Source organism: Amborella trichopoda, chromosome 2 (genome assembly GCF_054954075.1).
Source record: "Amborella trichopoda isolate Santa Cruz 75 chromosome 2, AtrichopodaSantaCruz75HAP2 v2.0, whole genome shotgun sequence".
Taxonomy (NCBI): domain Eukaryota; kingdom Viridiplantae; phylum Streptophyta; class Magnoliopsida; order Amborellales; family Amborellaceae; genus Amborella; species Amborella trichopoda.
This window is the reverse complement of record NC_142337.1, coordinates 63,081,342-63,153,430: the sequence shown is the minus strand read 5'-3', so window position 1 is coordinate 63,153,430 and position 72,089 is coordinate 63,081,342. Positions and strand designations below refer to the sequence as shown.

The following is a 72,089-nucleotide window of genomic DNA, read 5'->3' as shown; positions in this document are numbered from 1 at the left end:
GTACTTTGTGAGGCCTCCTTTATCCTCTTTCCTAGCTTTGATAGGTTCCCTAAATTATAGGATTTAGTTCCTACAAATAAAACTCTTATATCATCATCATCATCAAAGTTTTATCCCAATTAATTGGGATCGGCTAAGGATTCATGGTAAAATATGGCAAAGTTTTATACTGACTATTTACCTAACCCGAGCCATCTCATTTACCTGAGGTTGAGACGTATTAGGGGAAAGTTTGAAGTCCTCACCCTTATTGGACCAAAATAGAAAGTCCCATATGCTTTAATCACATCTAATATCATAAATATTTGGTAGGTATAAAGATAGAAAAACTTCCTAATAGGAATATCGCTTCACAGGCTAACATCGCATTCATATCCTCAATTTTGTGAAAGTGCTGCACTACAAATAATTGTTTTATTTTAATATGATTTACATATTCAATATCTTATTTTCATGAAATTTCTATTTAATGATAGAAAACATATCATGCTCTAGATACTAAAAACTTAAATCATATGAATAATTGATTCAATTGTTTTTCTATTTTTTTTATGTTTTTCTTCCACTCAATTTGTCCTTGATGGTGTTAGTTGTCTAGCCTCTTTTTTCTTTCTTTTTTTCCCTTCACAATTTACTTTAAAATCAAGTATCATATGCCCCTTTCTCACTTCCAAGTATTTTTTTCACATTATGTATTAATAGGTTTTATACTTTTTTTTTCTTACTATTAGTTATGACAAATTAAGTAGGCGATCAATAAACTGAGGGTACCTATAAAGGTGAAAACTTAAGTATCTTTTATACTATTGTCCATTACTCCAATTTTCTCTATGTTTCAAATATTTTACCATTTCAAGAAATCGTTAAATTTTTTTTTTCCTTATGAATTTAGCTTTTCTTTTTACATTAGTTTACAATATACTTTAACTATTATGCATGATAAACGGTTCATAATTCTCATTGTTCTTTCTACAATACATTACCTAATGTTCTACTTCATAAATTACAGATATTCACGTTCCATTTGCATTTGTTGTTGTTGTTGCTACTGTTGTACGCTAATAAAAAGAAATTTTCTTGTTTTTATTTGTAATTTACAAACAAAATGCACCATACGTTCCGTGTAATATCATCCTACCATTTCCACAAAGCATATAACTCCATTTCAATCTTTAGGTAGCAGATCCATTAATACCTTGTCATTTTATCTTTTCATTGTTTACAGTTCCGTTTGGAAAAGCTTCTATAAGGGACTCCGGCACCATTAATCAGATGATTCTTTCTTTCTTTCTTTTCTTTTATTTTCTTTTTTTTTGTTTCTTTCTTTCTTTTCTTTTCTTTTCTTTTTTTTTTGTTTTTTTACATGTTAATTGTGGGAATGGAGGGCAATGAATCAGTGGGAGTTGGTTTGCAATACCCAATCTGATTTGGGCGGACGTGCAAAATGCAGTGTTTATCATTCTATCTCGGAAAGCATCCCAGCCCCTTCCATCCTTGTTGTATGGAGCGCGCTGCCACCGATCATTCCCCACGCTAGGAGCGTGCCGTGTCCTTGATAGTTTTGTAGTCGCATTATTACACAAAATTGCTGAGAACCAAAAGGGATTATATGTTTAGATTGTCTAATCATAGCATAAAATTGCTCTATGACCAAGAAGATTAAGTTTAAAAGGTGTATTTAAGTATCAACATGTTTGTGATAATTTCAGAGAAAGTAGATTTAAGTGGCTGACCATGTACAGTGCAGACTTAATATTGTTAAGAGGTCCGTGTTGATTCAAGGAGAAGGCTAAAAAAAGACAAAGAGTAGGCCCAAAATAACTTAACTAGAAATAACAAGAAAAGATATGACAACTTATAGCCTCATTGAGAATATTACTATTGATAAAGCAGAATAGCAGACTAAAATTTGTGTCACCGACCCTAAATAGATGGAAAAAGACTTTGATGATGATGATGGTCTTGCATAAGCGCAATATACATTTGTTTCCAAAGGCAGAAGACATACTTAGGAGGGTTCTTTTACTTGAAATTCCGGTAAAGCCTAATTGCTTCACCTGATGGACAATTTAAAAAATAAATGATTTGGACTTCTTAGAAACCTAGATCTGACCATCTATCAAATGAAGGCTTTATGTTTACTTTTCGAAAATGATAGATGAGAAAATAAATGGTCTTGTGGTATACATTCCCTTTTGTATTGCGAATAAATTTTCTTTCAAATTTCAAATTTCAAATTAAAGATGTTGGTTTTAGGTCCACAAAAACCAAAGATTGCAGAGGAAACCAAGTTAAGGGATTGTGCAAACAACCAAATCCAGAGGCACATTACAGATAGAAAGTCCTTGCCACTCCAGAGGCACATTACAGAGAGAAAGTCCTTGCCACTAGCAACAAAAACGTTGAAAGGTGATAATCATAATCCAGAGTTCCTCTTTCAAACACATTTTCTGTTTTGAAAATTCTATTTTATAGCCTTGAAATTATGTTGGGAAGTTCATGAAATTGCTCATAAGAGTTGGATGATGTAACATCCCACATACATTTGTTTACCTCTAATTCCAAATAGCCCATCGTTCTTTTGATCAAATTCCAAATAACCTATCAAATGATACATTAAAATGGGTTTTGAAATTCATCAAAATACACCTGGGGTAAAATGTTAAATAGTTCAAATTCAAGGTATTTTGATAAATCCCCAATTCTTTTTTATTGCATTCGAAATTCTTGTTTGGCTTCACTTTGTTCCATATCTATTCTTAAATTTTCCTGTGACTTACAAAGACTCATCCACATCCAAAGAGTGATACTAAATCATCCAATAAAATCTCCTAAAAAAGTAACTAAACAGTGTGTTGCATGTAGTGTGGTAGACTTTCCCTTGCCCTTCTACTTCATGGTAAAGTCAATAATCAAATTGAGCTGCAACGCTGGACTTTAGGATTGACATTTGAACAAGCACTGTGGCCATGGACAAAGTCAACATGAAAATTCACTTGATAGCAGTTTTCGTAATCACACAATTAGGAGAATAAACATTTACATCTCCATGAGATTGAATGAAGTGGATAGCCACTTGTATAATCATGTATACAATTTCAAAAATCAAATTAAAAAAGGACAAAGCGAAAACCAGAAACTGCATGCGTCAGAAAATATAACTTTTTATACATGTAACAGAACTGCCATTGATACCATGAAGACTTGATAGATGCAAACAAATACCCATGAACCACTTCTCTTTCGCCCCATCTCTCTCTCTCTCTCTCTCTCTCTCTCTCTCTCTCTCTATATATATATATATATATATATATAGCAAAAGACAGAATGTTAGCTTGTTTCGGGTCTATTGGCACTGGCAACAGAAGAATTATCTGAAATGGAGAGCCAAGCTTGAAAACTCTGGTGGACCTTAACTGTTTTCACTACAATTGAAAATGCTGCAACTATGATGGATCATGGGAGTGAGAAGCTGATCCAATCAAGATTCAGTCGCCCTCATGTCATGTATATCCCACCAGCCAGAAACCAATCCTACGAGGTGTGTATAAAAGAAAGATTATGCCATAGTGTACTGGTGTAGAGCTTGCAACAACCAGTGTACCTTGTGCACCAAAGGCCACCTCTCAGGCTTCAAGAGTGGCTCAAGGTCATCAGTCTTGAGTGAAAAAAAAAAATGCTTCATGGTATGTTGACGAATTCTTGGCCTCCAATAAAGCAGCTCTATAAGATCAGGGACTTCAAGAACAAAAGATGGTTATACCCCTAGTAGCAAACAGGCAATGTGCCTAATCAGATCGACCATCTTTTCCAGTCGAGATCTCTGTCTGGTAATTTGGGACTACACCTAACAACCCATGTGACCCTCTCCTCTCTGATCGAATCTGAGAGACAACCACAGCAGTGTTCTTGCTGCTACTGCACTCCTCATCCTCCAACTCCACTTTCATATCCTTATCAGACGCCTCTTCTTTCTCAGATTCAACCACTGGAGCCCTATCTTGGGCCTCTCTTCTTCGTCTTCGTGTTGAGGTTTTTCGACCCAAGGTCTTATTGGTATCGGTTTTGTCACTATTCCTTGCTCTCCGCTTTGTGTTTAGATAACCACATGCAAGGGCTTCCAATGCTCTAGTTGTCAAAGGCCGGTTTCTCGTACTCTGCCTCCGAACATTTTCAGTGGGTTTTTCCTCCTTGACCACGTCATTGGGGTTTCGGTTGAATTCTGAGTTTGAAAAATTTGCTTCTGGTTGTGGGTTTAACTCGTCATGGCTATCAGCCACCTGTGGAACTAAGGCTTCTCCACTCTCAATATCCAGTGGTATGTTCAGATCTATCAAAGCCCGAGGGGGCTGGATCCTTTCAGTTTCACTAGCATTATCTAAACAGTTGGCTATAGTTCCACTATTATCTGGGCTGGCCTGGACAGAGGAAGGAGTGTGCATCTTCTGCAGAGATGCGCTAGACTCTTTAGCCTTAGAAGGGCTCACTTCACATGAATTTGATCTGCTAAAAAATTCTTGTTTCTTAATTTTACATTCCCCGGAAAACCCATCTCCCCGATCATTTGAAACACAAGGGCTTATCTTTTGCCTTTTTGGAGAGGGAACAAAACTATTTGTCTGATCAGAATTTGAGCATGGAAGCATTGGGGTTTTTGTTTCTCTCACTTGTTCTTCTTGATTTTCCTCTGATACTGGAGTAGATTCCTGTTCGTTTTCATGCAAATGTACATTGATATTCTGGTCAATTTCCATCATAGTCTCTCCTGATTTTTCGTTAGCAAACTTGTCACGGAGGGGAGACTCTTGGCTCTTCTGCAAAATCTGAACAGAATCAATCTCTTCTACCTGCTCGTCAGAGCTATCCCCATCAGTTGTTTCTCTCGAGAGGCTTGTCAAGCTGTTCATAATCGTATCAGCAGGTAAGCTTCTCATTTCTCTCACCTTAAACCGCTCTCCTTTACGAGCCAAGCTAGTATCCACCACAGTGAATTGGGGAAGGTCCAAATTGCATTTGGGCAACCTTGGGCGTAAGTAACAATGGCGGTTCTGATTGGATGACCCATTCTCATTTTGCTCTGGTTTTATATCTGGTTCCCAGGCATACTCTTCCTTGGGTTTGTTTCCTTTGGACCCATCCACCTCTAGCTCAAGAAGCCCTGGCTCTAATGCCACCTTGTTCAGTACGTCACTCACTGAATCAAAATAATCGACATTCTTTACAAGTCTTCTTCTTGAGAACTTCTTTATACCTGGGGTTAGGAAAACCAAGGGGTGCTTGGAGCCAACATAACCCTGATTTTTGGGTTGTTCAGAGTGCCAACCTTTTGCAAGGAGGCGAGGCCACACTGCTTCCCAAAAGAGATCATTTGACCTTGCTTTGCTTAACCTGAAGTCTCCTGTTAGAAATTTTATGATATCTTTGGATGAGAGAGAGGAGCAAGCCTTGCCAACAGGGATTTCAGAGCGGGTAGGGCCTGGCTGATTTGTCCTTATGGGCTCCATAAGAATCCCAGTAAGGTCTTGCTTACCCTTGCCGATTCCAATAGCATCGACTAGCTGCCTCAACCCGATTGTATTCTTCAATGCTGAGACATATTCCTCGAGTGAAACTCTTCCTTCGCCAAATGATTTAGAAACCTATTGATCAACTCATAAGGCAAAACAGCATCAAAGAACAGTATAATGAAAAGGGAAAGCATACTCTAATCCAACTTAAGAGAAAACTGTAAACCATTGGGCTTGCAATTACCCGACCAAACAGCAGACATTGAGAGAGAGAAAGAGAGAGAGACTCATCATTGGCATCCTTACCTGTTCTGCTGGGTCCCACTCTAAATCCATCATTTTATTTAAATGTAATGACATTTGTGGACCATGGGTTTGTCCATCATTTTATTAAAATGTAATGACATTAGTGGACCATGGGTTTCCATACCCATTGGATCATATTCTACTTCACTTATGAAAAGCTAAAATTACAACACAAAAATGAATTTTGTTTTTTATAAAGAACTCCGAAACGTTCTTTGGAAGTTCAGAGCATTTTAGCCATTTTAAAGATATAAACAAAATAGTTTCCTTTAAACTTTTTAGTATGAGAATAACAGTTACTTCTGGAAATAGAATAACGGATTATATTGAGATCTAACATATCCACTTAATGTATATTCTTTATGTTTTGTCAGTCTTTCTGTGTGCTATTTGATGTGACTTATTCAAGAAGAGTCCGGTGTGCTCCCCCGGACATGATCCATGTGTTGTGGCTTCTTTGGTGATCAGTCCTCAATTAAGGTGTATTGCTGCATATCTGACTTTATGTCTTCTGGATGGAAATTTCAAGATTTTTCTGTTCTGCTAATTAACTATATCATTACTGATCAAAATAAAATATCCAACTATATTTTCAGATTTTCGCCTCTTGGTTTCAACGAATCTTGATCCTAGAAATTTTTTCATAAGACTGCTGGCCTCATCATCATCGACCAAGCCTATCTCAACTGTTTGGGGTTGGCCTGTTTTTCCAAAATCCTTCTATACAAAAGAATCAGGGTCACAACGAATCTTGGTATTTGATGCACCATGATAGATAGCTTAGCTAGCCTAGTACAGCCAAGTTACCCAATTCATATTCATTAGTGAAACCTATTGTGTAGAAAGCAATCAAATATCTGCTTTAGAAGTTTGAGTACTTCTTACTCTGGCACTTGTCCCCTCAAATAAGTATCTTGGACCCACAGGTTAAAGCCATAAGTGGGAATGAAGGAAATGTTGCAATTTGTCATAGCTATTCCAGTGCAAATATTTAACTGCAACGAGTCCAATAATTTAAATAAAACATGAAGAGTTTGAAATTGCAAAAGATGCATAAAAAGCAGAAAGCATGTCACTAAACCTCAAATGCCCTCCCCTCCCCTCCCCTCCCTCCCTCCCTCCCTCTCTCTTCTTACTCTAGTACTTGTCCACTCAAATAACTATCTTGGAACCAAAGGTTAAAGCCATAAGTGGGAATGAAGGAAATGTTGCAATTTGTCATAGCTATTCCAGTACAAATATTTAACTGCAACAAGTCCAATAATTTAAATAAAACATGAAGAGTTTGAAATTGCAAAACATGCATAAAAAGCAGATAGTATGTCACTAAACCTCAAATGCCCTCCCTCCCTCCCTCCCTCCTTCCCTCGCTCTCCAAAATCATAATAGAGAAAATTTCTGCTCTCATTCACACACCAAAATCAAAATAGAGAAAAACACTGAGAATAATCAAATGAGCATCCACGAAAGATACCTCGATCAGCGTATTCCCTGATTCCTCAGTTGTGTGGGGTAACAGACGTGCCAATATCTCCTGCTGCCTCCATCCTGTGAAAATCCGCTGCCCATGAATACACTTCCTGCTCCTAATTTTCCGACACTCAGCCCATCTCCGATGCGCATCAGACCTGTAAAACTTTCCATAATAATAGGAAAGTATGTCCCCCATCTCCTTACTCTCAACAAATCTTCTTACTTGGACTAAATTCTTGCCAAAAATGTAGAGTCCAAGAAGAAAACTGTCCTGCTCAAGCTTATTCCATGAGCCACCATGCGTACCAGGGACTAGATGCCAGCTTGTCAAGCTAAGACAAACCATATCACTATTTCCCCCAACAATAGACTTCTCATTGCCATTTGCATCATTCTGTGAATTCTTCTGATCAACTATGTGTACAAGTTCTTGGCATGATGATTCTTTATGCCTTTTATAACCATCTGCTTCACCAGAGATCCACATGATTGGAATGGCCAGTCCTATGGCCATGGAACAATCGCTGTGCTTTGCAACAGTTGCTACAGTCCCATTATGTACAAGCTCACTTACACGGTCACTTTCTGGTGTTAGGGGTGGAGCTTCCACCTGGTACTGTTCTCCTACTCGTGGTTGTACCTGTGGATGCCAGGGTTCAAATCCCCAGGCTTGCTTTGCCCCAAATATTTTACAGATCCAGAAAAGGGAAAAGGAACATGTACCTGAGGATCTCCATATACACCACTTGTGCAAGGAGAACCAGGGGAAAGAATGTCATCAATGCAGTCTTCACCAACATCTAGGTCAGCTGAATGCATCTGCTAAGACATACAGTAGAATAAGAACCTCTGCAGCCTCAAATCTTACAGATGAATGAAAAGATACAATGAAATTGCTACATTATGGTCTTAGACTATGGTAAAACATAGTCCATGAGGATCATCGATGTCAGATGAAATGATCAACAATGACATAGCAAGTTGGACCCACCAGGACATCCCCCTCTCACTCCATTAACAATTCATAATTTCTTCAGACAGTGATGACTACCATATGCTTTCCCTATATACAAGGGGTTAAAGCTCCATGAACTAAAATGGAGGGTAGGATCATAATAATCCAGAAAAAAAAAGAGGCTAAGTCAGCTTGTATCGGCATTATGGACAAACTTCAAGTCGAACCCTTGACTTCCCTCACCCAATCTGATGCCTACCACTAAGCCGAAGCCTTTGGGACAATAATTAACAAAAACAGCCATATTCTTTTCACCATCAAAAGTGTATAGAGTATTGCTGATCTAGGTCATAATAATGGGCATACGGATTCAGCTGTGGCTTTTCTTTCTGATCCAAACCCAATGTTCAATAACATTATTAGCAGAAGAAATAAAACAAATGTTTCCGCAATTAGGTTAAATGGAATATTTATTTTGAATTATATCCACTTATTCACATGCAGACTAACTTTGAAAATCAGAAGATGGTAAGAATCTGTTTTCAGATTTTGGGATGGGAGTACATTTTAAAGTTGGATTATTGGAGTTCATTCATGGACAAGTAATCATTTCTGTTTGAATCCATGACATAACTATTGATTTAGTAATCATTGTAGGAGAGTCTCTCTTTTCCTTTTATTTCTTTTAAGTTGGCAGATTCATTGTTGCAAATCATACAATCAGATTGGAAGTTGTTCAGCCCACCAGTGCAGAAACTAATTGAAACAGCACCATATATCTTCAATTATTTTTTGTCGCTTCTAGTCTGCCGAGGATGAGACGAGAACTCAACACTCTCAGAGTAACAAACTAGCCTTCCTCGAATTTTATGAAGGTTCCGGTTATGGTGAGGGCCTTGACGCACGGCACCAATTATGGTGTGTGCTCAACATTCAGAACTATCCATTTAACTTGGAGGGTGAAGATTTGTCTAAGACCTCAAGATAAGGGAGGAGAAAGAACAATATGCACTGTCCAATACAATTAGATGGTGCAAATACCAGAGCCTGCACAACAACAGCTTCTGGCCCTGATGCACCAAACACTTTTTCCTTCTCTGGATAACAAGTCTAGGGTGAGGGCTCATGGTTTCTATTTTTTTTAAAATAACTAATTTAAAGTTTCTATAACCTATTTTGGAGCTACTTTTTCACTTTTGTACAATGATCTAGAAGACTAGAGCACCACCTTCCTGCTAAGGGATGGTCCGCTTTGTTTCCATGGACAGGTGACACGTCATAAACAAAGAAAATGTTATAAAACGGTTAACACCCAGAAGAGAAAGAGACATAGATAAGAATATAACACCAATGCAATTGCCAGATATACCAGTGTTTACCAATCTGATAAGCACCATGTATACCTCCCTACGAATGTAACTGGTATTCAAAGCACAACAATTTGGTAACAAATCTTGTATTTTTTGCAAAAATTCCACTAGGTTCCCCTGGAACTAGGACAAATAACATTAAGAAATCACCTTCATAATGTTTATCCTCCAAATTTTAAATGGTATTAAATGCTCACATCGAAGTCAAGTTTTACAAAATACAAAACTTAGAGACAATGGCCTGGTGAACTAATATCAGATGCAACATGAAGGTCACAGAGTACAAAGAATAGCTTGATGGACAGACATTTAGAAGCACTCAAGGCATTCAACACCATTATGGAGTAGCAGTAAGTTACACTATACTTTTGCAATGGAACCAATAACAACCCTTTGTAGCATCCAAACAATGAATTCCATGGAATTTTCTTTTTAATGACCATGGAAGTTGGCAACATGCTCTTCATTGCTATGTTACAAAATTGGACCCTCTTCTACATGACACATGTATTACAAATTATGAGCTCCCACAAGCAAGTAATCTGCATTCTTGCAAGACCAGGTATGCTTTCAAATGACATCCGTGGAAAAAATTTGGAACCGCTATCATTTAAGAAACATGCCTCTCATATTAAATTGTGTAGTGAATATTTAACCCTAACGACATCCTTTAAGCCTTTAAAACAGAGCTTTTAGTTGGGTATTCATATGGTCAGCTCACCTGGAATATGCAGGAAATTGGATGCACTTAAGAAAGTTCAAACAGCATTTTGAGGTTATACCAGATGTAATCAACGGTAAGCATGCATGAATCAAACACATCCATGAGAAAAATATGCATAACAAGTGAAGGAACTCATACTAATCATATACTTCGTTTAATTGAAGTTTTTTTTATTTGAATAAGGGTTTCATTGCATTACTTGCATAAACTATTCCAACAGTCTGTTCTGCTTGGCCAAATAATTTTGAAACACAAGCGCTTGTTGTTATGAATTGAACAGAATATTGACAAGACGGGGAGTTACAAGATCTTTTTTTCTTCTTCTTTTTTTCAATTGGTAATTGCAGAGTTACAAGTTGCAAGATAATTTTTTAACAGTTTGGGGCTTTCATATATTCAAAGCTGTGGTGTCAACAATTTAGTCAAACAAAAAGATAGTCTTATATGCAAAAAAGGCAGACAACCAAGGGAAGAGAATCAGAATCCAATCTTAGTTTCACAGAAATAAAGAGCCACAGGTGCAAAGTCAACATGTTGAGCATTTCATCCCCATGGCATATGAGAACAAAGAAGAAGAACAGGGCCTCAAAAGAATACCACTCAAAGGAATTCAATGCTGGATTTAAAAGGGATTGTTATGCATATAATGTTTTTTCTGCTTGATGGTCAAAGGGGTTCTTATATTTTAAATAAAAATAGTTTTAAGCTTCAAAATCAACTTCCTGCCAAGAAATCCAAGTGTCTTAGCATGAGTTGTTCGGCATAATAGAATCAATCAATCTTAAGCCATGCAGTTCTCGGATAGGGTGTTCGAGGTTCGTAAGCACTACCGATCAGTAAAGGGCATTGCCAAGTTCTCATAGCTTTGGAGCCCACCAATCATCAATGGCAATCCATTACATAGCCCTCTACAGAGTATTTCTGCAATAAGAGGAAGACATGATATACACCTAATACACGTAAGTTATATGATTAGATTATACATACAAATATATTCCTGATGGGCCAGGTTGTGTAGTACCTGGTCGAGCCGTGAGAGCATGATAATGGCCTACTCAGCCTAGCAACCCAGATCTAAGCCCAGGCTTACTCGATGAACCTTAGGTCCAATCCATACAACCATCATTTGCCAAACCAAGGCCATTGGATAGGCCATTAGGCCTATTTCCAGCCCAAGCAAAAAATCTGTTTATTTACCAGTCACCATGGAGGCACCACGAGTTTTTGAAATCCCATTCAGCATTTCATTTTGCCACAAAATCCCTCTGCTATTACGTATATAATATATAATAACTTCATGTTTAAGTCAATATTTAAATATAAGAGAATAACTTGAGAAATTAGAAAAATTAAGAAAAATGAGAACAAAATAGAACTTAAAAATAAAGTGAAAGCATAATTAAATTACTTTATTAACTCTAAGCCACCTCTAGTAAGCTAATAAGATACCCCTCAAGAAAAAGCAAACAATCATATCACCTCTAGCAGCAAAAATGCCATCACTCTGCAATTAAAATAAGCAAGGGACCAAGCATGTGTGCTTCTTGGCTTCTTTAAATTACTATTAGGGCACAAATGTCATGTGAGAAATTGGCTAGACATATTCTTTATTCTATTAATTTGAAGTTCTTATAGAAATCAAACATACAGATAAAACCTCAATGATAAGAAAGCCATGACTAGGATAAAATACCTCAAAAATTTTGTTTAGTATGGAGATAATAAAATTATGCATGAACTAGCTGACGACCATATTCACATCATAATTGATACCATTAACACTCAATAGTTAGTTTATAAGGCTCCCTGCTACTCTTTTTAGGGCAAAATCTCTTTCTGCATCTTCAAAAAACCTTCCAAACTTTGAATTCATCTCATGTGATATATTTCTTTCAAGAGACCAATGGAAGAACAGCTTAAGTGTATGACCTAGGTGAACCAATATTTCTTTTAGAAATCCCCCCCTCCAAAGTATTACACTAAAAATCCAATGATCTTATTCCAAACTGATTAGCAAGAGAAGCCTTGGGAGTTTGAACAAAGTCAACAAACATAGAATCATCTTCACATAGGAATTCAACATATAGACCCTCACATGGTGATTTCTCCAATATAAGATCAAATAGTAGAACCTGTTAAGACAGTTATATCTCCACTATGAGATACCATCTTCTCTCATGGTTGTAAATTAATCCATTAAACACAACTGTATGGGCCAGGGTTGAACAAAGTGAAGGTCACCTCCCCCTGTTATGTACTTATGATCATTAGCATAAACCCCTTCAAAAGTGACGGCAATAAAAATCAGGCCAAATGAATGAATCAGGGAAGCATCATTAAGACCATACTTCCTCGTGGTTATAAGAAATCTAGCAAACTGCACTCTGAACTTCAAAGAGGTTGCTTCAAACTATATACTGCCTCCAATTCGAAATATAATGACATCAAAAGGGTTATCATGATTAAAGCTAAGATTGATGTAAATTCTGGATGGAGTTGTATATATATATTAATTTACATCGGCAACTAGAACAAGTGTCTCAACAAGGTCAAACCCATATTCATTTGACAACCAGGCTACCAATCTAGCCCTAAACTATCTCAGTAATTCATAGGTTATTATGTTCCTATCTTCACGTAACACACGTCCTAGTCTCTAAGCCTAAGATCCTTCTTAAGACTGCTTCTCTCTAGAAAGTATAATTATCCACTTTCATACAAGAGTGAGGTCCACACAGAGACATGAAAAAGAAATAAAAAAAGTATGACAAGATGACAAAAAGAATTACAAGGAAGATGCTCAAGAGTATGGGAAACTCCAGAAGAACGAGGACACAAAAGTAATGAAGAAGAAATAGATGGAACATCGAGAATGGGCAACAAAGAAGAAGTAAGAGTTACCTCATGAAGGGAACCTATCAGAGGCAGATCTTTGACAGAGCCTTCCAGAGGTGAAGATATAAGTTCTTGACTTCCTCTGGTCCTCCTACGATAAGTTTGTACTGAATGATGTTGATTCTCACCTTCTGCATATTCCGGAGTCATCATCTCTCCCTGAATCTGAAGAGGAGATATAGGAATAACTATTGTGAGAGAAGCAACCCCTAGAAGTAGACAAACAGTTTGACATACCACATGACTGATAAGGAAAATTTCCCCCTTCGTCACTGGATCATGCCACCTATATTCCTTTTGTCCTAGGCTCTCTGATGAATATACACATTTTATTGGGATTCAATTTATCTTTTGGAGAATGGGGAACATGACTATAACACCTAAAACAGGAAACCATAATTCCAAACTTCTTACAGCTCTACATCCTCATTCCTTCAAGTGACGAAGTTTTCAAGTTTACCGATTGTTTAAATAAATAAGGCAAACAACTTAGTGCATGCATTAAAATAATGTGAAGCAAATCACAAACTAACACTACTACTACATCAACTATAGATATAAAAGCATGGGATTCAGTCAACATACCATCCATCAAGTGATTCTGAGAGTTACGCTGAATAGAAGGTAGATGAATAAATTAAGAGATGACAGCACTCTTATTTTGATGCACATTCAACCTTAACTTGTAGTGGGCATACACTAGATAATTTAACTGTTAGTAAGTCAATTATTTATTTTTAGGGTTTACCAAAATGTGTTATATATCAAATTGAAGATTGATATGCATAAGGCTGGACAGCACATGACAGAATTACAAACATTCAGCTAGCTTCAAATTAAATGCCGAAACTAACTAAATTTGGAAACTTAATATAAAACTCTAACATCTAGAATGTGGTTGTTCAAATATGGGTATGATTTGACCATCATCTAGGATTATGCCATCATCAATTACTGTCCATCTGCAAAATAGTATCAAATATAAATAAAAACAAGAATGGCTATGATTCATGAAAATATGAAGTAGATTATATTTGCATACTTAAAAGAAGCAATCCAGATCTAATGCTTCTTACGGCGAGTATATTACTATTTACAAAGACTAAGCATAAGAACAGCATTCAGGCCAATCTATATGAAGAGAGTTAGGATGCATGAAATCAAACAATGAGATAGTTCAGATAGATGTATTTCTATATTTAAGAGTCTAGAACAAAATTAAGTCAGTATATATCTAAAGCAAGTTCCTCTAAACAAAATGAAAATTTGTTAATGTTTGGCCACACAATCTACTACATTTTTCATCTCTCGTTTATTTCCAAGAACCAAATCAATGTGTAACCAGCATTTGTGATCTACCACAGATGTTTTATTCTAACTATATTAATATCGCTATATTTAATATTCAATTGCATTCTTTGTCAAAATGTAGCCCACACACATGAGAATTTCCCTAGGGACGGGGGTAAACAAACTTGAGAACTAACATAAATTGCAATTCTACAAATCAATAGTCCAAGATGCATAGGAATCTCTCATCAGAAGCTTCATACTTGCTATTTCTTCCTTCAGTAATCTTCCAACTCTTTTCTAAAAAGTATGACAATCCCAAGCTATACTCATGAAAAAATGGAATATTATTTTCAAATGTAGGGGATTTTGACCGTTCAAGATTAATGCTGCATGACAAAAGAACTACTGAAAACTATGTAACTATGTACTCTTTCATGGCTTAGATCACATTTCCATTTCAGGGAAATGGGTTCGGGAAAATTTTCAAGAAACAATAAACATTCAGAGCACTACAGGGAAATATGCAGATGGAAAATGCATTGGACAAATTCACAAGAGACATTAGATTTTTGAAATGCTTGAAACCTTAAGGGAAGAAAACGCGGAACTGGTTGGAAGGAACAATAGCGAAGTTGGACAAAACAAAAAGAACGAATCAGGAAGACACATGGGAGGAAAAACAAATGGCAGCATCATTCTCCTCTTTTTCTTTATATGCATTTGTTAAATACAAATTCCATTTTTATGAAATTTTCTATCCACCCCAATGATAAAAAATGGAAACCTAAGATACAGTTGAGCAGTGAATATGTCAACCATGGATGGGGCCCTTGCTACTCTGAAATATTTCCAGCTTTCAAATTCCACATTTTATATTAATACGAGAAATATATCCAATTATGACAATAGTTCATGGAGGACATTTGCAAGGTTCAAAATTTATAAGAGGAAGATTGTCGTGCTGAAATTTTAAGTAGAGACGTTAAATTTTTAGGGTTAGGCTAATGGTTCATAGGGTTACACACTAAATACAGTCAATTGACTGCAACTACATACCATTCAAAAAAATGAGAAACAAACCCCAAATAAACCATAACAAAAACAATTTCTCACACATACTTAGACAAAGAGCACACATTTTCAAATGACAAACCCCCAGCCATGTAGTTCCCAAAAAACAAAAAAAAAAAACTAAAAAGTGAAAAGTAAAGTGATATGAGGTATAAATGTTCAAAGTTTTAACAACATAAGCAGGGCAACCACCTACATACTAACGAGCTTAAAACAAAGAAACAACATAATCAACTGATCAGTTCCAATTAACAAGAAGAATATATAGCTTTCAAAAATAGAAACGAATGATAGATTATTAAGTACATGGCAAAGATCAAGTTTGCAAACAATCACGATAAAACATGACCCCAACCACAACAAACCAGAGAAAGATATAGTAGAGAGAGAGAGAGTATGCAAACCATATTGATGAAACCATATAAGTAAATATAGAGAGAGAAAACCCACTAATCATCTCTAATGAAAGTACAAAAATCATGCGTAATCACAATGAAACAAACTACAAAATACTGTTACTTCCATTGTACCCAATGGGAATTAAACAAGATCCATGAATTTCACTACAAGTAATACAAAGAACCCATAACAACACTGAACAAAAACCATAAAACCATAGCCCATTATCTTCCCAAAACAACCATATAAACCAAGAGGTTAGAGAAAAGACTGCTAACCTCCATTAAGTGCTCTGCAACGTCACACGAGAATTGGGTACCAAAAAAGAGGAAGCCTGAGTCAATGGGTTCCATGATTATTACAAGCTATGTCGCAGATGCATGAAACCCAGAAAAACCAAAGAAGCAGAAACGAGAAAAGACATGAAATAAAGAGGACATGTAATGCTCGAGCTTACCTGGGTTAATGGGTCGTTGAGGGAAACGAATGGCATGCCATATCTTAGAGAGAAAAAGATTAAAGGAGAGAGAGAAGTTAATAGGGAGAGAGAGAAGTTAATAGAGAGAGAGAGAGAGGGGGTAAAAAGATAGAAGAGAGCGAGGAGTAATATAAAAAAGGAGATTTCTGTTAAGAGAGAGAAAAAAAATAAAGAGAAGTTCAAGGACTTGAGAGAATAGTACGAGTCGAACAAGAGAAGAAGAGGGCGACTTAGAGAGAGAAAACTTTAGAGAGAGAAAGTTTAGTGAGGGTAAGTTGTGAAGAAAACTTTAGAGAGATAAAGTTTAGTGAGAGAGTTAAAGAGAGACGAGGAAGAGAACGACTTAGAGAGAGAAAGTTTAGAAAGAGAGTCTAACAAGGGGGATAGCGACTTAGATAGAGAAAGTTGAGAGAGAGAGTTTTTAGAGAGAGGAAATTGAGAAGTTTAAGGAGAGGGGTCGGAGAGGGATTTAAAGGGCAGAGGAGATTTACGCAGGCTGGAAGACTTGCCGTCATATGAGATGATGTGACCACGGCTCTTTTATCTCTCTGTTTTATTTTATTTCTTACAAAAGAACGGACTATTTTACCCTCGCTCTTAGAGTGTATGCCAGATCCATTTCTGAAAAAATGACTATAATGCCCCCCTGTGAACATTTCAAAAAATGACCGATATACCCTCCGGCAGCGTTGTGTGGCCGCGAAACTCGTGGCCTTCGTTCTTTGCTCTTCCAACACGTGCAGAATAACTATTTTGCACCTATTTATTATGGAGTGGGAAATTGCCCTCTCGGTGGTTATGGGCAAATTGATCCATAGGCCTCAGGGTTTCTTGAACTAAAGCAAATATAATTCTAGAGATAATATTTAAAAACTCGGATCGGCCAAACAAAACTTAACTTTGACGGTTGGTTTTATCGAGAATTAACCAGTTCTGTCATATAACCGGTTGGTTCCTAATAAAAATTGCCGAGTTGTCAGTGTGGTGTGGGAATTAGATCTATACCCTTAAAATCAATCCGCATTAAGCGATTCCAATCACTATTTATTTTTTCTAACATTGGTAAGCCAACCAAGAATTGAGAGGAAGATTCCTGCTTTCTGGCAAAAGTACAGCAAACAATGGTGGTGTATGCATAGAGGTACAACGCAATGGAATCAACTGGCCTTCTTTAATCATGTTCCCCGACGACCATGTATAATCGCCGCCATCCACCATTGGGGACAAACGGTGGATGCCCACGGTTTTCATGGTATCTTGAAAAATAGAGAAATTAATAACTCCTCGAATAACTGTTATTTAAGGAATAGACACGGTTTCTATGCAGCCAGCCCACATATTGTAGAAATGCGGGCTTGGCAATAAATATATATTTTTTTAATATAATTTGATCTTATTTTTTAAAGAATATATATCTATAAAATAGAGATCATGAATATGAAAAAAAAAATGAAAACTAAAAATAATAATTATATCAAAAAAATATTTGGATTGTTAGTTACTATTGTTTTTAGATGGACCACCTTTGTATCTATCTTTAAGATGGATGCTTTATACTTCTGGATCTCATACTGTAGAAATGCAGTCCAGTCAGCATGAAACAATTTTTCTGAATAAATTCTCTCAAAAAGTGTAATTTTTATATTTATAGTTTTATTTAATTTTTATTTTCTTCAATTGTTTATACTTTAGATATTGAAAATTCCAAGTTTAACTTAATTGTCTAAATTGGGATGTGAGAACCTTCTTGCTCGAACATATTTTGAATTTTGGAAGTTCGAAGTTGTTTGAAATTGCAGGATCCGAAGTTGTTGCACTTGTATTGTTGGTAGCAACATGAACTTAGACTATCAAGGGCTCTGGTTTCCCCTGTCGAGGTGGAACAATATCACACCTTGTAGGTCCAAAGTTGAAGTTCAGAACAACTTCAAACCTCCAATATTCACAATATATTTTCAGTAAAACGCTTCAATTCAAAGTTGGACCATAAGTTTAAACTTGAGACCAAAAATAAAAAATACTAAAGGTATATAATATAATACACTTAACTTTTCCAGCAATTTAATAGCTCACCATTTTATTATTCCAAAATATATTTTGATGGTTATTTTAAAATTAGATCAAGAAATAAAGGTAAAAAAGTAATTAGTTGATCACTTGTGTGTATTTTGATAAATTTCCCAAAAAAATTGAATAGAAACTCATGTATGTAAAAACAAATTTGTTGAGAGAATTATTTCTTAAATGACAGTAATTTAGAGAAATATTTGCATAATTTTTCTTAAAAAATACAAGAGTGATTTATGTATGGATCTTAAATTTTTTGTAAAATATGAATTTATAGGCAGAAATTACAATGAAGATCGGTCAACCCTCTTTTTTTTTCTAAAATTACCCTTCGGTTTGAGGATGGAATCCTCGGTTTGAATTTTAATTTAATTTTATTTTTTCATTTAGAAAAAAATTTAGAGTCCGTATGTAAATCCCTCAAATTACAAGTAAAGTGGATTAAAACAATCAACTTAAACCTTTTAGTACTAGAGTTATTCATAGATTTTATTTTTCTAAATTCGTGATGTTGTGTTTGTATCTTTTGTCTGCTTTTACGAGATAAATCCGGAGTTAAAAAGGTTTCAAAAATCGTTGGTGGCCACATGTTCAACTATACGTACTCTTTCTCTCTAATATCCCGAATTCAATGGAAAATTTCATATTCATAAAAACCACCTCTACCCATTACTTTCTCTCCATATATATTTGAGGGGTGTGGTGTGCATAAGGTTGAGGCCCTAAACAACCAAAGTAAGGTGTACATTCAAATATCCCGAATTCAATGGAAAATTTCATATTCATAAAAACCACCTCTACCCATTACTTTCTCTCCATATATATTTGAGGGGTGTGGTGTGCATAAGGTTGAGGCCCTAAACAACCAAAGTAAGGTGTACATTCAAATATTATCGAAGATGCTATTTTGGTATTATAAATCTTTGTGATGGCTTACAAATTTATTTTTATATCTAGTTATAAATTCAAGGCTTCAAAAATAGTGTAGATCATGCAGATTTATAAACACTTGAAAATCTTGAAAGTTGACTAAAAAATACATTATAAGATGTACTTTTTTCAAGAATTAAAATCTATTTTTTCTCATGTCCATACATCTTGAAGTCGAGATGATCAATTTGAAGATTTTTTAACGTTGAAGTAACCTCTTAGTGAATTTTTGATGTGCCCCTTAATTTGATTATTTACAGCTTCACCCTTATAAACTTCTTCCGTATCTAAAAAAACACTCTCTCTCTCTAACTTGCAAGAGAGAGAGAGAAGGAATTAAATATCGATGGTATTTAGGGTTGTTAAACAGTAAAGTGATTAATCTCTCGAACCATGGGCATGCTGTTGTTATCTTTCAAAAGTTGGCTTTTTTTGTAAAGTTTCATCTTATCTAAACCACTTAATTGGCACATGTCCAGCACGACCAGGCCGTGGTTGAAGATGGGTCCCCTTCAATCCGGAACTCTATAAAAAAACGTGTACATTATGCTCTTTTAGGAGCATATTATACATTACTCCCTCGCTTATAAGACTTGACTTTTGAGATTTTTTTTCGGTCTAAACTTCTGGAAACCACCTATTAGATGTTTATTTTTAAAATAAATTTTTTGAATTCTGAGTTTTTTGACACCTAGATTTCACCTTTCAAACATTGGATGATTTGTGTTCAACCTTGAAACATTTTTCTATTTTTCTAGTATATAGTTAATTCAATCTGGAAATAGTTTTTATTGAGATTAGTTTATGGTTCGAAGAGGTTACATCCCCAAATTTTAAAGGGCTAAAATTACTCTTAAATTATGTTTTACTTGAGGGAGTAAATACATAGTATACTTCGGTGGGAATATAACATATCCCCCAAATCTAAAATTTCATATTTAATGTCAACCATGATGATCATGAATTTTGAAGTTTCCTTTTCCTGAAAAGTAGAACTGATTGTTTTAGACTTTTTTTTTTTTTTTTGGATTTTAGCAAGGCACCATTTTTGGCATAGATCTTGAAGGCAAACCGTTTGATGCATGAGGAGACACACACAACAAGGTGAGTCGGCTGACTCTCCCAACATTGTCCACATTATAATTCTTTAGAGCAATGATTTCATGCAACGGTTGTATAGTAATATAATGCAACAACTTTCAAAAACCATATGACGATTTGTTTGATCCAAAATTTGAAATATATATTCTTTTCATTCTAATGAACAATCACAAAAAAAAGAAAAATTTGAAAACATAGCTTAAAATTTTTTAGCCCAATTAACATAGGACTTTCATTTTGATGAGATGCTTAGATCTAGGCTTTAGAAGGAATTTTTCATTTCCAATTTTTTTGGATGCCTTTATCATTAGCTGAATAATGCTAAAAAAAAAAAAAAAATGCTTTTGAGTTTATAAAGACTAAGAACTTGAAATTCACCAAATGAATGGGCTAGATTAGTTTTTGGAGAAGACTCATTTTGACCATATCTAGGGTTCAAATTGAACTTTTTCTTTTGAGGGATTGATAATTAAGGAAGAGAGTGTGTGTGCAAATTTTTGGGTCATACAAATACCACAAATATGGTTTTTTAGAAGTTTCATGGCATCATACTATGATACAGCCGTTGCATGAAATCACTACCCAATTCTCTTTATTATTTCCTATAAATTACTAATATATAAATTACTAATATATTTTATTCTTTCAAAAGCTTGCATTAGATTTTGCCTTTCTTTGTTTCTCAAATGAAATGAGATGAAACGGTGTCTTTTAGTCTCACCTTTTGTAATGGGATAGTAATTTTTTTGGGTGAGGTTTGTATAAAGTTGAGGACCTAAACAATCAAAGCAAGGCGCACCTTCAAATTGAATTGAAAGATGTTATTTTAGTACTGAAAATATTTGTGATGGCTTAAAAAATTATTTTCATGTCTAATTATAAAATTTAAAACTTGAAAAATATTGTAAATCAAGTAGATCTATGAATACTTGAAAACTTGAAAATTGACTGTCCACAAAATGCATTACAAGATGAACTATCTCCAATACTTGAAATCAATTTTTTTCTCATGTCCATACATCTTGAGGTTGAGATAATTGATTTGAAGATTTTTGAGTATCGAAACAACCTCTTTTAAAGAATTTTTGAGATGCACATTGATTTTATTGTTTAGGGCCTCACCTGTATATAAAATTCTTCTTCTTTTTTTGATTTTACAATTCTATTGTGATATTTAAAAAAAACTATCAAAATTAGCCATAGCCATCAGATGTGAAATCAAGTAACAAGAGATAAGTCAAAAAATTTAAAAAAAAGTACTATGAAATCGTGTATGATCGGATGCAATAACCAACATCGAAGGAGATAGAAAGAAGAAAAACATTGGAGAATAAAATTAATAAGAAAAATCAATGTAAAACTTTTTGGAGAGGGAGATAAACACGTTCATTGTACAAAAAAGGATGCATAGTTAATTATGATTTAGTGTCAATTTAATAAGGTCTGGTTTGTATAAAGTTGAAGCTCTAAGCAATCAAAGTAAGTTGCAACTTCAAATAGTATTAAAAACTTCAAATACTATTAAAAGATGTTGTTTTCGTACTGAAAATCTTTGGGATCACCTGAAAACTTATTTTCATCTCTAATTATAAATCTGAAAGTTTCAAAAGAAGTGGGGATCAAGCATATCTATGAGCACTTGACAATCTTGAAATTTGACGGTCAAAAAAAGGTATTGCCATATGCATTATTTCCAATAATTGAAATATATTTTCTCTTGTCTATACATCTTGAGGTCAAGATGATCGATTTGAACATTTTTTAGCATCAAAACAACATCTTCTAATGAATTTTTTAGATGTCATGATTGTTTAGGGTCTCAATGTTATATAAACTTTTTCCTATTTAATAATAGAAAAGTGTTGGGAGCGCCCTCGGTCACTCGAAAACATTGTGCGTCCACCCCACCGCCTCATATCATAATCCATCAAAAAAAGTGGTTCGAGAGCCTATAAATTTGCAAATAAATCCATCAAATTCGGCAAGAAGAAATAGATTGGAGCCCTAAAAAGGCCCTATTTTGGACGCCATCTAAACAGCTAATCTGAATCGTCCATTTCAATGAACCCTAAATCGGTGAGATTTGCATCATTTTAGGAGCTCCAAATCTAACCCCAAGGGCAGAAATTGATTATCAGTTTTGAGTTCAATCCATCATAAATATTAGAAAAGTTTACATAAGGTTGACCACCTGTAGAATTAAAGTGCACCTAAAAAGTCCCTTAAAAAAAAAAGGCTAATTTGATAGTGAAAAAACATACGATTTATCATTTCGACGTCAAGATGTATGGATCTGGAGAAAAAAAGATTTCAAGTCTCAAAAATAGTATATCTTACAACATATTATCTAGACCATCCATTCCTAATATTTTCATGTGTTTATAGATTTGCTTGATTTAAACCATTTTTGGAATTTAAAATTTGATAATTAGAGATGAAAATAGATTCTTGTGCTATCTTAAGAATTTTCAATACCAAAATTACATCTTATGATAAAGTTTCGAGGTGCGCCTTACTTTGATTGTTTACTGTTGCAATGCAAACCACACCCTTAAATATTTCATATGCGTGAGTGGTAGGCATATTTCAATAAAACATAAGGAATCCATTTTGCAAAGACAATTATATTTGTCTGGGGCCTCTGGACAGTCAGGAAAATGACTGACTGTTGATGAAAACCCAACATGTTAGAGCATGCAGATATGATGTAACATAGGGTTGGTGGATCTTAAGGAATACCTATAAATTTTTGGTGATTATTGCACACAATAATTCTTACAATGTTACAAGATTTATAAATATATTAGGATACAAAAATATGGGGAGTAAAAAAAATTCATTATTGTGGCTGAAATTTCTGAAAGAAGGCATGTTGAGACTCATGTAAGATGGCTTTGAGTGAAGCTGGAGAAAAGTATAATGACTAGGACATGGGTTTTATGAGTCCCCGGACTCATTCGTAGATATGCTTCCCTTCTTCATAATCCGTTTTGAGATTTTTTTTGGACCTTATTTATGGAAATATATAATATCTAATGTAGAGATCATTAATATGTAAAAATACATAAATTTTAAAACTAAATATGATAGTTTTTTGAAGAATATTTTTAGACCCTTGGATTTTTATTTTTATTTTTATTCAAAGACCACCATTTTACATCGATCTTTTAGATATATGTTTTATGCCTTGGGGGCAAATGTAAGATTGCATCCCCAAGTGCATAAAACACTTTTCCTAATGATTAAGGTGGTACGGATTAAAAGAACGGCATGCGATGATAATAGGTTGGGATATTGGCTGTAATACCACTGAGCCTTATTACAAAAATCGTAGAATTTCTTCCCACCTAAAGGTAGCAGCTTAAATCACCACCCATCTTTTTTCCCCTTTTTTTCTTTGAGAATGGAGTTGGGTACATGTCACTGTTACCACCTGAGCCCCAATTAAAGACCGCAGACTCCATTCCAAAAACGGTAGGGGCCCCAATTATACATCTTATCACCAATTCAGAGTGCACAACCTTTAGTTTAAGTGAATCTCAACCATTCATTGGGTATGATAAACAATTTGTGAGGGTATATCGAGGTTGCTTTGACACTATTTTAGCTTTTCCATGGCAACCTTATTGGATAAAATAAGGAATTAGGTTTTGCTATTACTAGTTTGACAAAAAACTGATTTCTAAATTTCTGATGTCTCTTGCTGGGGATCACGCTGTTTCTCTTACTATATACTCAAGTGAAATAGACTATGAGATAACAGCACGTATACTATGCTCCCTCGGGAATATAGTTTACTGCTCGGTTGGTTGGATGACCGAATAGGGAGTAGTTTTTATTTTTTATTTTTTATTTTTTATTTATTATTAATTTGAAAGTTTGATAACCACCTTAAAATCACTAGAAGATTATTTTGAAAAAAAAATCAAAATCAAAATTTGAGTTTTCTAATCGTTAGATCTCACCTTTTATAAATTAATGGTTTCTTGAGGCTTTTGTTTTTTTTTAAATGCTTGGAGGGTGTAATTTGGAAATTTTTATTGAGGTTAATGTATGTGTTAAGAGGTTATAACCCCAAATTTTGGGTTCTTAAAACTATTCCTATGTGGGTTTCTACCCAAGGGAGTAAATAGACAGTATACTTGTAACAATCCTAAACTTTTGAAAAAAAAAAAAAAAAGAAGAATAAAATAAACTTTTAATACATGATGATTCGTTTGAACATGATGGTCCTTAGGGACCATCTCTACTTTTCAAAGCTTTTCGTTTAAAAGCTTTGTTGCTTCTTTGCGCTTGCCACGTCCACTAAAGGACGTGGGCTTTAGTCGTTTAAAGCGTAACCTAACGCTCACACCTGTAACGTAATAAAAGAATAAAATAATATATTAGTAGAATTTAAATTCAGAGAGATGAGGACTCCTACCTTAGAAAACTTATGAGATTTTTCTCTCTGGTTGAAACACAGTGAACTCCTCTCTCTAGCCGAATTTTTATCGGAAGCTCCTTCTCAAGTATTTGTGGGTAAGTGATATCGTCTTCCTGAAAAATAGTCTGTTTTTAATAAATAGTGATATTTCCGTCTAGGATCTTTATGTTATAAGTTTTGTGTGTAAGTGACATCGTCTTCCTGAAAAATAGTCTGTTTTTAATAAATAGTGATATTTCCGTTCAGGATCTTTATTTTATAAGTTTTGTGTGTAAGTGACATCGTCTTCCTGAAAAATAGTCTATTTTTAATAAATAGTGATATTTCCGTCTAGGATCTTTATTTTATCAGTTTTATGTGTAAGTGACCTCATTGTCTCGAAAAATAATTCATTCTTTTTAAAAATAAAATGAAATAATTATTTCTGCTTATTATCATGAATTTTAGGCGCGATATATTTAATGCGCACGTGACCTCATTATCTTGAAAAATAATCTTTTTAATAAAAATTGTGATATTTTATCTATGTTAGAAATTTTGAATGCTGTAAATTAGAAAAATAAATTTATTTATTTTTCTTGTTTATTGTTAGAAATAAATGTGATATTTCTGCTTTTAGTAAAATTGTGATATTTCTTTCTACTGTTTTGAATATTTAGACATTGTAAAATTCATGTGCAAATGACTGCCTTATTATTTAAAAATTGACATTTTTGCAATTGATTATAGTATTATTGTGAAATGTTTATTTGTGGATTGATATCCCATAAATTGTGATAATTCCGTATTCTTGAATTTCTATAAGAGTTTTTCTATACATATTAAATTGGCAATTATGCTAGAATGCCTTTACAAACTGCTACCTTTCTAAATTTGAGCCCAAAATATTTGATTGGTTATTTTTGAAATGTTATAGAAAGTGACTGTTATTAATGGTTTAAGTGAAATTCATATTAATGATTTCAGTGTTATGTTGAGTACGTGATATTGCTGCTTTCGAATGTTTAAAGAGATTTAAAAATAATTTAAGTATGCAAGTGGACTCATCCGGTTCGCCGGTGAGGTATAAGTGGACCTATCTGGGACGCCGGTAGGGATTAAGTGGACTCATCCGATACGCCGGTGAGGTATAAGTGGACCTGCAGGGATTAAGTGGACCTATCTGGGACGCCGATAGGGATTAAGTGGACTCATCAGGACGTTGATGGGGTATATAGGTGACCAACTTGGGACGTCAGTAGGGTATTTTGTGAAATCCTTTGAATTATGCACTACCGTTAAAGTGTTATATGCATTTCAACTATTCGGATTATACCTAATTATGCATTTATTGAAAGTGAAACTGTTGATGCATTTCTGTTAATAGATCTCATTTTGGAAAATATTGATATATTTCAATCATGATTATTTTAGGATTATGATGAGCACTTACTGAGTAGCCAAACTCATCAAACTATGATAAACATTTTTCAGGATAACTGCGGTTTCATTTTGAGTGCTAGTCAAGATCAACCTTGGAAGATACTGTTGTTGTGCTAGCTTTCTTTATTTACTTTGTAAGACCTCGCCACTGTAAATTTGTCCTATCAATAGATGTATATATGTTGTGTCTGTCACATCTCACGAATAACAGTACTGTAAATTCTTGGGGTGTGACAATACTTCTTAGGGAATAAAATATCTTTTGAGATGAGATAATACAAGCAATGTAAACAAGGAAGGTTAAGTATACGCTCATCAAATTTTCATGAAGAACCCTTCTAAATATAATAAAAATCAATTTTTTTTCCATATTTTCCCCCTAAAAGGTAATGTGTTTATTATATACCAATGGCTATCCACCATCCATTGTTAATCATGGATGGTGTAGATAAATTATTATGCTTAAAGTTCACGGAAAAAGAGCCATCTTCACCATCATTAAGAAGAACCAGGGCATATTCCTTTTTTGGCTAGTGCCACTTAAATTGAACCAAAAGACATAATACTTTACTTATTTGAGTTCCTAAAAACAACAACATTTAATGAAAAATCATGTTTTTGGTTTGGACCATGAAACAACAAGGGTATATAATGAGATCATTTAATTTTGATACAAAGAGGTCACAATCAGCATGGACCGTTACATTTGAAGTCTGATAGTTAAGAATGCGTTATTGTTTATGCTCAAAGTCCAAAATGAAATTTCTTTAATGTTGTTATGCATTTTCATCTATTGTATTTTACATTTAGTAGTTAAAAGTGATTATGACCTCCTTATACCAAAAATAAATAGTTTCATCATATACAATTCGTTATCTTATTTGACTTATGCTGCCAAAATACTCTTACATGTTCAAGATTCCAAATCCACTATGATGGTTATTTTGGGATTTATGAACAAAATGGTGAAGAGGTACTTGAGGAAAATTTTAGGTGACGACTTTTGTTGAAAAGTTGGTTTATATGATCATATGTGGAATAGATTGCGATTCCACAAATGGGGTATACACGAAAATTATAGGGTTTCCATTTTTTCCATACAACAGGCTTACCCATTCCTTCCCTTAGTCTTTACCATGTAACGAAAATTAGCAAAATACTATTTCTTTACATTAAATTTGGATGGGATCCAATTGTCTCCCCAAGTTTAGGAAAAAGACATATAACCATCTCTAAAATTATAATCCCAAATAATCGTTTTATTTTAATATCCGATGTAGCCCCCAAGTTAAAGAAAAAATGATATTTAGCCCCCTTCTTACCTTTCTATTATCTAAATTATAGAATTTATCCCTCTTTTTTTCTTAATCAAACTATTATGATATTATCTAAAAGGTACGGTTTTTATAAGGTTGCAACCTTAAACAATCCAATTAAGGCTCACCTCCAAATTTTATCATAGCATGTAATTTTGTTGTAAAAAAATATTAGGATTATATTAAAATCTATTTTCATATCTAATTAGAAATTTTTAAAGTAAAAAAATGGTTAAAATCGAGAACATCTATAAACATATGAAAATCTTGAATATGGACAGTCTAGATAATGTGTTGCGAAAAAACTTTTTTTTTTTTTTTTTTTACATTCATACATCTGGATATCGAGATGATCAAATAAAAGGTTTTCCAAACTAAAACAACATTTTCGATAGATTTTTGAAGTGCATATGTAATTCTACATTTTAAAGTTAAAACCTTATATAAACTTTTCCCTTATCTAAATACCGGAAAAGTTATCAATTTTCGCATAATACTTATGTTTTGGCATCTCCTGAACCTCACAAGTTAAGTTAAAAAGTGACATCACAAACTTGACAGTTATGAGGTTATTTAAAAAAAAAGGTATATTTTACAATTTGGGAACAAATGCCATTTTTTGTTTAAATCAGGGTTCCATGAGATATTTATAAGACCAAGAGGTTCTTTAGAATTATAATTTTTGAGGTGGGGTTTTATGTCTTTTTTTCCTTTATTGTATGGGACAGTGTTTTAAGACCCAAATTGGTCAGGTGAACTCATTAATCACTGGACTATTCCCGTCTGTCCATTTGTTTTTGGATAAATTATTGAGAAATGGGTCCCTATAATTAACTGGAAAGTATTCTAAAACATGCTTATTTATTTCTAGAACAAAACCCTGAAGAAATAAAGCATAAAAAATATAATTTATATACTATTAAAATATCCAAACTTTTTTTCAGAAAAATAAGAAATGAGCAACTAAAATCCCAGATGTATACAAAAGTTATGGGAAAAAATGAAAGTTACTCGTTATTTGCTTTAAAAAAAAAAAATGGAAATCTGGTAACTCAAAACTCTAAAATCCTTATATCTGAGCTCGGATGATTAAGAAGCAATAAATTTTTTGTTTAAAAAAAGGCAAAATGTGGAAAAATAACCCCAATGTTTGATTAAGGCTGGCAATTGGCAGGCATGGAACCAAACCAGCCCGACTACCTAGTGCGCATAGAGCCGGCTTGGCCTGGATCGGGCCAAATATGCCCTAGCCCTATAAGGAGCGGGCAGGGCCAAATAAAATAATAGATGAAAGAAAAATAAAGAAAAAGAGGGCCGAACCAGGCTTGCCATCCCGGCCCTTAAGTAGTGGTGACCCCGCCCTCGAATGGCCCTCAGGCCACAATTTGTGTCCAACCCCAAGATTTTAGGTCCGGGCTAATTAGGCCAGGCCCAGCCCATTGCCAACCCCTTCCATTGTAAAAAAAGGGTTTTGACTTGTGTTATTTTTTGGGTAAATAAGGAAAAAAGCCCTCTACCCGTTTTCTATTAAAAACAGTTGGAAAAAAATTACATTATACTATCTTACAACATACAATAGGGTAATTGTGCCAAAAAGGTATTTTGACTAGTTAATTAACATTGTAGATCTTGGTAATATACTAAAAAAACGATCTAATGGGACAAAGCTTTAATAAAGAAAAATGAGTAATAAATGATTACAAAAAATAAAATAAGGTGGACTGGTTTTTTTATAAGAACAAAGAGGTATAAAGTTAAAAACCTACGATTGCAGTAGTTTTTTCTTTCTTATTGGCCTTAAAATTTTATAATAGTATCTAGCTAGTATTTCAATGATATCAAGTATATGATATATTGAACTATGTTAAAACTTTTTACTCAAAGTTAGCATAATTTATTTGTACCTAGTACAATGATAACACGCATTTAGTATATTGAATTTCTCTAGATTCTTTTACCTAAAGTTGCACTCAAGGCTTACCTTTTATGTATTTTATTGGCTATATAATACTTTGAAAAGCCTTGCGATAGTGATTTGTTTTCTTAGTAATCATAGCTTTCCCATAAATCATGTTGTTTAAAGTAAATTGCACCTCTAAATCTTGTTGAAAGATATAGTTTTGGTATTGGAAATCTAGTAATGATTTAAAAATTTACTAAAATTGAGGTTCCACAAATGGTTTAGATCGATCATATATATAAATAATTAAAATTTTCAAAAATTGATGGTGTGGATAATATAATACAAGATGCAGCATTTATTAGGACTTGAATTTTTTTTTTCTTTTTTCATATCTATTGATTGTGAGGTGAGATGATAAGTTGTAAGATGTTAAAGAGAAGAAAAAAAAAAGAAAAGATGATCAATTATAAGGTTTTTCATTGTCGGAAGAACTTTTTTTTTTTTGGTGGGTTTTAATGGTGCACGTTGTTTTTGACATCTTCAAAATATTTTCCTTGTTTAAATTTCATTTGTTTAATATAAAATTATAATTATTTAACAACATTCGTTCAAAATCATAGAAATGCCCCATTATTTGATGCCTCACGCCCTCAATTCCTATGAAAGAAAAATATAATATTTAGCAGCATGGTCAGAGCAACAATCATGATCATGTGATCACATCCATGCAATTGATGATGAAAGCAAGGAGAGATGTAAAATTCATTAATGGAATGGTCAGGATCTATCCTTCCATTACTTTCTTGTCCATTGATTGGATGACTATATGCATATGCACAGGGGAACATCTAATAAAGGCACCTACAACAGTGCAAATATGTAAAAGAAGAGCCTTACATGGAAGATTAAAATAAGGGCAAGCTTTCTATACTTTCCTTAATACATAAAAATTATATATTTCTCCCTATCCAACCGTTCATTTTGAATGGACGGCTGAGATGACCCTAATCACAATGTCACGCCTCTATATTATTTTATTTTTAATATTTTTTCTACGAAACATGGTGACACCAAAATTTGGGCGTCCACTCCTCTCTTAAACTCACACCTATAAAAAATATTCTCAACAAATAAAATATCTTAAATTCCCCGAAAAGTTTAAAGGTATTTTGGTCATTTTATTTTACCAAAAATATATTTTTTTAGGTGCGCCCCATTGAGATGATGACATATATCAAATTTCATATTTATACAATTGGTAAAAAAAATACAAATAAAATTATCTGAAGCGCCGGATCTCGATCAAACGGTTAGTGACTCAGTTGATCAAAATTAGACGACTGGATGGGGTAAAGTATATATATTCCATGCAATAAGAGAAGTATAGAAACCTTTCCCAAAAAAAATCTGTGTGGCAGTTACCACAAAGGGCCCTAAATTTAATCAATTGTTTATCTTTCTAAAATTTCAAGTGAGACACAGATGTATTCTTTTATCTTTTTTCTTCTTTCTTTGATAGAAATGGAAGTTGGGGCCCACCACTTGAAAGACCAATTATCATCATCATTATCATTATCGTAAGAGCTTTTCAACCATGACGGGTGGGCTAATCCTAATAAGACCAATGTATCTAACAAATAATACAAAGAAGTGGTTAACAAATGTATGCATGGACTATGAAAGGTTATCACAACTTTTAAATATTTAACTAAGGGATTGTATACAATGAGATCATTTATCTTTGATGCAAGGTGGTCACAATTCTTTATAACCATTTGATGTGAAAGTTGATAGGCTGGATGTGTCACAAAGTTTGAGAAAATTTAATTTAAAGTTTAAGCTTGGTCAATGAAATAATTGTAGCCAACCAATTTCACATTCAATGGTCAAGATTAATGTAACCACCTTGTATCAAATGTAAATGACATTACTTATGAAAGTTGTAGCCGTGTTTAAGTTTTTAATGACAAAATTTTAAGTTTTTTTATTGATGACATATGTGACAGTGAAATTTATAGTAATTTCAGCCATCTTGTAAAACAATTTGATCTTTAAATTATTATTAAGAACTCCTTATTTATGGTATTTAATAAATGGTAATATTTTAAAATATTTTTTTTATAGAAAAATAACTGTCAATTTAAATTAGGGAAACTATCATATGAGTCAAGGGATGCATGTGGTCCCTGATCATCCAATTTCCATCTTAAGAAGGATGTTGAGAAAAAGGCACCGAAGTGTAGAGTGGAATTTTTTTTTTTTTCAAAATAATTTTTAAATTTATTTATTTTCTATATTCAAGATCACAGTGGTGTAGATCATGAAGTATTTAAAAAATTAAATTCAAAGTCCATCTTTAAGATAGATATTAGAGGCTGGGAGGTATGTGCACATGTAAGGCTATGAACTCATAGAAGGGAAAGGTTTCTATATTTTCCCTACAACATAGAAGATCTATGCTTCCCCTACCATCCAGCCGTCCAATTTTGATCAAGATAGCCACTCACCGTTGATTTTAGATCTAACGCCTCAAAGTATTTTATTTTTAGTTTTTTTTTTATACAAATTGAATGAATATGAAATTTGGTATGTGACATCTTCTCATTGGGACGCACCTATAAAAATATTAAAAATAAGTTTTCGATAAAATATAATGATCAAAATACCCCTTAAAACTTTCAAGAGTATTTTGGTCATTTTATTTATTTTAAATATTTTTTAAAATATTTTTCTCTAGTGCAAGTTTAATAAAGGATTGGGCGTCTGAAATTTTGTGTCAAAATAGTTTATAGAAAAAGTTAAAAATAAAATACTGTAGAGACGTGACATTATGCGTGGAGCAATCTTAGCCCTCCATTCAGAATGGACGGTTGGATAAGGGGAAGTACATAAGTTTTATGTTGTAGGGGAAACATAGAAAGCTTGGCCCTCGTAGAAAGCCCATTTTGAAATTTTAATAAGGCAAAAGATATACACTCTTAACAATTTCCCAAAAAAAAAGAAAGAAAAAAAAAAAAAAAGGGTAAAACTCACCTAGAATTAATTTTAGGACCCCAAAATTTGGAGATATTATCTTTTCAACTCAATAAAACAAAATCTTAATTGCACCCCTCAATGAGCTTGAAAAAAATAATGTCTTGAGATAGAATTGAGACCATCAAATTCTTAGATTGTGAGATCTAAGTGTTAGAAAACCTCAAATTCAAAATTTTCTTTTGAGAATAATCATCTAGTGCTTTTTAGGTGGTTTTCAAATTTTCATATTTAAAAAGTCCTCTCTCCTAACCTGAAAAAACTATGCTATCGAGGGAGCATACTATACATACTCTTTCAAGAAAGGAGTCATACTATGTCCAATTTTATCATGAGTTTGTATACAATGAGACCATTTATCTATGGTACAAGGAGGTCACAATTACTTATAATCCCCAATATGAAATCCGATAGCTTAAGTGTGTTACAAAGTTGGAGAAAATTCATTTTGAATTTTGAGTTTGGTCAACAGAATAAATGCAGCCACCCAATTTCACATCCAATAGTTAAGATTAATTGTGACCACTTTGTACCAAAGGTAAATGGTCTTATAGTATATTTTTCCTTTCATCATACTTTTTAAATTATGATTTCTTATTTATTTTTTTACTAATTTATGCCATGTTAAACTAGTTAGATTTTAATTGATGTAACCAAATACATTTTTATAGGTTTGGTGGTCTCCTTTCAATACAAGGGTGAAATGGATTGAGCTTGTGCCTAGCCAGCCTTGGGTCTAGCATTGCCCTTGTCCCAATAGGGCCAACTCAAGCCCAGCCCTAGCGCTAGCGGTGCCCTCCGGGCACAATTTGTGGCTCATGCCTACTTTTTTAGGGCCAGGCCGGGCGGAGCCACCCTGCCTATTATTTACAGAGTTTTGAATGCAACTTGGGATATGGTGAGAGGAGAACTCAGCATTGTAACACCTACACCGATTGTTTTTTTTAAAACTCGAATCCAAATCGAAATCGCTCGTTATGGAACCAAACCAAATCCAAGTCAGAATTAGGAATCGGGGGTCTCGATTTGTTTATTATTATCTCTGACTTTGGAGGATTGATCATAGATCTGGACCGGGTTCCTGGGTGGCCGGTTCACTCGGCCTATCCAAGTTTTAAAACACTGCGTGCAACCGCAACCACCTCTTTTTGGAGCCCAAATGCAATAGCAAAATCCCTAGCCAAGGATCCGGTATCTAACACCTCGCTCAAAATGACAAGCTTATAATTTATTTACAAGGTTTTCATATAAAATTTTGCGCTACTTAATAAGAGTTATACATTAACCTTCAAAGAGAGGGAGGCAACAGAGGACCATAGAGAGTAGTTTGGTCCCAAGGGGCTCACCAATGTAAACTGCGCTAAAAAGCACTACCCTTCAACCTAAGATTTGCAATAGCAGCACCGAACTGAAAGTGGTAATGATCCGGATCAATGAAAGGGGATCCAACACCCCGGCCAATCCGTTTTCAAACTATAAATTACACCTTTTCTTAATTGGAAATTTAGGAGGATAACATGTAATTAAAGATAGGCGGGAATAGTTAATTCAAAGTAAGGACTTCATAGGTATTTTAAAATACGACAGGGATTTTTTATGTACTTTCATGCATTTTAAGTTTTCATTTTGAAACTCCCACCGAAACGCCGTTCTCATGAGCTTCGCTTTTCCTGGTTTTATGCCTCAAAGCTTCTCTGTAAAACGCTAAAAATTTAGTCTCTTTCTCACCTTAAATTCAGAGAAGCAGCTTAAAATTTAGTCTCTTTTTCACCTTAAATTCAGATAAAAGCTTCTAAAAAATGGCGTTATTTGGCCGCGAACTGTTACAAATAACGAGGTATGATAAGAAAAATAAGAAAGAAAACCCTATAATGCTTTGGAACTTGTGAGACCAAACCCTAGGTCAACTAAGTGTAAGAGATTTGATTTCTTTAAGCAATTTGGAGGAATTAAAAATTTTCTTTACATATGCAGTGAAACTTCGTTTCTCAGTTCTACCACTCACCTGAAGCTTGAAGGACAAGTTCGAAACCCTAGAAGAAGGCGTAAGGTATGGCTTGAGATCTCCATCTCTCTGCATTTTTTTTATGGTTTTCGTGAAAGTGAAGTACTTATGGCGAAGAAGCAGCATAGCTGGTAAAATGCTGGATTTGCAGTGTTAACTTTAACCTAAGATGTTGTCTGAGAGCATTTTGTCTTGATCTTATGATTTAGTGGAGGATTCATGGAGATTCAGCAGAAGAACCAGTTGAGAAGTTAATGTCGTATGTGTTCTAACCTGATATGTTATGAATAGCATGTGACACATAGTTGCAGAGGTGAATTGAAGCTCAGGATCTTAGTAATTGTGGAATGAGTATGTGTTTAACCTTACAATTTATCTGCTATTTAACAAACAATAGAAGATTTGATGGAGAGTTGGAGTAAAATAAGCTTATTTAGCCTTTAGACGCAGAGTATTTTAACACTATCAATGTATCTAACAAAGTTCTGACAAGTACCTATTTCTACGGTGTTGAATTTACAGAGAGGTACGTCATTATTAATTTTTAGCATAAGAAATCAGAGGCTCTCTTATGGATTTTTTCTCTTGGAAATGTATTGTTAGGGGTAGAAATCACAATGATTCATGAATCTCCTTGCACAATTGCTATTATTTGGAGGGAAAATGGAAGGTTTTATTGATTTATTGACGTAAGAGGACTTATGAAGCTTTTGGCGTGGAAAATGTTTTGATGGAAGAGTTCTGATGTCATGTATATTCAAGAATAATAACAAGTCATTTTGCAAAAGACGAGTGTTTGTAGCATGTGAATAACTTTAGCTGAATCTAGTTTTAAAGGTTGCAGTTAAAAAGATGTTTTGTTTCATATTTAGGATTCTCTAGTATGATACTACCATGTTATTACCATATTATGCTACAATGCAAACTATCTGCGGAAGCGCATCCTTTGCATGAGAAATATTTCCATGGTTCATCAATGCATCAATGATCACTTAATTTTACTCCTTTCCGTTGTCCTTTTAACAGGAAATCATTCTATTCAAGAAATCCAAGTGTGATAGCTTCTGAAAATTTCAGGTGGTTTGAGAACTGAATCACTCTGTGAAAGCATAGATTATGTGGCCCTGGAAACTCGAAAAACATATTTGTGCTAAAGAATACAGGATTCCTGAGCAATTTATTAATCCTGAAAAAACATGAGGGTGACCTGATTGAAAATTAGGGATTCTTAAGTGTTGGGTGTTTCTTCAAAAGCCTTAATTTGAAACTTCTTGAAAGTTCAGTTTAAGCCAATTAAAAAGTCATCCTAACACAAGAAATGGAGGTGTCCTGCTTTCAGAGATGCAGAATGGCAAAAGTAATGGCCTTTTTTCAGGTCATTTTAGGTGTGCTTGTCATAGTAGTGAGTCTTACCAGTCTCCAAAGGTTTTACCCTGCAGGAAATTTCTTCCATGAAGATGACCAATGCAAGCATTTTAATGGCACAAACGAGGGGGGATATGCTGATTTTGACATGAAATCTCTGTCTGACAGAGTAGATGAAATTCTCCTTAAACTGGCCAATTTGCAAGAAAAACTCGAAACCCAAGTCCAACAAATTGGTAAGAACACTGACAAAGTTGGCCTGAATATTTCAAGAACCCAGTACAGGAAATTCTTAGAAGAAGAGATTATTCAACCTCTATATAGTGCCCATATATCTTTAAGACAGATTCGCATTCCAAAGGTTGCGGGTATCTTTGGGAGAGAAGGACATAAGGAAGACCCTCTGATAAACTTCTTCACAATTGAGGAAATCAGAAAATACGTAACTGCCAAGCCTAACAGATTAGGGAAGGTTAATATTTATGGGGCTCATAAGACTTACAACACGATTGGGCATACCTGTGTATTGATGAGAAAAGAATTGGAAGCATACATGAATTATGACGTCGGGAGTTATTGTAAGGATGATTGGAATGTTGCTCAGAAGCTGATGATTAATGGGTGTGATCCCTTGCCTCGAAGGCGATGCTTGACCAGGGCTTCAAAGTTGTATAAAAAACCCTTACCAATTAATCAGTCACTGTGGCAGATTCCTGATGATAGGAATGTGAGGTGGAGTAATTACCAATGCAAAAGCTTTGAATGTTTAAATAATAGAAACCCCAAAAAAGGTTTTTCCAAGTGCTTGGGTTGTTTCAATCTGGGAAAGGAAAAGGTTAAATGGATAGGAAATACTTCATTAGCAGTGGACTTTCTGATAAGTGAAGTATTGGATATCAAGCCAGGAGAGATAAGGATAGGGCTGGATATTGGGGTTGGTACAGGTACTTTTGCAGCTAGGATGAGGGAGAAAAATGTGACTATCATAACGACTGCTTTAAATCTAGGGGCTCCCTTTAATGAGATCATTGCTCTGAGGGGCTTGGTTCCTCTTTATGTTACATTAAACCAGAGGCTCCCATTCTTTGATAACACGATGGACTTGATTCATACCAGTGGATTCCTTGATGGTTGGATTGACCTACAATTGATGGATTTTATTTTGTTTGATTGGGATCGGGTTCTTAGGCCTGGCGGTTTGCTTTGGATTGATCGGTTCTTCTGCAGCAGGAAAGATCTGGATGATTACATGTATATGTTTCTTCAATTCAGGTACAAGAAACACAAATGGATAATTTCTGTCAAGTCCAAGGAAGAGGTTTATCTCTCAGCCTTGTTAGAGAAACCTCCTAGGTCAATGTGATATGATTTAGTCATATTTACTGCTTCTAATTCAGGCTCTTGAATGGGCTCCTTTTTTGGCTCTTGCTATCCATCATTACTAGTTGTACCATCTTTTTTTTTTCTTTTGATGTTGTCGTACCATCTCTTTTATTGCGGTAATGAAGCTTAAAAGGTTTTGAAAGAATTACGTGGATTATTCTATTTTATCATGAGAGATATGTCAGGTTTTGGAAGAATTATGTGAATTATTATATTTCATCATGAGAGATATGTCTTACATTTTTATCATGAGAGATATGTCCCTACATTTAGTTCTATACTAAGTCAATTTGTCTTTCTTATCACTATTGAATCTTAGAGGTCTTGAAACAAAATTTTGTGGATTATAGTGAGAGGGGCTAATCAGGAGTCTTCTCTTACGAGGACATATAAGCTTTCTGTTTTCTAGTGGTTTTCTTTCACTGAGTACCGTGTTCCAGTTCTGATTCTGAATTAGTGCTTTCCTTAAGAAAAGTAAAATTCATGAAACTGATGTTTTTTGTTTCTCTTCCAAGTTTTGTAGTTTTTACTTTCTCTCTTTATATTAGAACCACTAACTAATCTTACTTGCTTGGTTCTAGAGAGATATTTCTGAAAGTTTTGAGCATGATAGCGTTCTTGGGAATGTCATGGCAACACTGTTTGTATTGCACATTTATGTTTTCAGTGGCCAAAAATTTGTTAGTCAAAGGATGACGTACTATGTTTGCTTTTGGTTTCACTTTTTACTAATGTTAAGTTGGAAGCTTCCCACCAGTGGGTTTTTTTTTATTGGGTTATCCTGCAAAGAAAGACAATTATGTAGTATATGAAATTTTATTATAATATACTCTAAATCTGCATTTGTTCCCATCCAGTAGAGTATTTAAGATATTTGGAAAGGACATTGTGAGAGAAATGGACATTTGTGGGAAAGAAACACATGCCTACATTGCCTTGAATGTGCTGATACTTGGGAGTATTCTTATCATTAGGTCTCTGAAGATTATTTGAGTTGTTTCTTCTGCACCATATTTTAGTACTAATATTTAATGGTTTTTTCCGCCATATATGTTAAAAGATCACATTGGTCTATTAACACTTTTGGTACCCAATTTTCCCAGTTGTTTATCAATGGTTTCGGTTGCATGGTCTTTATTGCCAGGTTAGAAATGTAGGGGATGCTTTGGTCCTTTAAGAAGGGTATTTTTGTACTTGTTCATTAGGATGTTGTCATCACTTACATTTTAAAAGATGGGCACCTTGTCTATAATCTGAAATTTTTTAGCATAACTTTGGGATGATTATTCTTCTGACGCATGAAACTTGTTATTATTCATTGTTTACGATCAGAGGAATGTTCATAGGATTGGATAACAATGCTCATACATGGCTGGATTTTGGGATCTAATAAACACTGTTTCTCTCTTGCCATTTTCAGAGTTGCTGGTGTAGTTCTTGTTGTGCTAACTAGTCATTGATGATTGGAAAGTTATAAACTTCTGATGGTTTTCAGGATTTTGAATAATTTGGTTGAAATTTGCTGAGTCTCAGAAGGAACATGATTCCAGCCTTGGATGACAAATTTGCTGTTAAAATGGATCTCATATGCAGTCTCTTGGGTCATGCCAGTAATTTGATCAAATGCCATTGGAGACATGTTATAGTCATAATCCTTTTATTGGAAGTTGGGTTTTTTTAATATGCAGGTGAACTTGTTCACTTCGGGGAAGTGGGTTGCATTGTGGGCCATGCAGTTGAGTCTACTAGCCTTGTTATTATTAAAAAGTAAATGTCATTTTGGGAGAAGCTCTGGCCATTACCTATGTGCACATAGATGCTTTGGAAGTTGTACATGGTTTATGTATGTGTGCACAGCTATTTGGCTTATGATATAGGGCTAGCAACAAGCAGTATGATATAGGGCTAGTCCATGGCTGGCATTGGGTTCGGCATTGAGGGGTCTAGTCACGTCAGAACTACTTTTATTTGATGATGTTTGGGGCTTGCCTTTTTTGTTTGGTTTGTGAAGTTTTCCTTTTTGTATATGTTTATTATCGAGTAAGAGTGGCAAACCACTTTTTAAACACTCATCAGATACAACCGTGACACTAAAACCCAGCAATTCAACTTTCTCAACTGGCTGTCCTGTAGAAAATCCAAAGTCAAATTTTTTGCTAGCTTGTGCGACATGATTAATGAAAAAATAAATCTAAGGCTTTTCTGAGTACTTACATTGTAAACTGTAATGACCACTTAGTGAGTTATTTGTTAGTTATTTGTTGAGAATTTCTTGCGACTTTCTTGTGAATTTCATTTGTAAACTGTGATATTTGGGGTTCTTATGGATCACGTTTCTTTTTTATTATGACCTTCTGATTTAATTACCGGGGGATTTAGTATTTGATATTTTTATTGTCTTGTTTGTGATTGATGATTATATACCAGATGGAAGTTACTATGGTGTATAAACCTCATTCTAAACAATAAATTGGCGTTTTTTATTTTTTGTGTGCAATGTCGACAATAATTGTTGTTTTATGATTCAATTTATCCAAAGGCATGTGAGTCAGCAAAATATTCATTGCCAGATCTATAACTGTTCTGGAAATATACACTTTGAGGTTTTCCTCATTGAGGCTATCTATTTTGGGAAACAAACAGCCAGAAATATAAATTTTGAGTGTTCCTTACTTGCCTTGTCGTATTAGAGTAACTTAGTTCATAAAGTTTTAATCAGTTATGTGGTCCTTCAGTCTCCACTTTCATCTTTATACTTTTGTTTAGGATAAAACACCAGACTAAGGTCGCATGGTTATAGTGGTTCCTGGAAGTCTAACCAAATTCACTCCTCTCACAATAAAGGAAAGAGGCTGCAGCATTACTGCAAAAACATTGAGAATTTTTTTAAAATACACCTGAGAGATCAAGTATTTAACATTTTACACCTATCTTTTGATTTAATTTCAAAATACCTACTAAAATACACGAGCAATTGACCACGAGTTAGAATAGTTGAACAAGGGTAATCTGTTAAATTGTCGAAAAGTTCCAGTGTGTTTTGATCAATTTCCCAAAAGTATATTATGGGAGGATTGAATGTCAGGCTTGATTTTTGTAAAATATAAACAGCCCTTAATTTTATAGTATTTATATATTTTTTAAAAGGGTGTGAAACCTTCAACAATCAAAATTAGGTGCATCTACAAGTTTTATTACAATATGTAATTGTGGTATAAAAAAATCTTAGGATGGCTATGAGAATCCATTTTATCTCTAATTATAAAATTTTAAACTCCAAAAATCGTTCAAATCAAGTATATATTTATAAACACATGGATATCTTGAGAATAGGTGGTTCAGATAACATGTTGCGTGCTATTTTTGGGACTCAAATTTATTATTATTACTTATCTTCATAGATCTTGATGTTCGAGATAGTCCATTGGAGGTTTTTTTAACATCAAAAAACATTTTCTGATGGATTTGTGAGGTGCAGCTTAGTTCTATGTTTTAGTGTTGCAATCTTATGTGTACACTTTTTCCTTTTTAAAATAAGCCTTTTCCACTTGCAACTACTATCATTTGTATTTTAATCTTATTGCTGTAATTCATGATATGATTAGGTGTCAAAGGAGTCGCAGATGTGCTCTTAGATTCAAAATCTCAACTATCCTTTTTTATTCATTTTGGTATTATTAGTTTTTAGTGAAATTTATAGATAAATCATGTTTTGCCTTTTCTATTTACAAATAGCGTCATATATCATGTTTTTTGAGAACATAAAATGTATTTGAATTTTATCTTTTTTTTTTTTCTTTTTTTTTTTTATATGTTGGATTAAGTACAAATTTGGCATATTCATACTTTTCATCATCATACACCTATAAAGATAATTTAAAATAAATAAAATTATAAAATTATAGGGGTAGATCGATAATATTATTTATTTTTAAATTATTTTTGAAATAAAATTTTATGTGGAGATGGTTGGAATTATGCCAAATTAAGCGTAATCCGGTGTATAAAAACTGAGATAAAATTAAAATACACTTTATATTTTTATAAAATATGAAATATATGAGACTATTTTAAATATCAAAATAAAATAGGATTTAATTTATAAATTTCTCCTTTTTTGAACTTTTTAAAGTGGCGGCTGCTGATCGAGAGAAAATAAACAATTACATATAGGTTTGTTGCCTTTTTTTTTTTGTTCTGGTATATTTCCTTTTCAATATAATTTGTTGGCAAAGAAATAATTTCTTCTTCTATTGATATTTCTTTTGTAGTAGTCAAATTTCACTTGTATTTTGTAAATAATTTCTTTATCTATTGATATGTCTTTTGTAATAATCAAATTTCAATTGTATTTTATCAAATTTGGCTTTTTTTTTTTTTTTTTATAGGAAGAAGTACAGATGCACCGTGACCTGCCTACCCCTTACGCACCCACACGTGTATGAACAGAACCAGACGCCCCCGTGCGCACTAACACGAAGACATGCATGCACACAAGTGGACATCCTATCGTGAATTGATATCTTAATTATAAATTCTCAAATCTCAACAATTATTTTCTGTCAAGTGATATGAGCATGGATGATGTTTTTTTTTTGACAAATATTATCAAATTTTACTGCTTAAAAAGGTTACAAGAGTTCTATCTCATCAGAACATATACGACAACACACAAGGTTCTATCTCATCAGAACATATACGATAACACCCTGAAGATATGGTGGAAAGATATCGTCAAACCACCCACCATATCCAGAATCTGGCACTATATGCTTGCCTTGAACACCACCAAAAAATTTCTAAGTGTTTCATGCGGAAATACCCCCTTTCATGAGACCACCAAACCATTCACAACACAAACAGAGACATACAAATGGGATAGAGCATGTATCTTGTGCTCGTATGGGACCATACTGTGTCTACTCCCTCAGTCAAAAAACCTAGTTAGGAGTATCTTTCCCATATGAAATTTTGGGAATCACCTAAGAAGCACTAGATGATTATTTTCGAAAAAAATAAATAAATAAATTTTGAGTTTTATGATACTTAGATCTTGCCCTTCAAACATTTGATTCTATGCTCAATCTTGATACAATATTTTTTTCTAGTACATCCAGATAGAAGAGGCGATAACCCCAACATTGGGGTACTAAAATTACTCTTATATGTTGAATTTTACCTAGCAAATAGACGGTATACTCCAGCGTTTGATTGATATATCAAAGCCCAATTCTCTAAGGACACGTGGTCTACTCCATTGTGAGCAGAGTTTATCCCTGCTTCCTCGGTCAAAAGATCTATTTGGGAGGATTTTTTCAATTTAAAATTTTGGTAATCACTCAAAAATTACTAGACGACTATTTTTAAAAAAAAATTATAACTTGAATTTTCTAACGCTTAGGCCTGACCATTTAAATATTAGATGGTCTCTACTCAAATATTATTTGTTTAACATGCATATAGGTATAATTAAGCGCTTTTTTTTTTTTTTTGAGGTTAATCTATCGGCTGACGAGGTTGCATCCCAAAATTTAGCGTGCTAAAATTATTCGTGAGTGAAGTTTCAGCCGAGGGAATAAATGGACATCCGACTCCCGTGTAAGTAGAGTATGTTTTGGCATTCTATATTTGTGTTGGAGGGCATGGTGCCTCCAAATCCTGAAGTCTGTACCCTAAACTGCAAGACTAAACGACTTTCACAAGGGTGCCATCCCAAAATTCCCCTTCTTTGAAAAGTTAAAATATATCATCCACATCCTGTGTATTAGAGATGGTACAAAGCTAGGGCGTCCTGAGTTCCCTTGAATCTGAAATGGAGGGTGGAGAATCTGTGCCCTAAAACTTGAACAATGCCCCTATCCCATACTAGTGAGACTCAACCATGCTTGAATCCCAAGGTCCCCTTCTAGCAAATGGAAAGGTATCCGATAAACAACTTGTGTATAGTATATGGTACAAAACTTGGGGGAGTGCATTGTTCTCTCAAGTCTCAACCATTGATGGTGGAGAATAATTGTCTCATTAATCTCCAACATCCATCATTGAGAAGTGAGAACCAGCCTTTAGAAAATGGATGATCTGCATTGGAACTGGCCGATTCGAATCAGGAATTGCTCAGGCCTATCCGGATCATGTAAAATATTAGGAATTGGCCGGTTTCCCATGAACTCGCTGGTTTCTTTTGGTTTGTATACCCGTTCTCTGATAGAACAGATCGATTAACCATATGAATCGACTCCACCTTTTTTTTTTTTTTTTTAAAATCATTGAACCTTCCCGTTTGGATTAATTTTTTAATTTTTTTAATTTTCAGTAAGGTAAACCAGATTGCTGATCGACCAAACTAGATCAGAAACATAGAGGGGCGATTTAGATCACCAATTCGTTTTTTAAAACTTTGTTGCGAATGGATGGTGCTGGCTTTAGCTGTCTTGCGTCAGAAACATTTTTTTTCTTCTTTTATTTTTTATTTTTTTTCAACATTATACTTAAATAAGGTAAAAATGAATCCAAAGTGTTATGTTGTGGCACCCTCACCCTCACCCTGATTCCTCTCGTTATGCTTTACACATTGGGATCTTTTCACCCTCTTGAAAATAAATTACATTCTCGTCATTTTTGGGATGAGTATTATTTGGGTTGCTCATATTGGCCATCCACTGTGCCATTTAATGATTTAATCAACTGAATGACATACATTTATTTTTTTATTTTTATTCTTAAAGACCCATTAGGGAGCAATTCCAACTGTCGAAGGTACAGACGGTGGATCGTTGATCAAAGCGCCCACTTTTCCCATTATGTTTCTCTCCCTCAGTAATGTTTTACAATGAGAAAAATGCCTTCAAATTTTACATAGAGGCATTGTTTTCACATTTTTTTTATCAAGGCGAAAGTTTATACAAGGATCAACTTTATATCTTGACCTCGACTTGTATGGATTTGAGAAAAAATTGATTTGAAGTCCTAAAAAATGATTTGTCTTGTAATATATTATTGGACATTTTATTTTCAAGATTTTTTAATGTTAATAATTTTTCTTGATCTAAACCAAATCTGAAGCTTAATTTTCATATTTATAGGTGGAAATATAATTCCAAGCCATTGTAGGTCTTTCTGGTGCCAAAACTGCATCTTTTGACGTGGTTTGGGAGCGCATTACTTTTTCCGTACCCATTAATAATTGGGATATTTTTCAACATTTATAAGATAATTATGGCCAAAAGTTTTTAGTTTCTTCAAGTTGAAAATTGGCTAACTTGTGTAATCAAGGGAAATTCCGTCAAAGACTCAGAGGGTCATAAAGATATGGAAAAGGTTTCTATACTTCTCTTAAGATCTATGCTTCCCCTACCATTCAGCATCCTATTTTGATCAAGAGAGCACTCACCGTTTGATCTTAGATCCGACGTCTCAAAGTATTTTATTTTTATTTGATTTTATACAAATTTTATGAATATGAAATTTGGTACGCGCTATCTTCTCATTGGGGCGCTCCTATAAAAAATTTTAAAAATAATTTTTTGATAAAATATAATGACCAAAATACCCCTTGAAACTTTTAAGGGGTATTTTGGTTATTTTATTTTATTGAAAATATTGTTTTTATATTTTTCGCTAGTATGAGTTTAATAGAGGATTGGGCGCATAAAATTTGGCGTTAAAATAGTTTGTAGAAAAAAATTTAACATAAAATAATGTAAATACGTGACATTATAATTGGGACAATCTCAGCCCTCCATTCAGAATGGATGGTTGGATAAGGGGAAGTATATAAGTTTTATGTTTTAGGGGAAGCATAAAAAGCTTGCCTCTTATAATAAGAGATTAGGAAGTCACAATTACTCTAAGCCATTAGATGGAAAATTTGATGACCTTGGGTGTGTTATGAAGTTTGAGAATTTTATTGTTGAACTTTAGTTAATAGTCAATGACATTGTTCCAAGCATTTGGTTTGAAATCTGACGGACAATAGCGATTGTGATCTTCTTATACTAAAAATAAATAGCGCCTTTGTATAATTTTTCTATTAATAATGTCTTTTCTTTTGTAGGAGGAAAACAAAAATTATCTTCTAGAAAAATGCACTGGTTTAAAAAATTCATAGGGCTCTAATCCATGCTTTAAGGTCAGCAGATGAAAGAAATGAAAAACTTATGCCTAAGTTCAAGGTAACATACGCAGTGAATGAGTACTAAACCCCCATTAAAAACCAAAGCCTTAACCAATGAAGATAGAAGTCATAACGTAAAATCCCCACTCACGCTTTTCCAGTGCTTTTTTGGAGCCATGTAATCTGGCAAATAAATTTGAAATATTATTATTCATGGAAATCTGACTTCAATCTTCCAGTGCAAAAGTTCAGTCCCTGTTTGTTTACTCAGAGTCTTTTTTGAGAGAGAGGGAGGGTTATGAGTTTTAGCAATGGAAACCTCAATTGTGATAACTGCAAATGATGTTGAGAAGGAAAAACCCATCAATTTGTTTTCTCCGAAACAGTACTCCAATGAGACCGTGTTCTTGTCTAACATTGATCAGACAGTGGCTTTCCCTGTTGAAACTGTGTTCTTTTTCCAGTCCCGAGATGATAAATCGACCGAAGATATTGCGGAGAGAGTGAAGAAATCAGTGTCTCTGGTGTTAGTTCCTTACTGGTTTATGTCAGGGAGGCTGAGTTTCAATTGTGGAAGCCATAGATTGGAACTTGTGTGCAACAATGCTGGAGTCTTATTTAGAGGGGCGATGTCTCAGCTAAGGGTGGACGAGCTCGGGGATTTAGCAATTCCGAACCCGACATCTGAACACTTTATTCTCAGGATAGATGGGTTCGAAGGCCTCAGTGAAACTCCTCTCTTTACCATCCAGGCACCTTTTTTATACCTCCTTTTCATTCTATATTTCAGACCATTTACAAGTGAAAGCTTCCCTGTTTTCTTTTTGACCTTTTGTCCTTAATGTTTCATGGATACTTCTTTGTAGTGCTTTAATTTTATTAATTTCCCTTGCACTGCATGTTTGAACAAAGCCACTTTCCTATTTTATCTTCGTTTTATTTTATTCTTGAAGTTGATCAGTCAAGAAAGGAAATTATTCTTGTACTCACATGAAAGCTGCTAAAGTTTCCCCTTTCTTAATTCTATTATGTTTAGGTAAATTTTCCTTCTGTCTTCTTATTTTTTAAATTATCTATAGGCCACAAACGGATTCCTTATGTTAATTTGATTATCATTATGCAACAAAAGAAATGCTTTTCTTTCTTCTTTGATGTATTTCAGTCAAATTTGGTCTAAGAACTCTGAATTATCACTTTCATGTGCTTTATTGCCAATTATGTCGTGCATCTAATCTTGTAATGGATTAGTTGTGCATCATTGATCTATCTCGCTCTAGATTGATATTACTTTGCCGAGATTTCTATCTTGTTCCTTGCTCATTGATTTCATTTGTTTCTTAACCTTTGGTAGGTTACAAGGTTCAAATGTGGAGGTTTCTCAATTGGGTTTGTCACAAATCACAGCATTTTTGATGGAAAATCAGCAATCGACATGTTTCAGAGCCCAGCCTCGATCTCAAGGGGAGAAGGTATAAAATCCCTTTGCCTCGACAACAATTGAAGCTTGATCAGAGCCAGGAATCCCCCAATAATCAATACCCACATACTGAATATGCTAAGCTCTCGGATGCTTCAGCCTTTTCTTCTTCCTTCACCTCTCCATCCCCACCAGAACCGTCCTCCTCTGTCGAACTCTGAGATAAACACAGATACAAGCTCTTCACATTCACCCTGGAAATGCTAGACAAGCTGAAGAAAGGGCAATCAATGGTGACCCCCCAACTTCCATAGCTAGTGGACCCTCCTCTCTAACGACTAGATTTCATGCTTTCAAAATCTCAAATCATGGGATTCCAAAGGAGTCAAAGCATTCATCTCCCGAACCCAATCCCAATACCCCAAAGCCAAAGAATCATAGTTTCGACACCTCCCCAACGGCTAGTACCCCTGGTTTTGAAATTTAGTCTAACGACTAGATTTCATGCTTTCAAAATCTCAAATGATGGGATTCCAAAGGAGTCAAAGCATTCATCTCCCGAACCCAATCCCAATACCCCAAAGCCAAAGAATCATAGTTTCGACACCTCCCCAACGGCTAGTACCCCTGGTTTTGAAATTTCAAACAATGGTTTTCCCAATGAAACCAAATGCTCGTGTTTCGAGGCAATTGTGGTATTTGGAGGGCAAAAACCAAAGCTGTTTTCAAGGACCCCAATATGGTTTCTAGTGTTCTTTTTGCCATCGATATTCGGTCAAGGTTGGAGCCAAATTTGCCAGACAGATTTATCGGGAATGCCGTGATAACTGCTTGTGCAAGTGCAAGAGTGAAGGATTTAGAGCAGAGGCCCTTCTCTTTCTGTGTTGGTGAGGTTCAATCTGCCATAAAATAGGGTGACTGATGATTATATAAGGTCTGTTATTGACTGGCTAGAGGTTAACAAGGGGGTGCCCTCAGTTTTCAATGGCAATTTCTATGTTTCAGCATGGTGGAAATTCCCTTTCCATGAACTTGATTTTGGGTACGGTAGGTCAGTTCATGGAGGGCCCATAGTGAGTGGAATGGATGAGTTTGTTTTGCTTCTCTCAAACAGTGTTGAAAGAGGAGGCATAAATGTGTGGTTGGTGCTTGAGAAGGAGTTCATAGATAGGTTCATCGTTCATGTATATTATGTCATATGAGCAGGCGTTAAGTGTGGGCAACAGGCCTAATGCGTTTGATGGCACATTAGTTTCTGTTAGTTTATGTGTTCATGCATGCTTCTCGAGTTTAAGGCCTATGAAAAAGTATATAGTGGAGCTCTTTGCTCACCCACAAAAGAAAAAAAAAGAAGAAAGATTATGAATATGAATAAAATAAATAAATTTTAAAAACTAGAAATAATAAATATATTAAAAAAACATTTGGACCGTTAATTACAATTGTTTTTAAATGGACCACCTACTTTATACCTCTGCACTGAATATTGTACAAATGCGGTCCAGCCCGCATAAAACAGTTGTTTATATATATATATATATAGATTTTCGGGTCATAATATTTTCTCATGTTATATAAATTTAGAGAAGTGTTTTGCTCATTAGGGGACGGAGGTCAACATATGCGTCCTTTCATGTCAAACATCCATCTCAGTGTAATTGAAAAAAAATGGTGGTACTACCAAAGCATAAAATGGATGGTGTTACAAAAAATCAAAAGTATTAATTGCTATTTTTAGAAAATTATTTTCATTTTTTGTATTCATGTTCACTGCAGTGGAGATTCTCAAACCATCTCTAAGATAAATTTGGAATGGAGGACTCATGTAAATAGATGAGTCAGCTGACACACGAATGGCCCTAGCCCAGGTCATGGGATTTCAAGGGAGGTTAGGGTCTGCCTCGAATGAGTGGGCTTAAATGGGTCGTATAGCTAGAAATTTATCAATCTCCCCTTTGAAATATTTTTGATGTTTTGTCAAAATTTTGATTTAAAAATAATCTTAATAAAAAATTTACGAAAATATTTCATACACCGATTATGCCAACCAAAAATTGAAAATAGAAATTTCAATGATGGTATTCAGCTTATTCCAAAATACAAACCGCCAACAAAAAAAAGGGTTAGATGGAAAATTAAATGGCTATAAAAGTAAGAGCCTATATAGCATCCTCATGTGGTACTTAGGAGTTTTTCTTTTAATACAATAGTCTGATATCTATTTTAGAATCACCAAATCTGTATTTTCAAAATAAAGAAGAAAAAAAAAGAATTGTGAGTTTCTAAATACATGGAGTGGCTATGTTCGGCACAGAAAATGCATATAGATCTTTCTTTTTGGTTATTTGTCGAGGTACTTAGATTCCTGAAACTTGAGATCCTAAAATTGTGCTAAATAAGGTTTCTACCTCAGTGAACACATATCCAAGAATCGTATAATTTTTCTGCTAAAAATAATATACAATAATCTAATCTTAAAAAATGTACAATAAAAATGTAAAAAAAATCAGAATGGCTTGGGACGATAGGCCGAGACCTTGGTGGTAGTATTGCCGATCCTCTTAATGAGGTCTCTGATTCCATTTTCACCACAGGATAGGGCCCCAAATCCCCACTGATTTTATCAAATTTTTTTTTAATTACCCAAAACAAAAAGTAAAAAAATACACAATAAATTAAACCAAACAAATACAATTAATATTAAATTCAATATTAAAAAAATTTTTCTATGTAAACTCTAAGCATGAGCATCATGCAATGCACGTGCCAGTAACAAACAGGGTTATTATATCCAAATTGATTAGTGCTCCCTCCTTTGCATTTAATTTATATTAGTCATATAGGACATTTAAGGCCCCCAGCTTAAAAAGGGAGTATGCATCAGTATGTTTCCTTTTATAGTCAATGTAGAAAATACACTTTCTAATACAAGAAACTAAATCAACTATCACATTAAGCAATGATTAAATTGACGAATATATTTCCTCTTTGAACTAAAGAGATTCAAGTATATATAATGAAAAAGTTAGGGATTTCCTCTATTTTTTGTCCCATGGAATAGGCATGGGACACATATCCTCCCTCTCTCTCTATATATATATATATTTCATTGGACACATTCTCTCTCTCTCTACATTTTTTTTTTCACTTGGGGTATGGATGTTCCCAAATAAAAACATTCCACACACTAGACATGTACCAGACCACCATCTGAAAATGCTTAATTTATGATTAAGGATCCTTAGTCTGGGTAAGGTAAGGCAGTTAACCAAGTCAGCTAAGGTACAAAGGCCTCATTCTGCCGGTCTTTAGTGATGACAAAAACATTTTATAGGCTTTTAGTTTATTGTTGTTGAAGAGAAAAGTATGCACTATCACCTTCAATAGATTGCCAAAGAAAAGGAAGTATTCCAAACCAAGTAAACTAGGGTTTTCCATGAATGAATTTTAGGTTGGTCTCCTTTTTTTCAAAAGCACCAATAATTTCCACAATTAGGTGGGGCAATAAAAGAGTAAAGCTTCTAGAGCCATGCAAGAAAATTTGCATAAGTCACTTGTGATGCAAGAGACCACCTCCTCATGGTGTAGATTGAGCCTCTCATGATAGTTAGAGAGACAAACTATGAGATTAAAGCAAAAATAGATAGGAGGAAAGGATTTATTTGGGAGACAAATTGGGTCTCTTGAATTTGCTAGTCCTTTTCATGAAACAAGTGGTTCGACCACTTAATTACCTTTATCAACTAACTAAATCTATAGGATCCAATTCAACTCATGCATGAATTTGGCCAGTATTCCCATATGTAAAGGCATTTCTACACCATACACATGCAAACATGCTCATATACACATAAATATATATTCTAAGTATCTTTGATGCTTGAAAATGTTGATAGTTTTTGTCACATGTCCACCCACCAAAGATATAACAATATGCTTGAAAATGTAAACAATTCAACTTAACCTTTCTTCTTGAATTTTCATAATAAATAAATAAATAGAATAAAAGGTGATATGAAATCGTCCCTCCTCCCAAAGCTAAATGAATTTTGGAAATGTCGCGCTTGAAAAGTCAGTTTTTTTTAAAAAATTACCTTGTTAAAATGTCCAAAACTTACTAAAATTAAAAAAAAAAGTTTATATAAGGTGTCAACCTTATATTGTATGAGTACAGTGCATCTAAAAGCCCACTAGAGAAGGTCTTTCTCATGCTGAAAAACCCTCAAATATACCATCTTGACCTTGTGATTCATAGACATGAAAAAAAAAGGGGCATTTCTAGTCTTAAAACTAGTTCGTCTTCTAACACATTATCTAGACCATCAATTTTCAAGGAATTATAGATCTACTTGATCGTCACCATTTTTGGAACTTTAATTTTTGTAGTTGGGGACAACATTAGATTTTTTATATCATTGCAAGGTTTTGCGGCACTCAAATTGTATTTTCGGCGTAGTTTTGAGGTGCACCTTACTTCAATAGTATAAGGTTGACACCTTATACAAACCTCACCCGAAATAAAAATGAGCGAGAGGGAGGATTTAAATTGTTTTTGAGGAATGGGAGGTTGGTTTGTTGACCCTCATTAAGGAGAGTCAAGTGGACCACAAGATGGGTCATGGGTTAGCTTGAGCCCTTGTCCCAAGAGGGAGAGGGGGCCCTTGCTCTTTTAGTAGAGCACGCATCTCATCCGCACACTTGTCAAGACACCATTGCACTCCTTTTCTCACAAGGAATATATTACTATTTTTATTATTATTCCATAGTTTTAGCATAGCATAAAGTGATGTTTGACAACTTTATGAGAAACCATGAGCTTATTTCAAGATAATATGAGATTAATCTAAGCTCCTTAGAGCATCCCCACAAGTGGGGGAAAACAAATATACTCATAAACTTGTCAAAGGCATCCATGCCTGCTCACAAAACCATTAAAATTTTATTAAATTCTTGAATAGAAATCTTTAGTAAGATTGCCAAATATACTAATTTCACCAATCCCCATCTAGGTAATATTGACAAGCCAATCACTGAGCCACACGATTCCGACGTCATCGAAGGCCGTAATATTTCGACACCTGTTGCAAACATATTTTTTAATTTAATTATTACACTCATGTGAGCAAAGCATCCCATGTTAGTTGGATACTGCATAGTTGTATCGGGAGCCCAAGATAAAATAAGGTTTAGACTTAGTGCGATTAGGGTTAGGGTTTATATTATATTTGAAATTAGGGTTAGTGGTCGACCTTCTTTGGAGGGCTCGCAACCCTACATGCGTACGTGCATAATCTACAAACCATGAAAAGACTATAGATAATGGATTACAATCTACATCAGATGCTCACCGAAAGATATTTTGTCCAGCTAGAAGATTTCATAATCCTGCAGGAGTATACTGTCTATTTACTTCCATAGTTGATAAGGATTAATTCTAGGACCTCAAATTTAAAGGTTGTAAACTCTTCAACCCATAAAATAATATTAATAAAAATTTACTAATTGCCCTCTCTTTGAACTTGGAAAAAGAAAAATTGTCTCAAGATTGAACAAAGGCTATCAACTTTTTGAAGTCAATTTGGCTTTAGAAAACTAAAACTTCAAAATCTTTCTTTTGAACAGAATTCTTAGGTTGTTACAAAAATTTTAGGGTTAAAAAATCCTCCCAAGTAAGTCTACCGAGGGAGTATATGTACAATATGTGTTGCCGCAAGAGCATAAAATACGCTCTTCTTTTGTCTTGAAGACTTTTTGCATGAAACAAAGGAGCGGAGGGGGGGGGACCATTTTGACGAGGTATGAGTGAGCCCTAGGGCTAGGGTCGCTAGGGCAAGCAATGGTTCCTCTCTCTAGGGTTCGATGGGGTTAAAGGTGAGAAAGGGTTACACAATCTAGAGATCGTTGCTAGGTTTAAGGGCACCAGTTGACGCCCTGCCCCCTCCTGAGGTTTTAGTTTGGGCCTTAACAAACAAAATGTATCAACCCTAGCCCATGACATCTCATGGGGCAAGTGTCGTTTTGGGACTTGAGAAGGCGTGTGGCTCCATGGGGGACCACTGCTTTTGCGTAGTCCTTCTAGGTTAGTGATAATACCATGTCTCTCCTCACAAGGTGGCTTGTGTCTACAAAAGTTGAATACACTCATGCACATATATGCAAGATAAATTCTTATATGGCAGGCAAGAGAGAGAGGGAGAGGTGATAAATGGCCCTGGTCGAGCCTGTGGTCGCATGCAGAGAGAGATTGGTAATAAATAGCTTTGGTCAAACTGTCAAGTCAGCTAGTCGACCAGACCAAACTTGGGTCCGGACCCCCTATTGGAGTTGTCAGGTCCAACCAACCTTGACAGGTCGACCCTAGACCCAGCCGATTTTGGTCCATCTGGTCCAGGTCGGGTGTGTCTGGTTCAGGTCGGGTCGGGTCTGTTTGGTTCATATCAAGGTCAACCCAACCCGGACCCGATTCGTTTACGGTCAGCTCTTATGGGACACCATCTACCAATGAAGGCATAGGACTTAGGGGCCGGTCCCATGTGTATTCCACTAAGAAAGCTTGATGCCAACGCACCAAGCTAGGTCACACCCCTGGCCATATGCACATGCTGACCCACCTAGTGTGTGTGTGACCATGCACCAAGACTAACTTTCTTAATCCATATCAATGCACTTCTATTAACAAGCCAAGCCTTGTTTGTTTCTTTGCCCCTTACCTTTCTCCCTCCTCAACTTTACCTCTCTCTCTTTCTTTACCACGAAAGCAAAAGACAATCACATAGACACATCAACATGCATACACATGAACCTCCATATATATCTATCTCTTCTCTTAGAGCAACTAAAGTCCAAGATAACAACGTGTACAAGTTCCATAGCATCAAGTCTCTTGCTTGAGAGAGATAGAAAGAGAGAAGAGAGAAGAGAGAAGAGAGAGATTTGTATTGTGTTTGACTTGAGAGAAAAAGAGAGACTGTGTTTCTACAAAGAGAGAGACGGTTGGAGGGAGAGATTGTATTTGTGTTTCTATTGAGAGAGGGAAAAAGAATGGTAGTGACCATCGGAGGGAGGACGAGCAGTCCTGACTCCGAAGGCAACGGTAGGCCTACAAACACCACTACCACCGCCACTGGGGGTGCAACTGTGACCGCCACAAGCCCAAGTGAGGGTTCCATAAGGGAGCAAGACCGGCTCCTCCCTATAGCCAACGTCGGCCGAATCATGAAGCAGATACTTCCTCCGAATGCTAAGATCTCGAAGGAGGCCAAGGAAACCATGCAAGAGTGTGTATCAGAGTTCATCAGCTTTGTCACAGGTGAGGCCTCAGATAAGTGTCATAAGGAGAAGCGCAAGACTATCAATGGTGATGATCTATGTTGGGCACTACAAACACTTGGGTTTGATGACTATGTTGAGCCATTGAGAAAATATCTGCATAAATATAGAGAGACTGAAGGAGAGAAGGCCTCATCCTCCCAAAACCCCGGTAAAAATGGCCAAATTGATGTTAAGGAGAGTGCCTCTAGCTTCAAAAATGATAATCCCTTCAATTTCAATGTAAATCATAGAAATAGTAGTAGTGGAAACAATGGTAAGAGTAACCAACTCTCTATACCGTTTTAGTGGCACATTTAAGACCACTTAATTGTGAAAATTAGGGTTTGGGTGTATTGCTCTTGTTTGAACATGTACACAGTTTCCATTCATTTCTTGCTTTTGTATGTTACATTTGCTAACATATTATGGGTCTTTTCAATTTCTAAAAAGATTTGAATGGAGGCTAATTTGTGGCTCATGTTATACATTACTAATTATTTTTTGATGCATTTCTCACTTCTGTATGTTATATTTCCTGACATATTCTGGGTCTCATACATTTCTAGAAAGATCTTTAACTGGAGCTTTAACATGTGATCATCTTGATGAAATGTTTGTCATTACTAATTTGGTTCAGCTGTTACAATTTACCCCCCAAAATGCTCTTCAACCTATGTGATTGAAGATTATGACAAGCACTCGTAATGCTTTCATACATTAGATCTCATATCATTCTTACCACTTTATTTCTTAATTTCCTTGGGAGGGCCATGCTTTTGGAAGTTTTATCCATATTAGACATGATTTTATTTGGGATTCGGTAGTTAATGTTTTGCATATGATAGAAATGAATTTGCTGTTGTACCTTAGCTTTTCATATAATTGCACTTCAATGAAATCTAAAGAAGGATTGGGCAAATGGGTTTCCTTTGTTGAAAACCCTAGGTTATTTTAGTGTCTGCATTATTGAATTGATATCTATTATATATATTTTTCTATCTTTGTTGATTGCTACTGAGAAGAGGTTTTCAATATTTGTTGATTGCTCCAACTCATTTGTTTATTTTATTTGACGTTTGATAGGAACAAGCACAATTTATGTTTTGTCTCAATTCTAATGTTTAACAAGATGTGAAGAGCTTAATACTTTTAAAGTAATATGGGGTATATCTATCATTCAACATGTGCTTTTATTTTATTTATTGTTTCTTCTTTTAGGGGGAAATTTATCAAAATATCTGCAAGAGATGAACAACTTATTATCTTACCCATATCTTTTAATTTAATATCAAAATACCCATAAAAACACAAATGTTCTTGATTTGGAATACTTGCAGATGGTAAAAATTCTGAATAGTTCATCTCTTATGAGTATTTTGATAAATATTTCTTTTTTTTAGGAAAACATTATGCCACTATGCTTATCAGATGAATTAGTATTGCTCTATCCTAGTCAACCTCCATAATAGGTTTAGCAAATTAAGGTATACATACATGATTATATGAAAACAAGTGATTCATAATCAACATTGGTTAGCAAGTTTCTTTCTCTTGTTTGAAATATTGTGCCCTATTTATTTAGATAATGGCCATCATAACTACCTTCTACAAAATTATGTTTTGAACATATAATATAAGATAGTCGGTCGATGCAATATCTTTAGGAAATTAAGTGATAATGCATGTTTTTATTAAAATATTTTAATAAATATCCAAAGTTACAAGAATTAGTAATCTCCATTTGATTTTTGGGATACTTTATTTATCAAGGGAATGAATACCTGTTTATCCACTTTTAATTTTCATTTCATACTAGGTATTATTCAATGTGCGTATATATGTTTCTAATACTTAGAAAATTGCAGCAAGTTACTATTGGACAATTTTTACTTCAGGCAACATCCACAAAGCATTATCAAGTTTCATTTTTTTTGCTTATGATACTTTCTCTTTTAGTGAATATATAGATCCTTTTCTAGAAGAAAAAACACATCTTTTCAAGATCATTTAAGGTTTCAATCATAGCAAACTTCTGTTCACACAACATAGTACTCTAGTAATATTTCATACATTCAATATTTTCTTCATTTCTCATCGGTAGTTAAGACATATTGTTTTTTCTTATTCACCACTTGGTAGAAAATTAGGTTACTTCAAATTATCTCAAGTAGAGGAGAGTTGTCACCTTCTCTTTTATCGGGATAGTGAGTATATGGATCCCTTTCTAGAGAAAATTTTCAATCATAGCAAACATTGGATCACGCATCATAGTATTCTAGTAACATTTCATGGATTCAATGATTTTTTCATTTTTCATGAGTAGTTAAATCATATTGTTTTTTTTTACTCGCCACTTAATAAAGCAGGTTGCTTCATATTATCTCCAGTAGAGGAGAGCTATCACTTTCTCTATTATCAGTAGTGAGTATGTGGATCCCTTTCTAGAGGAAAGCTTCAATCATAACAAACTTATGTTCACACAACATAACATTTTAGTAACATTTCATGCATTCAATGTTTTCTTCATTTCTCATGGGTAATTAATTCATATTGTTATTTTTATTCACCACTTAAAAAAGCAGGTTACTTCATATTATCTCCAATGGAAGAGAGTTCTCACTTGCTACTTTATCAGGGTACTGAGTATTATCTGGATCCATTTCTAGAGGAAAGTTTCAATCATAGCAAACTTTTGTTCACACATCATAGTATTCTAGTAACATTTCATATGTTCAATATTTTCTTCATTTCTCATGGGTAGTTAATTCATGGTGTTATTTTTATTTACCACTTAATAAAAGCAAGTTGCTTCATATTATCTCCAGTGGAAGAGAGTTGTCACTTTCTCTTTTATCAGGTTCCTGAGTACATCCCTTTCCAGAGGAAAAAGGACATGTTTCCAAAACCATTTAAGGTTTCAATCATAACATACTTCTATTCATACAATATAGCATTCTAGTAACATTTCATACATTCAATGATTTCTTCATTTCTTATAGGTAGTTAAGTTCTATTGTTGTTTTATTTACCACTTAGTAGAAAATTAGGTTGCTTCAAATTATCTCCAAAGGAGGAGAGCAAGTATATATATAACACATACATAAACAAATATCGTTACATCTTTGTGTGAAGCAGACCATAATTGCTAGGGATTGATACAAGGTATTAGAGAGCTAGTAACACGATTGAAACTTTTTGGAGTATATGTTTACAAAAATGATAATGCTATGGATTTTAGAACGAATGATATGAGTTTCTATAGAAGAGGTATATTTGTATTGGTATGTTTATAAAAAGGAAATCTATGACTAATTGATAAAAACTTGCATTGTATATATGAACAATATTACTTGCAATTGGCTTTCAATATAAAGGTTTATATGCCTTTCAGTTGACCATAGAAAGGGCATGATTTTTAAGTATGGTTTGTTAGATATAATTTTTAGATTTATAGATACAAGTTTCTAATATATTTTGGTCATGGTTTCTATTAATATTGATACCATTTTCTGTTAATTTAGTATAGTTTTCTGGGAATCCCTTGCACACTTGTTTAGGATTGGTGTGCCAGAAATTAGAAACATAGACGCTCATGAAGTATAAGGAAATGTGTATGTGGGGGTGTGTGTGTAATGTGTATGTGTATATATGTGTATGTATATATAGGTATGCATGTATGTGTTTATGTATGTATGCATTCCACACACATATATACATATTGGCATTATACTGACTTGCACACTTATATATGTGTTGTTTTATGCATTTTGGTGGAAAATCATCTTCAACATTTAGATCACAATAAGATCTTGGCTAAATAAGCATAGATGACTATTTAAGATTGTTTTAGAAATTAAACAATTGATACTTTTGCTTATTAAGTGGCTATTGTAATGTACAAGTATAATTTCCGTTGCCATGACTTCCATTATGGAATATTTTTTATGACTGAACTAGTTAGATTGATAATCATATTAACAATTTACTTTTTATTCTCATGGTCCATGAAATAAACATAAAAATATCTAGTTGAAGTATAAAATTTAGCTAATTGTCTTAGATTCAATTTGTTTCTATGAGGGTTCAGATATTGTCGAGGATTACAGTCTTATTACACAAACAAAGAGAGCATTCACAAATTACTTGGTAGAAACATTTGTTTTCATCAATTAATGTGGTAGAGAGGATCAGCAATTTCTTATGTAAGAACAATACTCTTTCTCTCCAAAACTTTTATGCAGAAAGAATGACTTTTATGTATTTCTCATTCAATACTTTATTCCATTTTGATATTTCAATATGGTACGTTTGGATCATTGTTACCTAGATCACTGAGACTATAAAGTGAGTAAAATTTCTTCCAAGGATTTTCTTTCACTCTTCCTCTTTTAGAGATGACACACACATAAAGTATATAGAAAGCTAACACCAAGTTACCATATTGTCGTATCAATTTCTACTGCTGACACCCCCAATTAATACTTTCCAAATGTAACTCTCCAATCTATTGAAAAATGGGTAGGGGCTTGTCTTCCCCACTGAATTATCTAAAAAAAAAAAGCTAATAACTCATAAATACATTGGAAAATTTTGTAACCAATTGCAATTATTATAAGATATCCATCGTGTATGTTGCTTCTTCTAAAATGGACTGAGGTAATGGGATTCAAGTAATTTTCTCTGTTTTGTAATTTTTCATGACTTATTTATTGTCATCCTACTGCATAACAATATTAACTTTTTCCCTATAGAAATCAAGGAAAACATGGATTTACACTCTCTCTCTCTCATACACGGACACTAAAAAGAATGCATGAGTGCACACTCATATAATGGATATATAAAATGCTCATATTTAGTATAGACTGACATAGTGGCCATCCATCATATGACCTTTAATCAACTACACAAGAGCAACATACAATGAAAAAAGAAATGCATCTTTGTTTTTTATGGAAAAAATTCTAAGAACCTATAATGAAATATGTACATTATAATTACACATAACGATGGCGTTGTGGGACCAAATGATACATTAATGAAGCTAATACAAAACTAAGTGCATATGAACTTTTAAGAATTCCAGGATTAGATGATTAGGTATATGATTAGTTGTAGATATTTCTCTTAAATCGGTTTCTACAAAAGTTTAATTACAAATATTTTACAAAGGCATAAATTCGTTAAACATTAAAGGTAAACATAAAATTACAATTGAAAAACTAAGAATGGCTTTTATTAAATTATGGAATTTTGCACTTTCAAATCGCATTAATTATGTCTAAAACAAATATTTGGAGCTGGAGATAGATTTACTAAATGTACTTGGAGATGAAGGTTGGGACTATTAGGAGAAAGATAGTTTGTATTCCATAAAATTCCCAAAGCTCAGAAATTCTATATCATGCTTACCTTGATATTCTATTTTCAATCGCTATTACTTGCAATAAATATATTCCATCTCTAACTCCTACTAATTTGAAATTCTCTATCTCAAAAGTGAAAAAAAAGTATGACTACTATCTCGTGTCTTTTTCTTAAGCTATAAAATTTCTTGTTTTTAAATTGGCAGACAATTACTTTTAGAGCAAAGATAACTCACAATGTACAATTATGAATGTTTTTTATTATTTTTGGATTAGTGATTCTATTTTGTCTCTTTCAAACACACTTTGTGACAAGTAATATGTGCCGTAAAATTCATAATCACATGATAATTTTTTGGTGAAATTATTTGGAAGTTCAAAATTTCTGAAGTTGTATAACTAAGGAAAATATTAATATCAACAAGAAACAAAGGATTAATCAGTGAACAAACTACTGAAGATGTTCATAATTAACAATGGAAACAATAACGAGTTTACTTCAAATAAAATTGAATATTACTAAAATCTACAATAAATCATTTGTTGCAGTTTTGTCAAATTGCCAATATTTGAGTATTTATCTGAGTTCATATTTATAGTTACATAAAGTTTTATACTAGCTAATGAAACACATGTTGCACAAAACATTAAATTAAAAAATTTATCCAACTTAACCCTCGATCTCCTTTACAAAAATTGGGGTGCCTACCACTAAGATGAAGCACAGTTGTCTAAAATTCAATTAACTTAAATGAGGGATTAGACTTTGACGAGGTTTATGGTTTGCATGGGTAGAGAGAGCATTCACAAATTGTCTTTTTCTTCTTTTTTGGGTAGCTCATCAATAGGAATCGAGCTTAAAATGTAGCACTGCTAAACATTAACTGAAAGCTACTCAATCCCAAACCCTATTCCTAGAAGCACGAAGAGCGTTCAGAAGTTACTAATTACAAACATTTATCTTCATCAATTAACCTTTGATGGAGAGGATCAATGAGTTTTTGTTAAAATAACACCCTTAGTCTCTCCAAAGTTTTCATTCATCTGATTTTGTTAGGTTGTGATTGTCTCCTAGGGAAAATAATGACTTTTATATGTTTCCTATTCATTGCCTTACTCCATATTGTAACTTCTACCTGAAAAGTTTTAATAAATGATTCCTAGATCATTTAGAAGTACATTTTTCATTATGAAGTGTGTAAAATTTATTTTTGAGTATTGCGTTTCACTTTTCCTCTTTTATAGATGACACACAAATAGACCTATAGAAAGCTACAAACTCAAAAATGCATTTGGCAGAGAAACATATGAGCAGAAGTTAGAAATAACCAAACTTGAAATCTTACAAGATATCCATAATTTGTGTTGCTTCTTCTAAAATGGACTAAGGTAATGAGATTCAAGAAAATTTTGTATTTTGCAATCTTTTCACTACTCATTTGTGGTCATCATACTGTACAATATCAGCAGCTCAACTCTTTTTGCTAATAGAAATCAAGAAATACATAGATCTCTCTTCTGGAAGTTTGTTTTCGGCTATTAATTCTTTTTTAATACTTTCTTTCTAAAATCTCTCTCTCTCTCTCTCTCTCTCTCTCTCTCTCTCTCTCTCTTTCTCTCTCTCTCTCTCACACATACATATACAAATAAAAGAATGTCAAATACATTGCGGGTCGCACAAAACACCTCTCAATCAAGTAATTTCACTACAAGCTGAGGATATGGCCATGTATTTAGCTTTTGCAAAAGATTTGGCCACAATTTTTTGTTTCTTATGTTTCCATGATATGATAGAGTCTCCAAGAAATATACAATATCCAGTGGTCGAACATAAAGTATCTGTGCATCCTACCCAGTCAACATTAGCATAGGCTCGTTAAACAGATTTCCTTGTATCTAACAATTGTTGCCTTGCTAGGTATAGCGTGGCATTCTGTGATAATATGCCTAGGACGTTTGCAATAATTTTAAAAAATTCTTCTAACAATGGGATGCTATATGACCCTATTTTTTACATTCATAATATCATAGTGAAGATGGCCCATTTTGTGATGGCTTTCCTCTGGTTGATTCAAAGACAGACTCAATGTCCTTTTTTCCTTCAATGATGGCATATGTTGTAACTCTCGCCTCCTCACGAAGTAACTCACCCAAAATCACATTTAGGTTGGGCAATGTTCCATGATTCAAAATATTGGTTTGAATGATCTCATATTCTGGGCGTAATTTCGTTAGAAATTGCATCACTTTCTTTTAATCATTCATCTCCTTTAAGCTTTTAATGCAACAAGTACTAGGGATAGCCTTCATACTTATAGATTCATATTTTTGCCCACAAATTCATAAAACGAATGTAATATACCTGGATATTTTTCTCCTGTTATCCATAGGTAAACATATCATACTCAGTTCGGAATTGCATGGCAATATTTGATTGCTGATAGATTTTTTCCAAATATTCCCACATTTCTTTTGTAGTGTGAAGCCCTCTCATTAGCCTTCCAATGTCCATATCCGATCCATGAGACAATTTTTACATTATTAATCTTCCATTGTTGGGTTTCATTAATGTTGGATGGTGTCAATTGTGATTCAATTCCATTAATATAATCCCACAAACCCTTCCTTCAACAAAAAAAAAAGAAAAAAAAGCTCAAAATGAAAATGTAAATGGGGATTGTTTTTCCCATCAAGTTTTATAGCCAATACATATCCTCTTTCAGAAGCCATGTATAAATGGTGTGAGCATCCCTCAATCTCGATAAAAAAGACTCGATCTAATATCAAAACTTAAAGTTGATAACTAGCAGCTGACTTTTGCTTCCAATCCTTTGTAAAAATAGGTCAGATTTGATAAACTATGGTAGTTTTCTACCAAAAAGAAAAATACTTTTGCCGAAGACAGAGAAAGACAAAGAGAAGTACCTAGGAAAACAGTACTCTTATTTATTTATTTATTTATTTTGATTGGGTTTATTTTCTATAGAAATCAAGAATAGGGTCCAAAATAATTGTGGTCTTGAGGCTCACACAAGGATGTACAAAGGGTTTGACAACTTAATGCATAGGGTATGATGCAAAACGGGTTGCTATTTGGAAGGGGTTTGCAATTGCTCTTGGCAAAAGATTTGAAAGGGTGGGGGGGGCACTTATATGAACAATGAGTTCTATATGGAACAAAGTTGTAAATGGTAATCAAAATGAGAAAGGGGTTTTACGAAATCAAGGGCAGGAGAGCTGTATCGAGCAAAAGAAAAGCAACGGGAAGACTGTGCAATAAATCTGGTGGTCCTCAGAAAATAGCACGATGATCAGTAAGAAGGAATTATGATCAGGAGTTGATGATCACCCTCATACGATAACTTATTCAAGTTAGTAGCAGTCGAGGATTGGCCTTATTCTCATACCATGTCAAATATGGAAAGAGGCACAACAAAATACTTGTCTTCATTTACTCTCTCTATATATACATACACAACTAGAGGTAACTTGCACACAACACAACAAGATCGGGACAATGATTAATAGGGCGCAGTTTGTATAGTGTCGAGGCTCTAAACAATTAAAGTAGAGCGTACCTTCAACTAGCGTTGAGAAATGTGGTTTCAATACTGTAAATCTTTGTAATAGCATTAAAATATGGAAAATTGTGTTTTGCTGGTTAGAACACATTTCTATATATGCAGTCCAGAAAGTATAAAGCATCCATCTTAAAGATGAATGCAAGTAGGTGTTTCATCTAAAAACAATGGAAACCAACAATCCAAATGTTTTTTATTAAAATTATTTTTTTTAGTTTTTAAAATTTATTTATTTATTCATATTCATGGTCTCCATGTTAGAGATTGCATGTTGTTAAAAATTAAGTTTTAAAATCCTTCTCAAAAATAGATTTCTACATATGCGGGCTTCACTGCACAGAAACAGGATCCTTAAAATATCATTTCTAGTTATAAAATATAAAGTTTCAAAATTAGTGTAGATCGAGCAGATCTATGAAAACTTGAAAATCTTGAAAATTGACAGTCCAAAATACATTACAAGATAAACTATTTCCAAAACTTGAAATCCATTTTTTTTCTTATGTCCATACATCTTGATGTCAAGATGGTCAATTTGAGGATATTTGGGCATCAAAAGGACCTCTTCTAGTGAAATTTTTGAGGTGGGCTCTAATTTGATTGTTTAGATCCTCGGCTCTATATAAACTTTTTTTAAAATTAATACATGTATATTATATAGACCCGGTTTCTATGCGGCCGAGCCCGCATAAAGAAATGCGGGTATCTTAATAAATCTATTTTGTAGAGGCATGTTAAGACTTAAATTTCCCTAACATTGAATTCATGAATATGAAAAAATAAATAATTTATAAAACTAGAAATATGATTCTAGTAAGAAAACATTTAGACCGTTAGTTTCCATTGTTTTTAGATGGAACACCTACTTGCATCCGTCTTTAAGATGGACGCTTTACATTTTCTAGACCGCATATATAGAAAACCGCATATATAGAAATGTGGTCCAGCCGGCATGAAACTATTTTCCATATTGTATTATACTTTCCATATATGACATGAAACAAAAGTAATTACCATATCTTCAACGACCTCTACTAAGAATGCATGAGAGTAATATTTAGTATGGACTGATCAACCACCATATCAACTACACAAGTGCAACACACTATGAAAAAAAAAAATATAGCTTTATTTTTTATGGAAATATACTAAAAACCCAACATATACATTATAACGACGCATCATGATGGTGCTATGGAACCAAATACTACATTTGGTTCCATGCCTAAAATACCTAGTTAGAGGTACTTGGTTGACCTAATCATCTCATCTACAGTGCATCTTACCAATTTAAAAAAAAAAAAAAAAAAAATTGACCTCAAAATTCCTCTTTATATTCAAATCCGAGAAAGGTAAATTAAGGATCCCCTTACTTTGACCTAGATCTATATGAAGAAAATGAAAAATGGAGATTGTCAAACTATAATTATCAGAAAGTTGAAGTTTTGGTCTCTTTTTTATGGATTGTCTGCTATGCCCACTAGATCTTGCCAAAATTTGCTTAAATTCAATGGGATCCAAAAAAATGAAGCTAATATACCTAGGACAATTGAATTATGAATGTAAAGGAAAAGCACTAAAGATCAATGAAAATGAACAAAGACTTGTTGGGCCACCCCACGAGCCCTGCACCTGGAGCTTGAATCAAATTGTTGAGTCAATAGCTTCTCCAATTTGAAGAGAAACTGATTGGATTTTGAAATATAATGGGATATGAGGGAGTTACATGAGGAATCAAAACTTCAAGGGGGACCAAAATCTAAGACTAAGGGGCATGTAGAGCATCTAGGTGGATTGGGGTTTTGAGTTGCTAGAATTAGGGTTTGAATGTCTCCATGATCGATTTTGGGTCTTAAGTAATTAAAAGTTTTTCTATAGTTTTAGGGAATGAAAGGTCAAAATCAGGGTTTAAAAACTCGCCGAGTCGAGCCAGACTCGCCCGGTTCGACTCGAAAATCGTCTGCAACCGAGCCGTTTCTATGAAAAAACCGGGAATCGCCCGTGTCCATAGAGAATCGGGTCATTCCCAATAGTAAATCACGAGTCTTACACGTGGCCGCCTCACGGGAGCAACATGTGGCACCTAAAAAAACTTCCACATGTGGTGACTCACCTCACATGTCGGCCCCATCGCTTTTCTACACGCGCAATGCATCATCTATTATACATGAATATATAGAGAACAAAGCAATGCTCATCCTTCGATGTGGGATAATTCCCACAAAAAAGCATTAAAGCAAGACGATTAAATATATATTATTATAGAAGCTAATATATTCACATTAGGCAATGTGGTGGTGTTGGTTGACATCTCCAATTTTTAGGGGGGGGTCTAGAGTTCGAACCCTATAGCGCGCGTCCAATATTTGTTGTTTTGTTGTCAAAAAAATAAACAAAGGCAGAAAATACTGTTGTAAAAAAATAAAAGGCTTTTCAAGATAAAGATAAAAAAAATAATACAACATTTTTTTTATTTTTCTTGTGAAAAAATACAAAGTAATATAACAAGTATTTCTTGCAAAAAAATAAAACAAAAGGCATAAAAAAATAAAATGTACATTGACAGCATCATTTTTTTATTTTTCCAGTAAAAAAAATAAAAAATAATACAACAAGCAAAAAAAAATGAAGTACAACATCTTCTTCTTTTGTAAAAAAAAAAAAAAAGAAGATAATCAACAAGAATCATATTTTTCTTGTAAAAAAAAAAAAAAATAACACAATAAGTATTTCTTGTCAAAAAAATAAAAGGTATTTCTTAATACAACCTAGGAATAAATGGTCTGATTATATTTTTATTTTTTATAACATGATGGTCTTTAACATAAATTTAGTAATATTAATTTAAAGATAGGATTCATACAATGAGGCCATTTGAAATCTCTCTCTTTCTACTAAGTAGTACTAACAATCTCTTCCACTAATTTATTCTAGAAACCTAAAAAATTAAAGAAAATTGGTACGCATTCTAGTAATTTCTACATTGATAACCCAATCTTTTATTTTATTTATTAATTTTTGTATTATAAATCATATAGTGTACTATTTTCATTACAGTTATCAATAATACATTTTAAATTAGATGATATTATAAAATATTTTGGATTTGTTATTATTTATATAATAAAATAGTTATAAAATATTATTGGTATATAATATTATAGTTAGTTAGGTTGTAATAATTTGGGTTTTTTTAGCGGATTAAGGTTTTCCGCTAATTCGATATTGTAGTGGCCAATTTTTCATCTATTTAGTCAACTCTTTATTGTAGTCCATATATGATTATATACTTAATCCATGATAATTCTATGATTTCTTTTGTGTGATGTAAATTTAATGGTCAACATAAGTTCATACAGGGAAATAACATCTCAATATTCATAAATTGATAAAAACAATGAAAGTTAATAATGTAGTTTCCCCATTTCTTATTGGATTCCTAAAAAAAACATTTATAATGAATTTTAATAATTTTTTTGAATTCTTTAAGGCTTAATCCGAGCGATTCGACCCGATTTTCGATCCGGATAGTCGATTCGTCGATCCGGGTCACTGATCCATTTTTTAAACCACCAGTCAAAAATGGTCTAAGCATATAAAGATGTCAAATGAGTCCAAGAAAAACTAAAATTTGACTAGAAAAGAGTATTTGTAACTTAGAAATTAGAGTTATTTACGTACGGACTTTAAATAAATTAGAAAAATACGAGTTGCTCTCTTTATAACTTAAAATTACAATCAAGGTTGATCAAAGCGACTGTTTTTTTTTTTCAAAACTTAAAGTTGCTGTTCGTGGATGGTAGTGTCGGACCGCTTATTTTTTAAAAAAGCTTAAGTTTCGGTCCGAGGTTGGTTGAAATCCTTCGACCTCAACTTAAGTTTTGAAAATAAACTAAGCGGTCCGATAATGCCATCCTCGGACCACAACTTTTAAGTTTTGAAAAAAAAAAGAAGAAGAAAGAAGCGGACCGGGGATGCCATCCCCGAACCTTTTTTTTTTTCAAAACTTAAAAGCGGTCCGGGGATGGCATCCCCGGACCACTTTTTTTTTTTTCCAAAACTTAAAGTTGCGGTCCAAGGATAGCATCTTGAACTGAAACTTTAGCTTTGAAAAAGAAAAGCGTCCAAGGATGGCATCCCCGAACTGCTCTTTTATTCCAAAACTTAAAGTTGCAGTCCGAAGATGGCATCCGAATCACTTTTTTATTCCAAAACTTAAAGTTGCAGCCCCAAGATGGCATCCGAATCACTTTTTTATTCCAAAACTTAAAGTTGCAGCCCGAAGATGGCATCCGAATCACTTTTTTATTCCAAAACTTAAAGTTGTAGTCCGAGGATGATATTCTCGGACCGAAACTTAAGTTTTGAACCCAAAAAAGCGGTCCGATGATGGCATCCTCAGACCGAAGGGTAATTCTGTAAAAACAAAAGTGATGTTCACCGACTTTGATTGTAATTTTCGAGTGTAAAGAGAGCAAATCATATTTTTGTAACTTATTTAAGATCCCTACGTAATTAACTCTAGATATTATTAGATGACCCTATGACCCACAAAATTGTAGCCAGCCAGTTTGGGTTGTTTGTCTATTTGCAATATGAATCACTGCACCAGCACCTAGTGCCGTGATGTGGACGAATTTAGGGCCCTAACAACTTGAAATTTTAAGTTTAAATTGAATTAAAGATTTTATATCTGATTCAACCCCAATTTATTGCATTCAAAACGGGAATTTATGGAAAATAAATGAAAATATTTTCAAATTTACTTTTTGGTTCCTTGAGCTCTTCCTTATAAATGCTTTAAATTTTTGAAATTACATATCTTTAAGAAGGCCTAATTCCATGGTAGAATTTCTATTTGTTTTGGATAATGAGCAAATAAGGAAGGTTTTTCAAGGGGTTTTGAATTTTTGGCAACGATTCTTACTTTTTGAGTTTCAAGGTTTTCCTCTTTTTTGCAATGCTACACATTTGGGTTTTTCGATCATTTGGTTTCCTAGGGTTATCCTTAAGTTTCTAAGACATGGCTTAGTGTTAAGGGTGTTTTGTGGGCTTGGAGTTTCAGTTTAGAGTTGGGACCTAAAACTCCTTTCAGCCAAAATAGGGCGTCTACCATTTCCTATAAAGTTCAGCAAAATGGCTATTTCAATTCACTCTTAAAACATATATTTGACATATATTGATATAGGTTTTTTATTGGATTGATTATGAGCATGTATTTTGTACTCCCATAGGATACCACAATAGACTTATTCCATCATGCAAAAAAAAAAAAACTTAGGTGGATGCTTTTGATATGAAATTTAGAAATCCACTTTAGAATCACCATATATGATTATCTCTAAAAACAAAATTAGATTTTGAGATCTTAAACACTTAGATTGGACTATCCAAAAATTTGGACAGTCTATGTTAATTAAAACAAGACATTATTTTTCTAGGTAAATAAATAAGGGTGCGGTTTGTATAGACCCTAGGCTTTAAACAATCAAATTAGAGCCTACCTTCAAATAGTGTCGAGAAATGCAATTTCAATACTGGAAATCTTTGTGATAGCGTTCAAATATATTTTCATCTTTATTTATAAGATTTAAAGCTTCAAAAATAGTGTAGATCTATATATCTATGAAAACTTGAAAATCTTGAAAATTAACGGCCCAAAAATGCGTTACAAAATACACTATTTCCCAAACTTGAAATCCATTTTTTTCTCATGCCCATGCATCTTGATATCGAGATGATCAATTTAAGGATATTTTGGCATCAAAACAACATCTTCTAGTGAATCTTTTGAGGTAGGCTCAAATTTGATTGTTTAGACTCTCAGCTCTATATAAACTTTTCCCTATAAAGAATGTGTATGATTTTATTTGCTTTTTTCTTTTATTTTTTGTTAGTTTTTAGGTTGAAAAGGTTATATCCCCAAAATTTAAGAGTCCGAAAAATATTCATAGATAGGGTTTTACCGGAGGGAGCTTATAGACGATATGCTCCCACGACATCATATAATCTTTTGGTGTTGATCGTAGTGTTATAAGCATAATTTGAGAGTGTTGATGTCTATCCAATTCCTCTAAGTAGGCGTTTGACCTATGAGACCAAATGAAGAAAATTGGTCCCACAAGGTCACACAGATGTTTTTCATATACAACGCCAACTTATAAATACGCAAGTAAAATAGATAGACTTCTTTTATTTAAAAAGTAAACTCAAAAGAAACAAACACTATATTGGAATAAATTTCTTCGAAAAAAAAGGCCAAATAAGGACAACGCCAATAGAAAAGACATACTAATCATTTATATGGCTCAACGTTCCAAAATCAATCATTTAAAAATATGTTTCTCGAAGTGGGGAACAGTTTAATAAACATGTTATGCTATGTAGAGATCTAGAATTAGGCACTAGCAACTTGTAAGAGTGCAAACAAAACAAGTTAAGCGCAAGTAGTTCACCTTTGATACTCTGTTCTAAGATGGTTAGCCTTTTTGTTAATCATGGCGTAACAACTTAGACTACTCTTAAGATGGGTTTTCAATGGCTGCTAAGACAGTCTGAGAAATTCTGTAGAAGGATGACAGGTGAGCATCTAGAAAATGGTGCTTGACATCTAAAGGCAGCGACAAATGTAAAAGAGTTGTTTAACGAGCATTCTCAATCTTCTAGGTGAAGATACCTAAGGAATATAAACAATCTTGTACAATGTGCTATATCCTTTCAACTCAACAGCAATACAACAATAATATCTTTTTCCACCATGTTTAGTCTATACCACTGAGAAAGAAACCAGTAGTAAGACCAACATGTTTTGGTAAGTTCTTCACTTCAACAAGTGGAACCACACATTATCTTCCCAGCAACCATGGTTTGAAAACTCCTTGATTCAGCTCAATTCAGGTATCCAACGAGTCAACTTCTCATCACTACTAAGGCTAGAGCTATACTGGCATAGACTTGGCAGGTTACCAGTGCAGCTCTAGCCTTAGACAAACTTGGCAGGTTACCAGAGTTTGTCTAAAGCTAGAGCTACACTATCTACTATATATACCTCTTCACTATTCCGTCCGTCTTTGGCAGGAAATATTGTCGGATTTCGGGTAAACCTCACTCATTATGATTCACCTGGCTCCCCTTTCTACAACCCAATGCTACAATCTATGATCGCATGAGGCAAGCCCTCGAGAGCTCAAACTCTCGCATCGTAGACTTGAATTGGCCCTTTTTCGAAGATCATCTACTGGACGATTCTCACGGTCGAACATCCAGTCCACAGTGATACCATTCAATGGTGAGTTCTCTATGACAGTCGGGATCGGCTCCCCAAAGATCGAGTACCGAATGATCATGGATACTGCAGTAGCATTACATGGACACAGTGTGAGGGTCGTACAATATGCTTCCCACAATCGGCCCCACTCTTCCACCCACTGAATTCCGACACCTACCAAAAAGTCGAGTGTCACACACCTTTCTGTGATACTGTCGATCGTGATTGCGACGAAACATGCAATTACGCCGCTGATTATGAAGACCATTTGACCTCATATGGTGTTTTCTCAACCGTGACGGTCACTTTCGAGACGAGCAATGAGGGCACCTTTGTCACCGTCCCAACTGTAGCATTTGGGTGCGGTGAGGAAAATGAAGGAGTTTTTGGGAGGGAAGTGGCCGGGATAGTGGGGGTCGGCCGCCCGTCCCCGTCCCTTATTAACCAATTGGGTGACCACATCAACCACAAATTCTCATACTGCTTGCCTGAACAGGGCACAAGCACATTATTTTTTGGGACACCTGCCCATATGCCTGTACTAAACCTTAAGTCCACTTCACTTCTGTTTTTGCCAAACGATCCGATTTATTACATCTTGGATCTCCAGGACATAAGTGTAGGGATAACGCGCCTACGCATACCACCGGGAAGCTTTGATCCAACGGATGAACAGAGGTCTCTTACAATCGATTCCGGCACCGCGTACACTTACTTGCACAGACTTGTGTATGACAGGCTCTCTCAGAGTCTAGATCGCGCAATACGATTACAAAGAGTTGTAGTCTCCGGCACCAACCTCCCGCTTTGCTACAGAGTGCAAAACAATCTCGATTTCCTGAGAATTCCAGCTGTCACATTTCACTTTCCGGGCAACAATGGTGATTGGAAAGTCGGCCCGAGGACTCTGTTTGTGCCGGTGGCTCCAGGAGCCGTTTGCATGGGCATATTGCTTGATATTCATGGTTCGGTTTTTGGGGCTCTGATTCAACGAGACATGTTTGTGGAGTACGACCTTGGGAGAAACTTGCTTTCTTTTAGTCCTACTGATTGTAATTTTACTAGTTTCAGTTTGGCTTCTCTAGTTTCATACGGAAAGAAACTTTTACTGTCTTTGCTCTTCTTTACCTCGTTAACTTGGAAAATAAATCAAACAAACAAACAAAGGTGTTGGGATTTGATATATTTTTCTCTCCCCAGGAAAACTGTACCCCCTTCACGGGTAACAGGCATAAATTCTCCATTCTCCCTAGGGTGCATTCAGGATTTCAATCATCATACTTTTATAATGCTTCACCTCCTACTCTAATAAGTCTCTTATATAAATAGATAAAGGTTGCATTGCCTTCTCTCGCACACGCAAGGCTTAGAAAACAGGGATCCGGATCCGGATCCGGATCCAGATTGCCTGAAATGGGAATTATTGGGGCTGAATTGGTCACGCTAAATATCAGGAACCGGCCTGTTCACTTATGAACCGGCCGGTTCAGCAGCCCCACTTTTTTTTTTTTTAATTTCCGATTCACTGATCTAGATCTCCATTCTGACTAACCACATCGAAATCCATATGGACGATCTGGATTAGCCATCTGATTTTTTGAAACCTTGCTTG

At 34.4% G+C, this 72,089-nt stretch overlaps 4 protein-coding genes across 16 annotated transcripts; 3 read left to right on the top strand and 1 right to left on the bottom strand.

Annotated features, from left to right (window-relative positions):
* Nucleotides 1-2,970: 2,970 nt before the first annotated feature.
* LOC18445307 (arginine-glutamic acid dipeptide repeat protein) lies at nucleotides 2,971-16,985 on the bottom strand. Of its 3 annotated transcripts, XM_006855446.4 has the most exons (6): nucleotides 16,451-16,984; nucleotides 16,272-16,327; nucleotides 13,237-13,395; nucleotides 8,010-8,105; nucleotides 7,288-7,926; nucleotides 2,971-5,639 (listed from the first exon to the last, which is right to left on the bottom strand). In XM_006855446.4, exons 2-6 carry the CDS (start codon nucleotides 16,275-16,277, stop codon nucleotides 3,789-3,791), a joined length of 2,751 nt encoding a protein of 916 aa, XP_006855508.3. In that variant the 5' UTR covers nucleotides 16,278-16,327; nucleotides 16,451-16,984; the 3' UTR covers nucleotides 2,971-3,788. The 3 variants fall into 3 exon arrangements, with proteins under 3 accessions (XP_006855508.3, XP_020529832.2, XP_020529833.2); XM_020674173.2 differs by lacking the exon at nucleotides 13,237-13,395 and having other exon boundaries at nucleotides 16,451-16,985; XM_020674174.2 differs by lacking the exons at nucleotides 13,237-13,395; nucleotides 16,272-16,327; nucleotides 16,451-16,984 and adding an exon at nucleotides 11,166-11,240.
* Nucleotides 16,986-34,308: 17,323 nt separating this feature from the next.
* LOC18445306 (S-adenosyl-L-methionine-dependent methyltransferase) lies at nucleotides 34,309-39,765 on the top strand. Of its 11 annotated transcripts, none has more exons than XM_088860179.1 (5): nucleotides 34,310-34,506; nucleotides 34,644-34,719; nucleotides 34,884-35,025; nucleotides 35,701-37,311; nucleotides 38,918-39,765. In XM_088860179.1, the coding sequence occupies exons 4-5, from the start codon at nucleotides 35,993-35,995 to the stop codon at nucleotides 38,946-38,948; spliced, it is 1,350 nt and encodes a 449-aa protein (XP_088716305.1). In that variant the 5' UTR covers nucleotides 34,310-34,506; nucleotides 34,644-34,719; nucleotides 34,884-35,025; nucleotides 35,701-35,992; the 3' UTR covers nucleotides 38,949-39,765. The 11 variants fall into 11 exon arrangements, with proteins under 11 accessions (XP_088716298.1, XP_088716305.1, XP_088716301.1 ...); XM_088860175.1 differs by having other exon boundaries at nucleotides 38,843-39,765; XM_088860176.1 differs by lacking the exon at nucleotides 34,884-35,025 and having other exon boundaries at nucleotides 38,843-39,647.
* Nucleotides 39,766-45,657: 5,892 nt separating this feature from the next.
* LOC148783421 (acyltransferase GLAUCE-like) lies at nucleotides 45,658-48,234 on the top strand. Its single transcript, XM_088860170.1, has 2 exons — nucleotides 45,658-46,287; nucleotides 46,887-48,234. The coding sequence occupies exons 1-2, from the start codon at nucleotides 45,847-45,849 to the stop codon at nucleotides 47,034-47,036; spliced, it is 591 nt and encodes a 196-aa protein (XP_088716296.1). The 5' UTR covers nucleotides 45,658-45,846; the 3' UTR covers nucleotides 47,037-48,234.
* Nucleotides 48,235-53,896: 5,662 nt separating this feature from the next.
* LOC18445301 (nuclear transcription factor Y subunit B-1) lies at nucleotides 53,897-54,652 on the top strand. The gene has a single exon (XM_020674188.2). It carries the CDS (start codon nucleotides 53,994-53,996, stop codon nucleotides 54,567-54,569), a length of 576 nt encoding a protein of 191 aa, XP_020529847.1. The 5' UTR covers nucleotides 53,897-53,993; the 3' UTR covers nucleotides 54,570-54,652.
* The last annotated feature ends 17,437 nt before the right edge of the window (nucleotides 54,653-72,089 follow it).

What these genes read in the sequence shown, in the direction of transcription:
- LOC18445307 (XM_006855446.4), bottom strand. An exon ending in GTGTATATGGAGATCCTCAG is followed by an intron (nt 7,927 to 8,009) that starts GTACATGTTCCT and finishes TGGCATCCACAG; the next exon opens with GTACAACCACGAGTAGGAGA. An exon ending in CAGGGAATACGCTGATCGAG is followed by an intron (nt 5,640 to 7,287) that starts GTATCTTTCGTG and finishes GTTGATCAATAG; the next exon opens with GTTTCTAAATCATTTGGCGA.
- LOC18445306 (XM_088860172.1), top strand. Translation starts at nt 35,993, where the DNA reads ATGGAGGTGTCCTGCTTTCAGAGATGCAGAATGGCAAAAGTAATGGCC.
- LOC148783421 (XM_088860170.1), top strand. Translation starts at nt 45,847, where the DNA reads ATGGAAACCTCAATTGTGATAACTGCAAATGATGTTGAGAAGGAAAAA. An exon ending in CTCCTCTCTTTACCATCCAG is followed by an intron (nt 46,288 to 46,886) that starts GCACCTTTTTTA and finishes AACCTTTGGTAG; the next exon opens with GTTACAAGGTTCAAATGTGG.
- LOC18445301 (XM_020674188.2), top strand. Translation starts at nt 53,994, where the DNA reads ATGGTAGTGACCATCGGAGGGAGGACGAGCAGTCCTGACTCCGAAGGC.